The sequence below is a fragment of the Bidens hawaiensis genome, unplaced genomic scaffold (genome assembly GCF_021521415.1).
Source record: "Bidens hawaiensis isolate Kalapana, Puna unplaced genomic scaffold, B.hawaiensis_p1.1 tig00025581_1, whole genome shotgun sequence".
NCBI classification, from domain to species: Eukaryota; Viridiplantae; Streptophyta; class Magnoliopsida; order Asterales; family Asteraceae; genus Bidens; species Bidens hawaiensis.
Genome location: NW_027494089.1, coordinates 16,078 through 88,166, shown reverse-complemented (window position 1 = coordinate 88,166; position 72,089 = coordinate 16,078). Strand labels below are relative to the sequence as shown.

At 35.8% G+C, this 72,089-nt stretch overlaps 3 protein-coding genes, 1 long non-coding RNA gene and 2 pseudogenes across 5 annotated transcripts in view; all 6 read right to left on the bottom strand.

Moving 5' to 3' along the window:
- Positions 1 to 15,792: 15,792 nt before the first annotated feature.
- On the bottom strand, positions 15,793 to 18,254 carry LOC143571791 (enoyl-[acyl-carrier-protein] reductase [NADH], chloroplastic-like; annotated as a pseudogene). The gene is made up of 10 exons (XR_013142156.1): positions 17,924 to 18,254; positions 17,169 to 17,277; positions 16,985 to 17,069; positions 16,850 to 16,897; positions 16,688 to 16,761; positions 16,455 to 16,588; positions 16,311 to 16,362; positions 16,165 to 16,216; positions 16,007 to 16,064; positions 15,793 to 15,908 (listed from the first exon to the last, which is right to left on the bottom strand). The product of XR_013142156.1 is annotated as an enoyl-[acyl-carrier-protein] reductase [NADH], chloroplastic-like (transcript).
- A 651-nt stretch (positions 18,255 to 18,905) lies between these two features.
- LOC143571790 (uncharacterized) lies at positions 18,906 to 23,785 on the bottom strand (annotated as a pseudogene).
- A 5,801-nt stretch (positions 23,786 to 29,586) lies between these two features.
- Positions 29,587 to 32,286, bottom strand: LOC143571789 (replication protein A 70 kDa DNA-binding subunit C-like). Its single transcript, XM_077057123.1, has 10 exons — positions 32,134 to 32,286; positions 32,052 to 32,091; positions 31,609 to 31,708; positions 31,406 to 31,530; positions 31,255 to 31,339; positions 30,829 to 30,961; positions 30,539 to 30,750; positions 30,339 to 30,459; positions 30,055 to 30,234; positions 29,587 to 29,808 (listed from the first exon to the last, which is right to left on the bottom strand). The coding sequence occupies exons 1-10, from the start codon at positions 32,284 to 32,286 to the stop codon at positions 29,587 to 29,589; spliced, it is 1,371 nt and encodes a 456-aa protein (XP_076913238.1).
- A 15,847-nt stretch (positions 32,287 to 48,133) lies between these two features.
- Positions 48,134 to 54,902, bottom strand: LOC143571793 (subtilisin-like protease SBT2.3). The gene is made up of 10 exons (XM_077057125.1): positions 54,620 to 54,902; positions 52,438 to 52,621; positions 51,608 to 52,005; positions 51,441 to 51,536; positions 51,213 to 51,285; positions 50,847 to 51,129; positions 50,450 to 50,772; positions 49,848 to 50,118; positions 49,400 to 49,681; positions 48,134 to 48,763 (listed from the first exon to the last, which is right to left on the bottom strand). The coding sequence occupies exons 1-10, from the start codon at positions 54,886 to 54,888 to the stop codon at positions 48,360 to 48,362; spliced, it is 2,583 nt and encodes an 860-aa protein (XP_076913240.1). The 5' UTR covers positions 54,889 to 54,902; the 3' UTR covers positions 48,134 to 48,359.
- Positions 54,903 to 56,668: 1,766 nt separating this feature from the next.
- Positions 56,669 to 63,395, bottom strand: LOC143571786 (uncharacterized). Its single transcript, XR_013142155.1, has 3 exons — positions 63,278 to 63,395; positions 62,619 to 62,772; positions 56,669 to 56,929 (listed from the first exon to the last, which is right to left on the bottom strand). It is a non-coding gene; the product is annotated as an uncharacterized LOC143571786 (long non-coding RNA).
- A 7,776-nt stretch (positions 63,396 to 71,171) lies between these two features.
- The window catches only part of LOC143571785 (putative ADP-ribosylation factor GTPase-activating protein AGD11), a 4,088-nt gene continuing 3,170 nt past the window's right edge, over positions 71,172 to 72,089 (bottom strand). Inside the window, exons 8-10 of the mRNA XM_077057120.1 lie at positions 71,750 to 71,866; positions 71,578 to 71,673; positions 71,172 to 71,476 (exon numbers count right to left, since the gene is read on the bottom strand). Of these exons, the coding sequence (XP_076913235.1) occupies positions 71,225 to 71,476; positions 71,578 to 71,673; positions 71,750 to 71,866 (465 nt within the window). The 3' untranslated portion in view covers positions 71,172 to 71,224. The remainder of the gene's footprint in view (positions 71,477 to 71,577; positions 71,674 to 71,749; positions 71,867 to 72,089) is intronic.

Sequence of the window (72,089 nt, the reverse complement as noted above, 5' to 3'; positions counted from 1 at the left end):
ACTCATAATCAGTGTTTTCTCCGGCTAAGTGAGCATACCCCTTTGGCAATACTGACAAAATTTCAAACGGGCCGCGAGGTGGGGTCAGGGCATAATTATTGATCTGATTTTTTCGATAGGTAATAAAATATTGTATGGAGGTCACCAAGACCGAATTTTTGATCCGATTCAGTGGTTCGACCCATACTCAGTTTTTTCTCCAGCTCGGTGAACATACCCATTAGGCAATTACGGCAAAATTTCGAACGGGCCACAAGGTGGCGGAAGGGCATAACTATTGATCTGTTTCATTCGTAGGGTAATAAAATATTGTATGGTGGTCACCAAGACCGAATTTCTAAACCGATTCTGTAGTTCGACCCATACTCAGCTTTTTCTCCGGCTCAGTGAACATACCCCTTTGGCAATTACAGCAAAATTTCGAACGGGCCGCGAGGTGGCGTCATGGCATAGTTATTGATCCGATTCTTTCGTAGGGTCATTAAATATTGAATGGAGGTCACCAATACCGAGTTTCTGATCCAATTCAATGGTTCGACTCCTAATCAGTGTTTTCTCCGGCTAAGTGAGCATACCCCTTTGGCAACACTAACAAAATTTCGAACGGGCCGCGATGTGGGGTCAGGGCATAATTATTGATCTGATTTTTTCGTTGGGTAATAAAATATTGTATGGAAGTCACCAAGACCGAATTTCTGATCCGATTCAGTGGTTCGACCCAAACTCAGTTTTTTCTCCGGCTCAGTGAACATACCACTTTGGCAATTACGGCAAAATAACGAACGGGCCACGAAGAGGCGTTAGGGCATTTATTGATCTGATTCATTCGTAGGGTTATAAAATATTGAATGGTGGTCACCAAGACTGAATATCTGATCCGATTCAGTGCTTCGACCCATACTTAGTTTTTTCTCTGGCTTGGTGAACATACCCCTTTGACAATACTAGCAAAATTTCGAACGGGCCGCGAGGTGGCGTCAGGGCATAGTTATTAATCCAATTATTTCGTAGGGTCATAAAATATTGAATGGAGGTCACCAAGACCGAATTTCTGATCAAATTCAGTGGTTCGACCCATACTTAGTGTTTTCTCCGGCTAAGTGAACATACCCCTTTGGCAATACTGACAAAATTTCGAACGGCTTTCGAGGTGGGGTCTGGACATAATTATTGATCTGATTTTTTCGTAGGGCCATAAATTATTGTATGGAGGTCTCAAAGACCGAATTTCTGATCCGATTAAGTGGTTCGACCCATACTCAGTTTTTTCTCTGGCTCAGTTAACATACCCCTTTGACCATTACGGCAAAATATCGAACGGGCCACGAGGTGGCGTTAGGGCATATTTATTGATCCGATTAATTCGTAGGGTTATAAAATATTGTATGGTGGTCACCAAGACTAAATTTCTAATCCGATTCAGTGCTTCGATCCATACTTAGTTTTTTCTCCGGCTCAATGAACATACCCCTTTGGCATTACTGGCAAAACTTCGAACGGGCCGCGAGGTGGCGTCAGGTGATAATTATTGATCTGATTTTTTCGTAGGGTGATAAAATATTGTGTGGAGGTCACCAAGACCGAATTTCTGATCCGATTAAGTGGTCCAACCCATACTCAGTTTTTTCTCCGGCTCAGTGAACATACCCCTTTGGCAATTACGGCAAAATTTCGAACAGGCCACGAGGTGGCGGTAGGGCATAATTATTGATCTGTTTCATTCGTAGGGTTTTAAAATATTGTATGGTGGTCACCAAGACCGAATTTCGAAACCGATTCAGTAGTTCAACCCATACTCAGTTTTTTCTCCGGCTCAGTGAACATACCCCTTCGGAAATTACAGCAAAATTTAAACTGGCCGCGAGGTGGCGTCATGGCATAGTAATTGATCCGATTTTTTCGTAAGATCATTAAATATTGAATGGAGGTCACCAATACCGAATTTCTGATCCAATTCAGTGGTTTGACTCATAATCAGTGTTTTCTCCGGCTAAGTGAGCATACCCCTTTGGCAATATTGACAAAATTTCGAACGGGCTGCAAGGTGGGGTCAGGGCATAATTATTGATCTGATTTTTTCGTTGGGTAATAAAATATTGTATGGAGGTCAACAAGACCGAATTTCTGATCCGATTCAGTGGTTCGACCCATACTAAGTTTTTTCTCCAGCTCAGTGAACATACCCATTAGGCAATTACGACAAAATTTCGAACGGGCCACAAGGTGGCGGTAGGGCATAACTATTGATCTGTTTCATTCGTAGGGTTATAAAATATTGTATGGTGGTCACCAAGACCGAATTTCTAAACCGATTCAGTAGTTCTTCCCATACTCAGTTTTTTCTCCGGCTCAGTGAACATACCCCTTTGGCAATTACAGCAAAATTTCGAACGGGCCACAAGGTGGCGGTAGGGCATAACTATTGATCTGATTCATTCGTAGGGTTATAAAATATTGAATGGTGGTCACCAAGACTGAATATCTGATCCGATTAAGTGCTTCGACCCATACTTAGTTTTTTCTCTGGCTTGGTGAACATACCCCTTTGGCAATACTAGCAAAATTTCGAACGGGCCGCGAGGTGGCGTCAGGGCTTAGTTATTAATCCAATTCTTTCGTAGGGTAATAAAATATTGAATGGAGGTCACCAAGACCGAATTTCTGATCAAATTCAGTGGTTCGACCCATACTTAGTGTTTTCTCCGGCTAAGTGAACATACCCCTTTGGCAATACTGACAAAATTTCGAACGGCTTGCGAGGTGGGGTCTGGGCATAATTATTGATCTGATTTTTTCGTAGGGTCATAAAATATTGTATGGAGGTCTCGAAGACCGAATTTCTGATCCAATTCAGTGGTTCGACCCATACTCAGTTTTTTCTCTGGCTCAGTTAACATACCCCTTTGACCACTACGGCAAAATATCGAACGGGCCACGAGGTGGCGTTAGGGCATATTTATTGATCCGATTAATTCGTAGGGTTATAAAATATTGTATGGTGGTCACCAAGACTAAATTTCTAATCCGATTCAGTGCTTCAATCCATACTTAGTTTTTTCTCCGGCTCAATGAACAGACCCCTTTGGCATTACTGGCAAAACTTCGAACGGGCCGCGAGGTGGCGTCAGGTGATAATTATTGATCTGATTTTTTCGTAGGGTCATAAAATATTGTGTGGAGGTCACCAAGACCGAATTTCTGATCCGATTAAGTGGTCCAACCCATACTCAGTTTTTTCTCCGGCTCAGTGAACATCCCCCTTTGGCAATTACGGCAAAATTTTGAACAGGCCATGAGGTGGCGGTAGGGCATAATTATTGATCTGTTTCATTCGTAGGGTTTTAAAATATTGTATGGTGGTCACCAAGACCGAATTTCTAAACCAATTCAGTAGTTCAACCCATACTCAGTTTTTTCTCCGGCTCAGTGAACATACACCTTCGGAAATTACAGCAAATTTCGAACAGGCCGCGAGGTGGCGTCATGGCATAGTAATTGATCCGATTTTTTCGTTGGATCATTAAATATTGAATGGAGGTCACCAATACCGAATTTCTGATCCAATTCAGCGGTTTGACTCATAATCAGTGTTTTCTCCGGCTAAGTGAGCATACCCCTTTGGCAATATTGACAAAATTTCGAACGGGCCGCAAGGTGGGGTAAGGGCATAATTATTGATCTGATTTTTTCGTTGGGTAATAAAATATTGTATGGAGGTCACCAAGACCGAATTTCTGATCCGATTCAGTGCTTCGACCCATACTCAATTTTTTCTCCGGCTCAGTGAACATACCCCTTTGGCAATTACGGCAAAATTTCGAACAGGCCGCGAGGTGGCATTTGGGCATAGTTATTGATCCGATTCTTTCGTAGGGTCATAAAATATTGTATGGAGGTCACCAAGCACGAGTTTCTTATCCAATTCAGTGGTTCGACCCATACTCAATTTTTTCTCCGGCTCAGTGAACATACCCTTTTGGCAATACTGGCAAAACTTCGAACGGGCCGCGAGGTGGCGTCAGGGCATAATTATTGGTATGTTTCATTCGTAGGGGTATAAAATATTGTATGGTGGTCACCAAGACCGAATTTCTAAACCGATTCAGTGGTTCGACCCACACTCAGTTTTTTCTCCGGCTCAGTTAACATACCCCTTTGGCTATTACGGGGTTCGACCCACACCCGTTCGAAATTTTGCTGTAATTGCCAAAGGGGTATGTTCACTGAGCCGGAGAAAAAACTGAGTATGGGTCGAACTACTGAATCGGTTTAGAAATTCGGTCTTGGTGACCACCATACAATATTTTATAACCCTACGAGTGAAACAGATCAATAATTATGCCTTACCGCCACCTTGTGGCCCGTTTGAAATTTTGCCGTAATTGCCAAAGAGGTATGTTCATTGAGCCGGAGAAAAAACTGAGTATGGGTCGAACCACTGAATCGGATCAGAAATTCAGTCTTGGTGACCTTCATACAATATTTTATAACCCTACTAAAGAATCGGATAAATAATTATGCCCTAACGCCACCTCGCGGCACGTTCGAAGTTTTTCCGAAGTTACCAAAGGGGTATGTTCACTGAGCCGGAGAAAAAACTTAGTATGGGTCGGACCACTGAATCGGATCTGAAATTCGATCTTGGTGACCTCTATACAATATTTTATGACCCTACAAAAAAATAAGATCAATAATTAAGCCCTGACGCCACCTCGCTGCCCGTTCGAAATTTTGACAGTATTTCCAAAGGCGTATGTTCACTGAGCCGGTGAAAAAACCGAGTATGGATTGAACCACTGAATTGGAACAGAAATTCGGTCTTGGTTACCTCCACACAATATTTTATGACCCAACAAAAAAATCAGATCAATAATTATGCCCTGACGCCACCTCGAGCCCCGTTCGAAGTTTTGCCAGTATTGCCAAAGGGGTATGTTTACTGAGCCGGAGAAAAAAATGAGTATGGGTCGAATCACTGAATTGGATCAGAAATTCGTGCTTGGTGACCTCCATACAATATTTTATGACCCTACGAAAGAATCGGATCAATAACTATGCCCAAATGCCACCTCGCGGCCTGTTCGAAATTTTGCCGTAATTGCTAAAGGGGTATGTTCACTGAGCCGGAGAAAAAATTGAGTATGGGTCGAAGCACTGAATCGGTTCAGAAATTCGGTCTTGGTGACCTCCATACAATATTTTATTACCCAACGAAAAAATCAGATCAATAATTATGCCCTGACCACACCTCGCGGCCCGTTCGAAATTTTGTCAGTATTGCCAAAGGGGTATCCTCACTTAGCCGGAGAAAACACTGATTATGAGTCAAACCACTGAATTGGATCATAAATTCGGTATTGGTGACCTCCATTCATTATTTAATGATCATACGAAAAAATCGGATCAATTACTCTGCCACGACGCCACCTCGCGGCCTGTTCGAAATTTTGATGTAATTGCCAAAGGGGTATGTTCACTGAGCCGGAGAAAAAACTGAGTATGGGTCGAACTACTGAATCGGTTTAGAAATTCGGTCTTGGTGACCACCATACAATATTTTATAACCCTACGAATGAAACAGATCAATAATTATGCCCTACCTCCACCTCGTGGCCTGTTCGAAATTTTGCCGTAATTGCTAAAGAGGTATGTTCACTGAGCCGGAGAAAAAACTGAGTATGGGTCGGACCACTTAATCGGATCTGAAATTCGGTCTTGGTGCCTCCACACAATATTTTATGACTCTACGAAAAAATCATATCAATAATTATGCCCTGATGCCATCTTGCGGTCCGTTCGAAGTTTTGCCAGTAATGCCAAAAGGGTATGTTCACTGAGCCGGAGAAAAAACTAAGTATGGGTCGAAGCACTGAATTGGATCAGAAATTCGGTATTGGTGACCTCCATTCAATACTTAATGACCCTACGAAAGAATCGGATCAATTACTATGCCATGACGCCACCTCGCGGCCCGTTCGAAATTTTGCCGTAATGGCCAAATGGTTATGTTCAATGAGCCGGAGAAAAAACTGAGTATGGGTCGAGCCACTGAATCGGATCTGAAATTCGGTCTTGGTGACAACCATACAATATTTTATAACCCTACGAATGAAACAGATCAATAATTATGCCCTACCGCCACCTTGTGGCCCGTTCGAAATTTTGCCGTAATTGCCTAAGGAGTATGTTCACTGAGCTAGAGAAAAAACTGAGTACGAGTCGAACCACTGAATCGGATCAGAATTCGGTCTTGGTGACCTCCATACAATATTTTATTATCCAACGAAAAAATCAGATCAATAATTATGCCCTGACCCCACCTCGCAGCCCGTTCGAAATTTTGTCACTATTCCCAAAGATGTATGCTCACTTAGCCGGAGAAAACACTGATTATGAGTCGAACCACTGAATTGGATCAGAAATTCGGTATTGGTGACCTCCATACAATATTTTATAACCCTATGAAAGAATCGGATCAATAACTACGCCCAAATGCCACCTCGCGGCCTGTTCGAAATTTTACCGTAATTGCCAAAGGGGTAAGTTCACTGAGCCGGAGAAAAAATTGAGTATGGGTCGAAGCACTGAATCGGATCAGAAATTTGGTCTTGGTGATCTCCATACAATATTTTATTACCCAATGAAAAAATCAGATCAATAATTAAGCCCTACCGCCACCTTGTGGCCCGTTCAAAATTTTGCCGTAATTGCCTAAGGGTATGTTCACTGAGCTGGAGAAAAAACTGAGTATGGGTCGAACCACTGAATCGGATCAGAAATTCGGTCTTGGTGACCTCCATACAATATTTTATTTCCCAAAGAAAAAATCAGATCAATAATTATGCCCTGACCCCACCTCGCGGCCAGTTCAAAATTTTGTCAGTATTGCCAAAGGGGTATGCTCACTTAGCCGGAGAAAACAATGATAATGAGTCGAACCATAGAATTGGATCAGAAATTCGGTATTGGTGACCTCCATTCAATATTTAATGACCCTACGAAAGAATCGGATCAATTACTATGCCATGACGCAACCTCGCGGCCCGTTCGAAATTCTGCTGTAATTGCCAAAGGGAGTATGGGTCGAACCACTGAATTGGATCAGAAATTCGTGCTTGGTGACCTCCATACAATATTTTATGACCCTACGTAAAAATCGGATCAATAACTATGCCCTACCGCCACCTCGTAGCCTGTTCGAAATTTTGCCGTAATTGCCAAAGGGGTATGTTCACTGAGCCGGAGAAAAAACTGAGTATGGGTCGAACCACTAAATCGGATCAGAAATTCGGTCTTGGTGACCTCCATACAATATTTTATAACCCTACGAAAGAATCGGATAAATAATTATGCCCTAATGACACCTCGCGCCACGTTCGAAATTTTTCCGTAGTTGCCAAATGGGTATGTTCACTGAGCCGGAGAAAAAACTGAGTATGGGTCGGACCACTTAATCGGATCAGAAATTCGGTCTTGGTGACCTCCACACAATATTTTATAACCCTACAAAAAAATTAGATCAATAATTATGCCCTGACGCCACCTGGCGGCCCGTTCGAAGTTTTGCCAGTATTGCCAAAAGGGTATGTTCACTGAGCCGGAGAAAAAAACTAAGTATGGTCGAAGCACTGAATCGGATTAGAAATTTAGTCTTGGTGACCACCATACAATATTTTATAACCCTAAGAATTAATAGGATAAATAAATATGCCTTAACGCCACCTCGTGCGCCCGTTCGATATTTTGCCGTAATTGCCAAAGGGGTATGTTAACTGAGCCAGAGAAAAAACTGAGTATGGGTCGAACCACTGAATCGGATCAGAAATTCGGTATTGGAGACCTCCATACAATATTTTATAACCCTACGAAAAAATTAGATTAATAATTATGCCCTGACCCCACCTCGCGAGCCGTTCGAAATTTTGTCAGTATTGCCAAAGGGGTATGTTCACTTAGCTGGAGAAAACACTGAGTATCGGTCGAACCACTGAATTTGATCAGAAATTCGGTCTTGGTGACCTCCATTCAATATTTTTTAATCCTACGAAACAATTGGATCAATAACTATGCCCTGACGCCACCTCGCGGCCCGTTCGAAATTTTGCCAGTATTGCCAAAGGGGTATTGTTCACCAAGCCAGAGAAAAAACTAAGTATGGGTCGAAGCACTGAATCGGATCAGAAATTCAGTCTTGGTGACCACCATTCAATATTTTATAACCCTACGAGTGAATCAGATCAATAACTATGCCCTGACGCCACTTCGTGGCCCGTTCGATATTTTGCCGTAATTGCCAAAGGGGTATGTTCACTGAGCCAGTGAAAAAACTGAGTATGGGTCGAACCACTGAATCGGATCTGAAATTCGGTCTTGGAGACCACCATACAATATTTTATAACCCTACGAATGAAAGAGATCAATAGTTATGCCCTACCGCCACCTTGTGGCCCGTTCGAAATTTTGCCGTAATTGCCTAAGGGGTATGTTCACTGAGGTGGAGAAAAAACTGACTATGGGTCGAACCACTGAATCGGATCAGAAATTCGGTCTTGATGACCTCCATACAATATTTTATTACCCAACGAAAAATTAGATCAATAATTATGCCCTGACCCCACCTCGAGGCCCTTTCGAAATTTTGTCAGTATTGCCAAAGGGGTATGCTCACTTAGCCGGAGAAAACACTGATTATGAGTCGAACCACTGAATTGGATTAGAAACTAGGAATTGGTGACCTCCATTGAATATTTAATGACCCTACGAAAGAATCGGATCAATAACTATGCCATGACGCCACCTCGCGGCCCGTTCGAAATTTTGCTGTAATTGCCAAAGGGGTATGTTCACTGAGCCGGAGAAAAAGCTGAGTATGGGTCGAACTACTGAATCGGTTTAGAAATTCGGTCTTGGTGACCACCATACAATATTTTATAACCCTACGAATGAAACAGATCAATAGTTATGCCCTACCGCCACCTGTGGCCCGTTCGAAATTTTGCCAGTATTTCCAAAGGGGTATATTCACTGAGCCGGAGAAAAAACCTACTATGGGTCGAACCACTGAATTTGATCAGAAATTCGGTCTTGGTGACCTCCATTCAATATTTTATGACCCTACGAAAGAATAGGATCAATAACTATTCCCTGACGCCACCTCGCGCCCGTTTTAAATTTTGCCAGTATTGCCATAGGGGTATGTTCACTAAGCCGGAGAAAAAACTATGTATGGGTCGAAGCACTGAATCGGATCAGAAATTCAGTCTTGGTGACCACCATTCAATATTTTATAACCCTACGAGTGAATCAGATCAATAACTATGCCCTGACGCCACTTCGTGGCCCGTTCAATATTTTGCCGTAATTGCCAAAGGGGTATGTTCACTGAGCCAGTGAAAAAACTGAGTATGGGTCGAACCACTGAATCGGATCTGAAATTCGGTCTTGGAGACCACCATACAATATTTTATAACCCTACGAATGAAAGAGATCAATAGTTATGCCCTACCGCCACCTTGTGGCCCGTTCGAAATTTTGCCGTAATTGCCTAAGGGGTATGTTCACTGAGGTGGAGAAAAAACTGACTATGGGTCGAACCACTGAATCGGATCAGAAATTCGGTCTTGATGACCTCCATACAATATTTTATAACCCTACGAATGAAACAGATCAATAGTTATGCCCTACCGCCACCTGTGGCCCGTTCGAAATTTTGCCAGTATTTCCAAAGGGGTATATTCACTGAGCCGGAGAAAAAACCTACTATGGGTAGAACCACTGAATTTGATCAGAAATTCGGTCTTGGTGACCTCCATTCAATATTTTATGACCCTACGAAAGAATAGGATCAATAACTATTCCCTGACGCCACCTCGCGCCCGTTTTAAATTTTGCCAGTATTGCCATAGGGGTATGTTCACTAAGCCGGAGAAAAAACTATGTATGGGTCGAAGCACTGAATCGGATCAGAAATTCAGTCTTGGTGACCACCATTCAATATTTTATAACCCTACGAGTGAATCAGATCAATAACTATGCCCTGACGCCACTTCGTGGCCCGTTCGATATTTTGCCGTAATTGCCAAAGGGGTATGTTCACTGAGCCAGTGAAAAAACTGAGTATGGGTCGAACCACTGAATCGGATCTGAAATTCGGTCTTGGAGACCACCATACAATATTTTATAACCCTACGAATGAAAGAGATCAATAGTTATGCCCTACCGCCACCTTGTGGCCCGTTCGAAATTTTGCCGTAATTGCCTATGGGGTATGTTCACTGAGGTGGAGAAAAAACTGACTATGGGTCGAACCACTGAATCGGATCAGAAATTCGGTCTTGATGACCTCCATACAATATTTTATAACCCTACGAATGAAACAGATCAATAGTTATGCCCTACCGCCACCTGTGGCCCGTTCGAAATTTTGCCAGTATTTCCAAAGGGGTATATTCACTGAGCCGGAGAAAAAACCTACTATGGGTAGAACCACTGAATTTGATCAGAAATTCGGTCTTGGTGACCTCCATTCAATATTTTATGACCCTACGAAAGAATAGGATCAATAACTATTCCCTGACGCCACCTCGCGCCCGTTTTAAATTTTGCCAGTATTGCCATAGGGGTATGTTCACTAAGCCGGAGAAAAAACTATGTATGGGTCGAAGCACTGAATCGGATCAGAAATTCAGTCTTGGTGACCACCATTCAATATTTTATAACCCTACGAGTGAATCAGATCAATAACTATGCCCTGACGCCACTTCGTGGCCCGTTCGATATTTTGCCGTAATTGCCAAAGGGGTATGTTCACTGAGCCAGTGAAAAAACTGAGTATGGGTCGAACCACTGAATCGGATCTGAAATTCGGTCTTGGAGACCACCATACAATATTTTATAACCCTACGAATGAAAGAGATCAATAGTTATGCCCTACCGCCACCTTGTGGCCCGTTCGAAATTTTGCCGTAATTGCCTATGGGGTATGTTCACTGAGGTGGAGAAAAAACTGACTATGGGTCGAACCACTGAATCGGATCAGAAATTCGGTCTTGATGACCTCCATACAATATTTTATTACCCAACGAAAAATTAGATCAATAATTATGCCCTGACCCCACCTCGAGGCCCTTTCGAAATTTTGTCAGTATTGCCAAAGGGGTATGCTCACTTAGCCGGAGAAAACACTGATTATGAGTCGAACCACTGAATTGGATTAGAAACTAGGAATTGGTGACCTCCATTGAATATTTAATGACCCTACGAAAGAATCGGATCAATAACTATGCCATGACGCCACCTCGCGGCCCGTTCGAAATTTTGCTGTAATTGCCAAAGGGGTATGTTCACTGAGCCGGAGAAAAAGCTGAGTATGGGTCGAACTACTGAATCGGTTTAGAAATTCGGTCTTGGTGACCACCATACAATATTTTATAACCCTACGAATGAAACAGATCAATAATTATGCCCTACCGCCACCTTGTGGCCCGTTTGAAATTTTGCCGTAATTGCCAAAGAGGTATGTTCACTGTGCCGGAGAAAAAACTGAGTATGGGTCGAACCACTGAATCGGATCAAAAATTCAGTCTTGGTGACCTCCATACAATATTTTATAACCCTACGAAAGAAACAGATCAATAATTATGCCCTACCGCCACCTTGTGGCCCGTTCGAAATTTTTCCGTAATTGCCTAGGGGTATGCTCACTGAGCTGGAGAAAAAACTTAGTATGGGTCGGACCACTTAATCGGATCAGAAATTCGGTCTTGGTGACCTCCTTACAATATTTTGCCAGTATTGCCAAAGGGGTATGTTCACTTAGCCGGAGAAAAAACTGAGTATGGGTTGAACCACTGAATTGGATCAGAAATTCGTGTTTGGTGACCTCCATAAAATATTTTATGACCCTACGAAAGAATCGGATCAATAACTATCCCCAAATGCCACCTCGCGGTCGTTTCGAAATTTTGCCAGTATTTCCAAAGGGGTATATTCACAGAGCCGGAGAAAAAACCGAGTATGGGTCGAACCACTGAATTTGATCAGAAATACGGTCTTGGTGACCTCCATTCAATATTTTTTGACCCTACGAAAGAATCGGATCAATAACTATTCCCTGACGCCACCTCGCGCCCGTTTGAAATTTTGTCAGTATTGCCATAGGGGTATGTTCACTAAGCCGGAGAAAAAACTATGTATGGGTCGAAGCACTGAATCGGATCAGAAATTCAGTCTTGGTGACCACCATACAATATTTTATTACCCTACGAATGAATCAGATCAATAATTATGCACTAACGCCACCTTGTGGCCCGTTCGAAATTTTGCCGTAATTGCCTAAGGGGTATGTTCACTGAGCTGGAGAAAAAACTGAGTATGGGTCGAACCACTGAATCGGATCAGAAATTCGGTCTTGGTGACCTCCTTACAATATTTTATTACCCAACGAAAAAATCAGATCAATAATTATGCCCTGACACCACCTCGCGGGCCGTTCGAAATTTTTCAGTATTGCCAAAGGGGTATGCTCATTTAGCCGGAGAAAACACCGAGTATTAGTCGAACCACTGAATTGGATCAGAAATTCAGTATTGGTGACCTTCATTCAATATTTAATGACCCTACGAAAGAATCGGATCAATAACTATTCCCTGACGCCACCTCGCGCCCGTTTGAAATTTTGCTAGTCTTGCCAAAGGGGTATGTTCACTAAGCCGGAGAAAAAACTAAGTATGGGTCGAAGGACTGAATCGGATCAGAAATTCGTGCTTGGTGACCTCCATACAATATTTTATGACCCTACAAAAGAATCGGATCAATAACTATGCCCTACCGCCACCTCGTGGCCCGTTCGATATTTTGCCATAATTGCCAAAGGGATACGTTCACTGAGCCGGAGAAAAAACTCAGTATGGGTCGAACCACTGAATCGGATCTGAAATTCGGTCTTGGTGACCACCATACAATATTTTATAACCCTACGAATGAAACATATCAATATTTATGCCTTACCGCCACCTTGTGGCCCGTTCGAAGTTTTGCCAGTATTGCCAAAGGGGTATGTTCACTGAGCCGGAGAAAAAACTGAGTATGGGTTGAAATACTGAATTGGATTAGAAATTCGTGTTTGGTGACCACCATAAAATATTTTATGACCCTACGAAAGAATCGGATCAATAACTATGCCCAAATGCCACCTCGCAGCCGTTTCGAAATTTTGCCAGTATTTCCAAAGGGGTATATTCACTGAGCCGGAGAAAAAACCTAGTATGGGTCGAACCACTGAATTTGATCAGAAATTCGGTCTTGGTGACCTCCATTCAATATTTTATGACCCTACGAAAGAATAGGATCAATAACTATTCCCTGACGCCACCTCGCGCCCGTTTTAAATTTTGCCAGTATTGCCATAGGGGTATGTTCACTAAGCCAGAGAAAAAACAATGTATGGGTCGAAGCACTGAATCGGATCAGAAATTCAGTCTTGGTGACCACCATACAATATTTTATAACCCTACGAATGAATCAGATCAATAATTATGCCCTAACGCCACCTCGTGGCCCGTTCGATATTTTGCCGTAATTGCCAAAAGGGTTTGTTCACTGAGCCAGAGAAAAAACCGAGTATGGGTCGAACCACTGAATCGGATCTGAAATTCAGTCTTGGTGACCACCATACAATATTTTATAACCCTACGAAAGAAACAGATCAATAATTATGCCCTACCGCCACCTTGTGGCCCGTTCGAAATTTTTCCGTAATTGCCTAGGGGTATGTTCACTGAGCTGGAGAAAAAACTGAGTATGGGTCGAACCATTGAATCAGATCAGAAATTCGGTTTTGGTGACCTCCATACAATATTTTATTACCCAAAGAAAAAAATCATATCAATAATTATGCCCTGACCCAACCTCGCGGCCCGTTCGAAATTTTTGTCAGTATTGCCAAAGGGGTATGCTCACTTAGCCGGAGAAAACACAGATTATGAGTCGAACCACTGAATTGGATCAGAAATTCGGTATTGGTGACCTCCATTCAATATTTAATGACCCTACGAATGAATCGGATCAATTACTATGCCATGACGCCACCTCGCGGCCCGTTCGAAATTTTGCTGTAATTGCCAAATGGTTATGTTCCCTGAGCCGGAGAAAAAACCGAGTATGGGTCGAACCACTGAATCGGATCTGAAATTCAGCCTTGGTGACCACCATATAATATTTTATAACCCTACGAATGAAACAGATCAATAATTATGCCCTACCGCCACCTTGTGGCCCGTTCGAAATTTTGCCGTAATTGCTAAAGGGGTATGTTCACTAAGCCGGAGAAAAAACTATGTATGGGTCGAAGCACTGAATCGGATCTGAAATTCAGTCTTGGTGACCACCATACATTATTTTATAACCCTTCGAATGAATCAGATCAATAATTATGCCCTAACGCCACCTCGTAGCCCGTTCGATATTTTGCCGTAATTGCCAAAAGGGTTTGTTCACTAAGCCAGAGAAAAAACCGAGTATGGGTCGAACCACTGAATCGGATCTGAAATTCGGTCTTGGTGACCACCATACAATATTTTATAACCCTACGAATGAAACAGATCAATAGTTATGCCCTACCGCCACCTGTGGCCCGTTCGAAATTTTGCCAGTATTTCCAAAGGGGTATATTCACTGAGCCGGAGAAAAAACCTACTATGGGTCGAACCACTGAATTTGATCAGAAATTCGGTCTTGGTGACCTCCATTCAATATTTTATGACCCTACGAAAGAATAGGATCAATAACTATTCCCTGACGCCACCTCGCGCCCGTTTTAAATTTTGCCAGTATTGCCATATGGGTATGTTCACTAAGCCGGAGAAAAAACTATGTATGGGTCGAAGCACTGAATCGGATCAGAAATTCAGTCTTGGTGACCACCATACAATATTTTATAACCCTACGAATGAATCAGATCAATAATTATGCCCTAACGCCACCTCGTGGCCCGTTCGATATTTTGCCGTAATTGCCAAAAGGGTTTGTTCACTGAGCCAGAGAAAAAACCGAGTATGGGTCGAACCACTGAATCGGATCTGAAATTCAGTCTTGGTGACCACCATACAATATTTTATAACCCTACGAAAGAAACAGATCAATAATTATGCCCTACCGCCACCTTGTGGCCCGTTCGAAATTTTTCCGTAATTGCCTAGGGGTATGTTCACTGAGCTGGAGAAAAAACTGAGTATGGGTCGAACCACTGAATCGGATCAGAAATTCGGTCTTGGTGACCTCCATACAATATTTTATTACCCAAAGAAAAAAATCATATCAATAATTATGCCCTGACCCCACCTCGCGGCCCGTTCGAAATTTTGTCATTATTGCCAAAGGGGTATGCTCACTTAGCCGGAGAAAACACTGATTATGAGTCGAACCGCTGAATTGGATCAGAAATTCGGTATTGGTGACCTCCATTCAATATTTAATGACCCTACGAAAGAATCGGTTCAATTACTATGCCATGACGCCACCTCGCGGCCCGTTCGAAATTTTGCTGTAATTGCCAAAGGGTTATGTTCACTGAGCCGGAGAAAAAACTGAGTATGGGTCGAACCACTGAATCGGATCTGAAATTCGGTCTTGGTGACCACCATACAATATTTTATAACCCTACGAATGAAACAGATCAATAATTATGCTCTACCGCCACCTTCTGGCCCGTTCGAAATTTTGCCGTAATTGCCTAAGGGGTATGTTCACTGAGCTGGAGAAAAAACTGAGTATGGGTCGAACCACTGAATCGGATCAGAAATTTGTTCTTGGTGACCTCCATTCTTTTTGCAGTGGTGCATTCACAAATGAATAATCAATCATCTCATCAACGAACCCGATCACCTTAGCAGCACGACTTCTTATTGGTCCTGGAATATTTTTACTAAAAATTAATACAACATAATAAGATTTGTAATATTTAAAATTTTTCATATACTTGTTCTATAAGGATGAGAAAAATAGTTACCAGCAGATATTGTGTTCACTCGGATTTCATGTTTTCTTCCAGCTTCAAATGCTAAAACCTATGTTTATTATTATTAGTATTGTTATTAATTAGTAATTAATAATTATAATTATTTGAAGCCAATTAAAAGAAAAAAAAAATGGGATAGAAGAACTAACTTGTGTGTCACTCTCCAATGCAGCCTTAGCAGAACTCATACCTCCACCATATCTACATTAAAAAAGATGCAGTTATAAACTTATAAATTATATTAACTAAAAAATATAAATATCTACAAAAAAAAAGGTAATATTAAAAAAATTACCCTGGTATGATCTTTTCAGAAGCCCTGTAGCTCAAAGAAATTGTAGCACCACCTGCATTATAATTTATAATAACTAAGGTCAACTTTGATAATTAAAAATTTTGACTTTGACCGGTCAAAGGCGAGTGCTGATGAGAATCATACCCGGGTTCATTATTGGGGCGAAATGCTGGAGCAAAGACACAAAAGAATAGCTTGATGCTGATATAGCCGCAAGATACCCGTGCCTTGATGTTTTTAAAAGAGGTTTGGTAACCTGCAAAATTGATGTTTTGGTTCTGACACGTTTACTTATGAATGAGTCGTTTGGGTTGTTTTTTATCGTTTCAACCCATACTAAAAGTTACCCATTTTGGCCCATGATGTCGGATGCATACCTCGGTCCCTTGGCTAATGAATGCACAAGAATGTCAATGCTTCCAAAATCCTCTTTCACAGATTCAGCTACTTCCTGTAAAACATAAACATCAACTTTTTCACGAATGTTTGACTTTTGAGGATGACTCGAAACATGATTCGTGAAACATTGAAACGAGTACCTTAATAGTCCACTTTGAGCACCCCGCATAACGCTTGTTTGTTTTCACCTGCATGATGGTTACGCGTCATACAAGATTTCATTCTTTTTATTTCGCATAAATTACCGAAAAGTCTTTAAAAAAGTGTGGACTTACATCCTCAGGAACGTCTTCAGGAGTATCATAAACGGCATCTAACGGGTACACTTTAGTAATTTTCATAAGTGAACCATCTGCCAACCTGACATGGTAAATTGGACTTACTGATTAATCAACGAATCATAATATTATCTTATAATAATTAGTGATATATATATATATATGGTATGTATATACTTACACACGTGATTCGTCAAACTTCCCCCTTTGAAGACTGGTCTCAAACATTTTTAGTGCCTTAAAAAGGTCATCAACAACAAAATACATTTTAAATAGCATAAGAATGCTTGGTAGGTGTTAGATCAAAAAATGAATCAAATAAAAATAATAGCTAAAATGGAACTGTTCAAATGAGCCGAAATTATAGTATATGATACTTCTTGAAGGAACCAAATGTTCAGTGAATCGTTTGTGGGAAGTTTGTTTATGTTTGTTTACTTAATAAATGGATGAACATGAACACAAGTTTTTGTTCAATTACTTAAACCTATGAACATGCAAACAAGCTTTTGTTCAGTTAATTAAAGCAATGAACATGAACAAATGTCACATTCGTTCATTTACGTTCGTGAACTTTCATTATGTTCGTTCATTTACGTCCGTTTTAAGTTGTTTATATTAAACGTGTCCAACACCAACTTAGATTGAAGGCTCCTAAAATCTTGGAGAATATTTAATATAATAATTAGTTTATTATTATAAGATAAGTTAGTCTTATTTTATTTAATCCTATTTGTTTTGGATTTAAATTATGTATTTGAGTTAGTATAGGATTAGGAACCGTGGAACCATTGGTTCAATGTGTTAGTTAATTATTAAGTTTTTCTCATTTGTCGTTTTCTTGATAAAAAAGTCGTAGAGGTCTAGTTCTACAACTTTTGTGTTCGTGTTCTCGATTCACTTGCTCAAAATTTAACAGGTTATTCATATAAACATCCACTCAAAATTACTCATTACTAATATCGATTTGATTTTTATATTCTAATTGTTTATAAAATTAACCTCTTAGATCAACAGGCAGCCCTGAAAGTGGTTTTGTGTCACTAGAGTCCAACTTGGCTTTTGTGATCATCTTTTCAAATCTCGAACCACTGAATTGAACATTTTGAGATAATAATATCGTAGAACTGATGTGGCATGAGCTCTTAAGGTTTGCATATGATGCCACTTTAACACCATTACTGAAAACCGCAATACTTGGCTTTGAAACTTGATGAAAAGACAATATAGAGGCTCTTGTAGTAGCAAAGTGCATATTGGTTGTCATTTTAATACTCTGCGGTTCATGCAAGGATCATAACAATTAGCGTAGGTTTTTTTACGTCGATTTTGTTACCGCATCTATGTGTAAATTGTTAATTACATGTATACATGCATAACTAAATATATGTATTTTCTAGCTCATTAAAAGTGATTAGAACAGTGTAACACTAACACAAAACTAAGAGTAAATGATTTTATATGTTTAATGAAGAAGATAACAGATTGGAAGTATGTTGATGAATGTAACCATTAGTAATTGTCTAGTGTGACTTACCTCTCTAATCAGAGGGAGTTTGTAACAATGAGTTTGTAACAATCTTTTCAAGTTCCTGTGTACTAATCCATGCATGTCTATATATATATACACTAGGTTAGTTGCCCGTGTAGAACACGGGTTTAAGAAATTTTATTTTATAATTCTAAAAACATTTGAAATATTTGAAGAAACAATGTGGTATTAATAATTAAAGGTAGAAGCATATGTTTAATTTACTAACACATTAATCTTAAATATTATATGGTTGGACACAATATAAATGGTAACATAAATGATAGATTTATTCATGTAAAGTGAAAAAAGACACAAAAACTGATAAATTGTTGAAACTAAGGAAGAAAGTAAGTTACAATCAAATTTGACAAAGTGAAACATAAATTACAAATCTCGAAATATCTCTTTGTAAACAACATTAGATGTCTTATTTGTAAGTTTGCCATCTGCGTCGAATATTAATAATTTGACTCCGTCTTTACTCTTCACTCTTGATAGTGCCACATACAACTGTCCATGGCTGAAAACCGGATGCTTTAAATACAAACCAACTTTTGATAGTGACTGTCCTTGGCTTTTGTTAATCGTCATTGCAAAACATACTGAAATTAGAAATTGTCTTCTCTGAAACTTGAAAGGAATCTTGTTATCTGTAGGTATCATATTTACTCTGTGAATATATGTGCGAGTACCAATATTACCTCCAGATATTATTTCAGCTACTACGACATGTTTTTTAAGAGATATGACTCGCAGCCTAGTACCATTACACAAACCAATTTGATGGTCAATGTTTCGGAGTAACATAACAGGAACACCCACCTTTAAGACCAATCTATGATTTGGCAATCCGGAAATTTTAAGACCGTTTAACACGTCGGGCGAGTATAAATTTGATTACAACGGATCAACGAAGTCTTCTGTTGGACAGATACTATCTGAGCTAAGGTACTCCTTTTCATCTCTGGGAAAAAGTGAGATCAATCGATCATTAATGTCTTGGACATCTTCATTGGTAGGTGCAAGTATTGCTCTTTCACGAAAGAATTCAATATTTTTGATAATTTTGTAGAATTGAAGGATAAACAAAATCAATTAAACTTTGAATCGGATCATACGAGTCATTGATCAAAAGATCATGAGGTATGTCTATTGTTGCTTCACCATCATTTGAACCACCGACATTTCCCTCGCCTATATCAAACAGCCATTTAGCAAACTGGTTTGTCTGCTCAATATCAGATGCTTGAGCTCCGATGGTTAACCGCATGTTTTTTGTTAACCTAAGAAGTTTGCATTTACCCCAAATATAGGAAGAACATAAAGATGCATTCACAATCTGTTGTCTGCTTCCGTTTGTAATAAAAGGAAGAACTTGCCTAAAATCACCACCAAAAACAATAACTTTACCTCCAAATGGGATTCCCGAATTGATAGAAGTATTAGGAGTTAATACGTCCGTCATTGTTCTATCAAGAGCTTCAAATGCATGTTTATGTATCATTGGGGCTTCATCCCATATAATCAATTTTGTTTCCTTTAGTAAATGCGCATCATCACTTCCTGGTTTTATGCTGCAAGTTGAGTCCTCATTAAGATTTATAGGAATATGAAATCTGGAGTGTGCTGTTCTACCTCCTGACAACAGCAATGATGCAATACCATTTGAAGCAACATTCAATACAATTTGACCTTTAGATCGTAATGCCACAGATAATGTCTTCCACAAAAATGTCTTTCCTGTTCCACCATAGTCGTAAAGAAAAAATACACCTCCTTTGTTAGCTTCAACTGCGTTCATGATTTCGTCAAACACTTTTCGTTGTTCATCTGTTAATGAACTTATAAGGCTGTGAGACTCATTTTGTAAAGTGATTGTGTCATAAGAGAGTTCGTCAACAATTAAACGATTGTTTGAAGAAGCTATAGAATCGTGATCAGGATACGGCATAGTTTGAAATTACGTAGGCTTGAGTTATTTCGAAGTAGGTACTTCTCAATCTCACACAAAGTTAAGTTCTTAATTTGAGTTTCTGGAAGTGATAAATCTGCAAAATTGTATTAATAAAATATAAACAATATTATATGAAGTACGTATATGAACAAAACATAAAAACGAAAAACAAAATTCATTAAGGATGGTAAAAATTGAAAATTTATAATTAATCTTCATTTGAAAGTATAATATGGTTCATATATTTTAGTACTGAATAACGAATTGGAGTACCTGGATATTCAATATTCTTTGTTGTGTGTAAATAATGCCATCTAATAGATATTCCCATGTTTTTTCCCACACAAAATCAGGTCTAGAAAGAGAGCTGGACAATAACATTGATCCAAATAAAGCACGAAGATAATAACCAGAACCGGATGCACTCGCCTCCTTAATTGCTTCGATATATTCCATGTCATCATCGAGTAGTCCACGTGCATAGCAAGCATCTCTAAATGTAGGATATGTCTGGCCATCTACCGTTCGAATATCATCAAAAGATTTTGGTCCTTTGACTTTGTTTAGAAGAATTCTTAAGAAATACGCCTCACTGAGAGACGGAGAAACTTGATGAATTCTTCCAATTGAAAAACCCTGCTTTCGTCGTTCCTACTTTCGTTGTTCAAGTTTCCAAACAAACTTAGTAGGAAATTCAACATAAGTAAGGTTTCGTGCTTTGTCATTAATTTGGTTACACAACATCCAAGCTGAAAACATTGATGAAGAAACTGATGGTTTGTTAAGGACATCATCAATATCATCATCGGGCCCGTACGTAACCTGTTGTTGACCAGGGAGATGGAAAGGAAGCCTAATTACTGAAGGCGAGTTGTAATGTACTTCAAATGCAAATATCCTCCATGCTGCTTCACACGCAGAAAGGTATCGACAATCATAATATTCTCTAATTTCATCTCTTGCTTTATCTTGATCATCTTAATTGTCAGCGTCTACAACAGCAACTGTAGCCCTGTCAGGACCTTTGTTAATGTATTTGAATAAATACTTTATGGATGCAGCCTGATTACACCACTCAACGTTAATATGTGCTTGATATCTTTTCAGAAGCGTTTTATTATATGGCACGACACTTCTGTTGTCTAAGTCCACAGCAGACTTTTTAACTGTGCATCCAGAATCTCTTCTTCTGTATATAGGATAACCATTTGAATCAATAGAATTGTGAGGTGTAAACTTTTTAGGGAACTTTTTAGAACACCTTCTATTAATCATGCATGAACAGTTCATGTTATCATAACCACAAGGACCATGCATCATGAATTCACTCACAAGGGAATATAATTCATGATCTTCCTTCTTGTCTGGAATCTCGGCCGAAATAAACGGGTCAATATGATCAACGGTAGGAAGCTTGTGATCAGCATGCATGAATAAACATATATGGGCATGAGGCAACCCACGCTTTTGAAACTCTACGGTATAAACAACTACATAAAAAATGAATATTATTAATGTTCGTTATAAATTGAAAGTTGCTAAAAAGAAGACTATGTTTAACAAATACTATTATATTAAGTAAATAATAAAGTAAATCACCTGCTTGAACCTTTCCCAGAACTTCATCTTTTTTTAAGTCTTTGATTATTGCATCAAGCTTAACTTTAAATAATCTACACATGATGTCAGGACTGTCTTCAGGATTAATGGTGGTACTATTCAGGAATCTTTTAACTTCAGGCCATTTAGGATTACATGTTATAGTTATGAAAAAATCTGGATATCCATACCACCTACAAATAGCCATGGCATCTAGGTAGTTTTGCATCATGTACCGAGAACCTCCGGTAAAAGATGAAGGTAATATCACACGTTGACCAACGCGGGACATGTCTTGGTTTTTGGTGTTTTTTAAGTTATGAATATTCTCATATGACTCACATCTAAGAACCTTTTGTTTTTTACGTATGTAGTTGAGTCTTTCGGTTTCAATCATTGTGTATATATCAACTAACTGTTGTTGAAAAAGTCTTCTTCCATTCAGAGGCAATGAGAAAATATTTGGCCTATCTTGAATTCTGTACGCAAAAAATTCTCTCATGGAGCAATTTGGCCGTTTACTTTTTTGTAAGCTTCTAAAATCTCTATGAGGGATGTCAACCCTGTAACAATCATCACCGTAAATATAGAAAAGTGGATATTGAAGAGGAACGTATGAAGGATGCAATTCACTTATATGCTTTAGACTTCCCGTTTTAGTTTCAACAATAATGTCTCGAGGCTCAATATTACCAATATCACCAACAATCAGCGCAGCAACTTCAGAAGAACTCGGCAAGTTGTATGTTCTTCCATCTTGTTGTCTTCTTCCAATAAGACGCAACTTAAGGTTAGCATGAGGATTTTCTTGAAAACGATCTCTTGCCATCCTATAATGATTTCACCAGCTCATTATGAGAATCTAACATACGCTGTAGATCCTTTATTATCTCAAGATCTAGCAAGTTGGAACCTCTTGTAGATTGTTTTTTTGATTGACTGGTAGGAATAAGAATATTCGTTTGTCATTATTTAAAAAAATGACATAAGGTCAAATGTGTAAAAATAGTGAATTAATTGAGTTAATACATACCTAAATAAGCATTGTCTATTTGAGACTTCATTTTCCGTGTCATATATGTATAGTTGCGAAAACTTTGGTTTTGATCCATTCTCTGGCAAAAGACTTCCAATAGAATGATAATTCTGACCGCTAATCCTAAACAAGAATGGAGCGTTACCTCTATTAATGGAGGAATCAACCTTTCCGCCCATTGATGTAAACGCGAACATAGAATTGTAGCGTCTAATGTTCTTTAAGAAAAACTTGCTTTTAGGACCAACATTGCTAAATAGATCTTTGTAAGCTGGCGGAGCATCTTTAAATTCAGGTAGCTCGACCTTACCGTAACCACAACATAGGAAATAAGTTGTTTTTCCTTCTTTTTTTTTCCTATTCCACCCTCATTTTTCCACAATTTTGCATGGCATAATTCACATATAAGATTCTGATCACCATGATCCAAGTAATCTGTTAAATTAACTGGTGGTCAAAAAATGTATGTGCATTATTAATTGGAATTGTTGTATTATAAGTACTTGTTGAGATTCCTTTGAATGGGTCTTTAACCAGAACTTCGACATCAACTTCTTCATCTGACGTCAAGTCAAGCATAGGTATAGGATTTGTAATCCGCGAGTTACTTATTAGTTTACGCTTTCCTGATGATAACTTTGTTAAAGAAGTAGATGCACAATTGCTGGATGCCATGATAGGTGAAGAAATATAAACTCGACGAGTATCACATAATGAGGTAGACCTGTTGTTTTTGGAAGTAGATGCCCCTGGGGAAAAAATTAAGATTTAAAATATGGTAACATGAGCAAGTTGATAATAATTGATATTATCGTTTATGTTTAAATTATGAAAAATAACCAGTAAACGGGTATCTTACCACTAATGATATCACCTAATGAAGTTGGATTCTTTGTATTTTCATGAAAAGTTTGCAAACTGCTTTGATTTGTAATCATTGTATTTGGTGTAACATCCCGAAATTTCTAAAGTAATATTTAATATATTATTTTGTCGGGTGAAATAAACGAGTTAGTGGAACGATAATAATAATAGCAAAATATGAAGACTTAGTAGGATAATTAGATGGGATTAGATAGGGACCAAAAGGAAATATGGGCCTTCGGTCCATGGGCTTAAGGAAGTATAAATACCCCCTTAAACCCCAATCCTTTCATTTCCATCCATTTATCCATCCTAATCTCTACACACCCAAAACACACACGACCCGAACCAAGATCCGAAGGCGAAAACCCGAGCCTGTTAGTGCTGGAACGTCGTGACGGACCAAAACAACATCAAGGCTTAACCGGGTTCGTAGTTCGACTCGTTCAAGGTACGTTTATAGTTAGAAATCGTTCGTATAGGTTCGGTTTGATTTGGGAAATCATAGATCTGTGTTAGTTTGTTATAAACGAACCTAAAACAGCAAATATTACTGGAATTGATTAGCATTTGATAGGTTAATTGTTAACCTAAAAGAACCCGTAACCTATATGCCTAAATCGCACCCCTTAAACATCGATGTTAGGCCGATTTGATGGTTGGGATTTGTAGGCGCTGGTCAGACGATTACGTGGATACCTAAATCGAGTTATTTGGTTAAGAAACGAAGATGATTAAGGACGAACAGTAGCTGCAGCCGACAACTTCGCCTGCAAGCTAAGTTCGCCTGATGAACTTCGCCTGCAAGCTAAGTTCGCCTGATGACAACTTCGCCTAAAAGCTAAGTTCGCCTGATGACAACTTCGCCTAAAAGCTAAGTTCGCCTGATGACAACTTTGCCTAAAAGCTAAGTTCGCCTAAGGGTTAACTTCGCCTAAAGCTAAGTTCGCCTAAGGGTTAACTTCGCCTAAAGCTAAGTTCGCCTAAGGTTTAACTTCGCCTAAAGCTAAGTTCGCCTAAGGTTTAACTTCGCCTAAAGTCGAGTTCGATTAGAAAATAAATTATAAACGATAAGTAAAAGTAAGCTAATACTAGGCCGCCAGGCTAGATCAGGCGAGTATTGATACGTGTAACTTATACAGCCAGCCGAGCTCAGTTAAAGAAGGGATTTACAACTATCGGAGGAAGAGGCAGAGTTCAGGTGAGTTTCTAGCCCCATTTATGTGTTATGTTTTCGGGGCTGTGTGCATACTCGATATGTTTGTTAATACGCTTATCCTAAGAGATAAGTGTATGCCTTATGTGAATAATGTGATATGTATGAATGATGGCTTGACGGTACATGAACGATCTTCGGATATTGCACGTACTGTCAGGTTGTAACGCTAAGTATAAGGTAAGTATGATATGTATGCTCATGTGTATGAATGTGATAAACTTAATAAAAGAATGAAAGGATGGTTGTATGGTTACGAAGAGGGTACCGGGCCCTAATAATACCCGAGGTATGATGTATGGTTGTATGGTAACGAAGAGGGAATCGAACCCTACTAATATTCGAGAACTAGGGAACCGAACCCTACTAATATTCGAGGAAAGAGGGTACCGAGCCCTAATAATACTCGAGGTATGATGTATGGTTGTATGGTAACGAAGAGGGAATCGAACCCTACTAATATTCGAGAACTAGGGAACCGAACCCTACTAATATTCGAGGAAAGAGGGACCAGACCCTTATAATATCTGTGATATTAGGGACCAGACCCTTATAATATCTGTGATGTTAGGGACTAGACCCTTATAATATCTGTGATGTTAAGGACCAGACCCTTATATTATCTGTGATGTTAGGGACCAGACCCTTATAATATCTGTGATGTTAGGGACCAGACCCTTATAATATCTGTGAGGTTATAGGGCGAAAGGCTCTTTAAAACGTATGATTATGTATGCAAAGAAAGTATGAAAGTATGAATGAAAGAATATAAGTTTATGTGTATTATATAGTGTATGATTAACTAGAACTCACTCAGCGTAGCTGACTTTTAGTATGCACGCAGGTGAGTAGGATGAGGCAGCTCGCTTGAGGAGACACGTGGCACTGAATAAGAGGCTGGCATCGGAAGACTCAAGACGTTTAAGTTTAATGTTTCGTTTATTTTGTAAGACAAAATGATGTTTTAAGGCGAGACGTGTTTTGATATGAAATGTTTTAAGAAAGTTTTTATATTCCGCGAAAGTTTTAATGAACTCTGATTTGTAAGAACTGTGTTTATGAGTAAATCCGACACGAAAGTAGGGCTACCGGGTTAGGGGCCTTACATTTGGTGTCACATTTTCTTTGCCCTGTGTAATTGATGTAGAATTTATTGATGACGAAAAAGGTTTATTAGACTTTTGGGTGTTAGGAGCAATATTAGATCTCCTGCTATCTAGAAGTAGCTTTCTTGATTTCCTGGCCTCTGAAGCATTTAACTTACGAACGTCGGCTGAAGATATAGCGGTTCTTTGCATGTCCCCTACATAAAGAAAATAATTGTAGAAATGTTGTTCTACACGGACAAATTTAAATTTTCTGAATTACAAAAATGAACGTAATATAATACAAATTGAAAACTTACAATTGAAGCATGACCGTTGACAGGCGCTTTAGAGGATGATGCACTTTCAGGGGTGTTGCTTTTAGACATTTCCTTGTATAATAGAGTGCAAATAGAAGTATAAGAAATAGATTTACAAAGTAAAAAACAACTATTTAATGTTATCTATTGATTTTATAATATCGATAAATTAAAATGTTTTTGTAATATGACTTCGTGTTTTAAAATTACATATACAATTTCATTGAGCATTTACAGTTGAAAACTTGAAATTCATGCTAATGACGTAAAGACAAGGAAAATAGTTTGTAGATATTACAAAGTACAAAAGTTTTATATCTAATACGAAACTATAATAATTATGTTATATATATATATATGTATATATATATATATATTAAAAATTAAACTTGTATTTGTGTTTTAAATCTATTGTAGTTAAGGACAGATTGTATATTCTTTTAAAGGTAAAACGTGTATAAATGACTTGAAAAAAATCGATGCTAAAAACTAAACACATTCCCAGTTTAGACGGATTGAAACTTATAGCAGTGGGAGCAAGGAATTATTTACTTGAACAATATTGGATTTATTGATATGTAGATCTACTTTCCTGAATTTTACCGCCTCTGAAGCATTTGCATAACGAACGTTGTTTACATAAGCTGTAAAAAATAAAAATAATAAAATAAACATATTATTAGATGATGAGTTAAGTTTAACATAAGTAACAAATAAATTTATTTACCATTAGAAATGTCAGATAAAGTAGTTCTTTGCATGTCCCCTACAAAAGAAAAGAAAAAAAAAGATAAAAAGTTGTTGTAAGGGTTATATAATACAAAATAGAAATCTTACCATTTGAAGAATCGCCGGTGTGTGACGCTTTAGAGGAAGATGAAATTTGAGGGGTTTTCCTTTTAGCCATGTCCTTGTATATCTATAAGGTGCAAATATAATTAAAGTCAACAGTATGCAGTCAAAGACTTTATATTTAGAGGTGATGGGATTCCACCGTTTGTATTACACGATTGAGCTTAATTAGAATACAAAACCTTAAAAGTTATAAAATCGAAAAAGGATTTATTAGTACTATATTTTTAACAGTTTAGATGGTATTGGTTAATAAATGCCACTAAAAAAGGTATTTATTTAATTCTTATTATTGTTAATTAATCTTTGTTTTGTTATAGCATATGCATGCAATCATACGGAATCATAAAATCAATAAAAAAGCCTTTTTTTTATATAGGTAACATATGGGTATTTTAGTGACATGAGGACTTAAATATTTCCTCTTCTAATTTAGGTCTAGAGTGTTATTTGTGCAAAAACACTACACACACGAGATATGTAGGAATGCGTGTTTGTTTTATAACTTTTATTTTTAGATATCAGATATATGATCAAAGAAAAGAAATAGAATATTATTATTAACATGTATCAATTAGAAAAAATATAATAAAATTCTAATTTGTCTTGTAACATATTAAATTTGTTATGTGAAATTGCATATATTTATAGGATTATTCGTCCGAATAGACTCACATCATTAACCACTTACAACGATGAAAAGTTATCACAAATCTAAATGCCTAACAAATAATTATATGCATATATACGACAACTGAATATAGTTGTTTTTGAAGCATAACGTAGTGTTATAATAGTCTATGGTGTGCCCTTGATTGGTGTAAAAGCCAAGAAAATAAGAGCAACCAAGATTACAACCGGAATCAAGAGAAGCAGTTGCGGTGGCAATACCAACGGTAGAACAACCAACATGAATGCCTAACTTATTTAATGTATAAAGTATTTATTATGAAATATAACATTTTACTAAATAAAAATAAAAGAGTAATGAATTAATTACTTGAATGACGAACTTTGGTGTAGTACTATGATAAAATATCACACCCGGTAGAGAAGAGCTTTGTGGAACACTCTGTGTAGAGAAAAGCTTTGTGGAACACTTTGTTTATTAAAGAATATAAAGCAAGGGCAAACAGTTTACATATATATGCTATTTAAAGTTGAAATTAGTTAGGTAAACTTTTCCATATAGGCTTACGTTAGGTAACAAAATTATTTGATATGACAAACATATTCTTTTATGTTAACAAAAATAGATTAAATTTAAAAGTTAAAAATCAATCTATGCCCATGATTTACGTTAGTAAATTTTGTCCTTAATTAAAACAATTATAAATTGGGGTAAATATATATTTATATAAGTCAAAAGTTAACATAGATAATGGATTGAGCATAAACCAGTCAACCTAAAAAAGTATATATTTAAAATAAATTTACCTAATTAAAGAATTATTGAATGGGCGTATATTAGTCCGAATCTTTAGCTGCAGGAGTATTGAATTTTCGTCATCATAAATTTAAATTTAATGTCTATACGAAAAAAATTCTGTATTATATTGTTTTTGAATGGCTATTTTTTTTAAGTTTTTCGTGTCTTATGTTATAAAAAAAAATCTCTTTTTAAAAGTCCAGACTTAACAGAGTAATTTGATTGAGCATAAAAATAGAATTTTTGTCGTCATAAATATAAATTTGATGACTTCAATGAAAAAGTAATATCCATGTAGGTAGTTTTTTGTAGAAATATAAATTTTGTTAGTGTTTTTCGTATTTTATCTTAATTTTGCATGTAGGTACTTTAAAGTCATACATATACCTACTAATGTAGAATTGTATTTTAATGAAAAAATTAATTAATAGTAATTGGAATATTTTTTGTAGTAATTATACTTTAAGGAAGTGAAATATTATTTGTCTATAATATTAATTTGAAGTTTTGCAAAACATATGTACCACATAAAAACATAGCAATAACCAATCATAAAATTTTATCAAAAAAAGGAATCTCCATGTAGTCAAACAAAAAGAAAAATCCCCAACACAATCAAAACAGAAAATATAAAGAAACATAGTCTCAGCAAACCATGCAAAAAAAGACAATAAAAAGGAAAGTTTTTTAAATTAAATAGGAACCGACTACTACTTCTCGGTTTTAGGAATCAACAGTGTCTCATTCCAATTTGCATCACGCAAATCCTTTGTGTGAATCTTCTGTTGTTTAGTTGATGACAGAGCGGATGACTCGTCAACGTCGTATACATCTTCAAGATTACGCTTCAAATCAACACAGGCAGCCGTGCCCATACTTTCATTGCTATTGGAAATCGGGGTCCCATTGTCAGCGGTACATGAAATAGAATCCTATATAATAAAAAAAGTAAGGAATTATAAGTTCAATATATTTAGTTTGATTTAAGTAGATAGCGAAAACATAAGTAAAAATAGTAGATAACCTTTAAAGAAACATCCGTCTATAATGGCAACTCTGAGTTACTTGGGTTCACCGAATCAGAATCTTCAACCTTCATTTTGTATGTAAACTCACATGCTTTACATGTACAGTTTTGACCGGTTTATTATATATAAATGAAGAAATTAACAAATTACCTGATTATTATAGAAATTGTTTTCGAGCTTTGAAATAATGTTCAGATCTTCAGTCAGTTTTGTAATGGAAAAATACTCAGCATTGTTATCAAGATTATAGTTCTTGATCTCGATCCTAAAGGCGAACTTTCTTTCTAATAAAACGTTGAAGGCAGCAGGAAGAGTTAAAAATTCAGCCGACTGTGAAAAGCATCAAATGTTTAATTTCAAATATAAAAAGTTATAGAATTTCACTATTATAGTAATGTTATTATAAAACGATTCAAAAAAGACAAAAAGTTTACTTGTTCCTGTTCGTCCAGCACGTCTTTAGCAATTCGTCCTATAAGCTTGTTAGCCTCCCGCTCAAACATTGTAAGAGTCACAGTCCCTGTGCAATCCTGGACTCGTATGGGGATCTTGTATCTTAAAAATATGATTAAAATAAATTAAAAAGATAAAGCATGGTTAATATTGTAAAAAAATAGTTAAAAGATTTGAGAACCTAATCATAGGAGATGATACAATAGTCTGAGTGCAATTGTCATTGAGACATTTGTACTGCTTCGCCACTTCAAAATCGGCTGGATTCTCTCCCTTATCAATTCTGACGGTTGTGGTTTCAACTTCATTTTTACATAAATCACAACTACGATAATTCCATGATTTCTCAATGCATAGAGCTTTGATCTTACCAACAACAATAAGGGATTTAACCTATCCAGAAATAAGAGAATTTTAATAATGATGTTTCAATGAATCTAAAAACAAAAAATTTAAAAAACAATGACATACCTCTTTGATTTCGTTAATTTCACGAATGTTAATGAAATCAATATCATTAAGAAATTCGTCTTCCAGTGACGAGACCATAGAGGTACCAACGGACCGATGAGAGGATGTTTCTTCACCAATGTTAGACAGGAAACTGGTGTGATGAAACATTATTTGTTATAATGAGTAGGTAATTTTAATAAAAAAAATCAAGACTTGTGGATGGTCTATTTTCATGTGTTACCGTGTTTTGATAATAGCTTTTATCAAAACAGAATCAATTTTTAAATAATACTATTACAATTGTACGATCACAAATTTGGTATGGAAGAATGGGCTGTACAGATTATATTTTTAAATTATAGCATTACAATAATAGTATTACCTTAAGAAAGTAAAGGTAAATATAAATGGTAATTATTTTAAACATATATAATAACAATGTACCTTTTCTTAAATTCTAGGATTTCACCAATTGGTGAATTTATAAACAACCGCGTCGCATCATAAACATTAGAAACAGTCCTGTTATCTGTAATAACATAAATTCGTTAGTTATTTAAAGTACAATGAAATAATGACATGATTTTTTACTTACGTCCGTATATATGCAGATTTCCGAATTGAAGAATTAGGAAAACATGAGCCTGTTGCTTATTTTGCATGTAGTTCAACATTTGCTGACAATATTCCTCCCACAAGGTTAATATGATGTGTCTACCTCTGTAAGATTGTTGATATGGATAACATAAATATAGTTAAGTGCAAATGAAAAAAAAAAGTAAAATTTGAGTTGCTTACTCCAGATCTTCTAATTTGATCTCCATCTTGATTGCTTCTTTGCCACCTCTTACCGGTTTCTTCTCCACCTCATAGCATTTGTAAACATATCCAATAATATCTAGTGTGAAATAAAGTTAGAGCGTTAAGAGTTTTAATGTGTGTTAAACAATTAAGAGTAAATAATAAATAAAATAATACGGTATCTAACCGAGTCTAGTGTACTGAGGTAGAGGGTCTTTTAAAATGGAACCAAAATTGGTGAATTCAAAACCATACTTGGAGCCTTTGAAGGTGGTGCATTTTTTTAGGTCTGTTTGCCAACGGAAAGAAATTTTCTGGCCATTGTCCACATGCTTGATTTTTGCGTCATTGTCGGCCAGTGTGGGCCTAAAAATGAAGTAGCACTCATTCTCTCGGAGATGTTCTTCAAACTTAGGAAAGTAAGTTTTGAACACGCTTACCTGCATCTTTGTTCCCTGAAAATTTATGTAGTTGAGAGTGCTGAATATTATAAAAAGAAAAAAAAATTTGGTAAATATTTACCTCCTCATCCATTATAATCATTTCAATCGACCAAATTTCGTTAGGGTTCTTGTTGTTTGGTTTTCTCCATAGTCTAACAACTCGAACTTTGATTGTATAGTTTGTCTTGGTAGCATCAAGTTCCCTAAGTTTGATCAAATTTTTTGGCTCCATGTTTCTGTGTATTAGAGACATTGTTAAAAAAAGGTGTTGTATTTCGTAAGTAATAAGATATAACAAACTATATAAATTAAAGGGAGAGAACAATTGAATTACCATGGCAGTTAGATCGACTTCGATGGTGATGAGGGTGGATTGTTATTAAAGAATATATAGCAAATGCAAACAGAATAATTTGATATATATGGCAAACATATTATTTTTATGTTAACAAAAATAGAAGAAATATAAAAGTTAATAACCAATCTGGGGCCTTGATTTTCGTTAGTTATTATTTTCCGTAATTAAAAGTATTAGAAATGTGTTAAATACAAAGCATAGTCAAACAGAATATTTTCATATATATGCCAAACAGTTTACATATATATGTTATTTAAAGTTGAAATTAGTTAGTTAAACGTTTTCATATAGGCTTACGTACGGTATCAAAATTATTCTGTCACATGATTTTATTTAGTTATTCCTTTTATGTTAACAAAAATACATTAAATTTAAAAGTTATAAATTAATCAGTGCCCATGATTTACGTTAGTAAATTTTGACCTTAATTAAAGCAATTATAAATTGGGGTAAATATATATTTATATAAGTCAAAAGTTAACATAGATAATGGATTGAGCATAAATCAGTCAACATAAAAAATTATATATTTAATATAAATTTACCTAATTAAAGAATTATTGAATGAGCGTATATTAGTCCGAATTTTAAGCTGCATAAGTATTCAATTTTCGTCATGATTAATATAAATTTAATGTCTTTATGAAAAAAAATGTGTATTATAATTTATTTGAATGTCTATTTTTTTTTATAAATTTTTCGTATCTCATGTTACAAAAAAAGATTCTCTTTTTAAAAGTCCAGACTTAACATAGTAATTTGATTGAGCATAAATCAATTAAGTTAACAAATTGTATATATAAAATAAATTTAACGAACAACGAATGTATTCAAGTTGATGACAGAGTAATATAACTTGATCTAACTTAATTATATAAATAACTAACGAACACCGAAGATGACGCTTATTAATCAATTAATGCCTAAGTAGATAATGAAGTCGATTTAGTGTTTATATAAATAATTAACGAACACCAAATCAAATGAGAAAGCAACTATAACATACCGGCGGTCCGAACATGCTGCTGCAACACCGGAGAAGTGGAATCGATTAATGCCTAAATACATAATGAAATCAATTTAGTGTTTATATAAATAATTAACGAAGATCGAATCAAATGAGAAAGCAACAACTATAACATACCGGCGGTCCGAACATGCTGCTGCAACACCGGAGAAGTGGAATCGATTAATGCCTAAATACATAATCAAATCGATTTAGGGTTTATATTAATAGTTAAAGAACAACGAATCAAATCAGAAAGCAAAAACTATAGCATACTGGCGGTGGCGGTGGCCGGTGCGGTGGCGGTGGCGGGTGCTGCAACAGAGTAATATATAAAATAACTTGATCTAACTTAATTATATAAATAACTAACGAACACCGAAGATGACGCTTATTAATCAATTAATGCCTAAGTACATAATGAAATCGATTTAGTGTTTGTATAAATAATTAATGAACACCAAATCAAATGAGAAAGCAACTATAACATACCGGCGGTCCGAACATGCTGCTGCAACACCGGAGAAGTGGAATCGATTAATGCCTAAATACATAATGAAATCAGTTTAGTGTTTATATAAAATAAATTTAACGAACAGCGAATGTAATCGAGTAGATGACAGAGTAATATAACTTGATCTAACTTAATTATATAAATAACTAACGAACACCGAAGATGACGCTTATTAATCAATTAATGCCTAAGTACATAATGAAGTCGATTTAGTGTTTATATAAATAATTAACGAACACCAAATCAAATGAAAAAGCAACTATAACATACCGGCGGTCCGAACATGCTGCTGCAGCACCGGAGAAGTGGAATCGATTAATGCCTAAATACATAATCAAATCGATTTAGGGTTTATATTAATAGTTAAAGAACAACAAATCAAATCAGAAAGCAAAAACTATAGCATACCGGCGGTGGCGGTGGCTAGTGCAGTGGCGGTGGCAGGTGCTGCAACAGAGTAATATATAAAATAACTTGATCTAACTTAATTATATAAGTAACTAACGAACACCGAAAATGATGCTTATTAATCAATTAATGCCTAAGTACATAATGAAATCGATTTAGTGTTTGTATAAATAATTAACGAACACCAAATCAAATGAGAAAGCAACTATAACATACCGGCGGTCCGAACATGCTGCTGCAACACCGGAGAAGTGGAATCGATTAATGCCTAAATACATAATGAAATCAGTTTAGTGTTTATATAAAATAAATTTAACGAACAGCGAATGTAATCGAGTTGATGACAGAGTAATATAACTTGATCTAACTTAATTATATAAATAACTAACAAACACCGAAGATGACGATTATTAATCAATTAATGCCTAAGTACATAATGAAGTCGATTTAGTGTTTATATAAATAATTAACGAACACCAAATCAAATGAGAAAGCAACTATAACATACCAGCGGTCCGAACATGCTGCTGCAACACCGGAGAAGTGGAATCGATGAATGCCTAAATACATAATCAAATCGATTTAGGGTTTATATTAATAGTTAACGAAGACCGAATCAAATGAGAAAGCAACAACTATAACATACTGGCGGTCTGAACATGCTGCTGCAACACCGGAGAAGTGGAATCGATTAATGCCTAAATACATAATCAAATCGATTTAGGGTTTATATTAATAGTTAAAGAATAACGAATCAAATCAGAAAGCAAAAACTATAGCATACCGGCGGTCCGAACATGCTGCTGCAACACCGGAGAAGTGGAATCGATTAATGCCTAAATACATAATAAAATCAGTTTAGTGTTTATATAAAATAAATTTAACGAACGGCGAATGTAATCGAGTTGATGACAGAGTAATATAACTTGATCTAACTTAATTATATAAATAACTAACAAACACCGAAGATGACGATTATTAATCAATTAATGCCTAAGTACATAATGAAGTCGATTTAGTGTTTATATAAATAATTAACGAACACCAAATCAAATGAGAAAGCAACTATAACATACCAGCGGTCCGAACATGCTGCTGCAACACCGGAGAAGTGGAATCGATGAATGCCTAAATACATAATCAAATCGATTTAGGGTTTATATAAATAATTAACGAAGACCGAATCAAATGAGAAAGCAACAACTATAACATACCGGCGGTCTGAACATGCTGCTGTAACACCGGAGAAGTGGAATCGATTAATGCCTAAATTCATAATCAAATCGATTTAGGGTTTATATTAATAGTTAAAGAACAACGAATCAAATCAGAAAGCGAAAACTATAGCATACTGGCGGTCCGAACATGCTGCTGCAACACCGGAGAAGTGGAATCGATTAATGCCTAAATACATAATCAAATCGATTTAAGGTTTATATTAATAGTTAAAGAACAACGAATCAAATCAGAAAGCAAAAACTATAGCATACCGGCGGTGGCGGTGGCTGGTGCGGTGGCGGTGGCGGGTGCTGCAACACCGGAGAAGTGGAATCCGGTGAGAAAACGGGGTTGGCGATGGCGGTGGCAGGTGTGGGTGCGGCTGCAACACAGGAGAGGAGACGAACGGAGATGAAGGCATTCTACAGCCTGATTACACCAGTGAGGAGGACATGAAGGATGAATTAGGGTTTGTTTGAAAGATCTGGTGGTAACAATTAGAATCGGGCCGGGTTAATGGTTTCTAAATGGATTGTGGACATAGGCGGGAATGGATGAGTGAGGGTGGGCTAAATGAATGACACGTGGCTAGAGGAAAGCTTTATTTATTTAATTGTATAGATGTAAGGGTGTGTGTTATACACTTATACTCCCTTAATTAAAACACTAAATTCTCATGCACATCCAATTAAATGAAGACACATGCCCTTTGTTTTCTTCATAATATTTTATTTAACATTTAACTTGATATTTTTTTATCAAATAATATGTACTCGTTAGCTTTTTTTTTTCTTTTTAATAATAATGTACATTTTTTTTAACATTTCGACATTCATTTTAACGAAACTAATTGTTTTCAAAAATAGAATATTTTTTGTTCCCGTAATTAAACGGTTTTTACTGTATTATTAATGAAAAGTTTTATTTAATATTATTTTTATGTTTATTTTTCAACATTTGATAGAAAATGAATGTTTTCGAAGATGAGTGAAAATTTGATGTTCAACTAACGTGGTGTGTTTGTGGGTGTTTGTAGGGTTTGTTTTTGTCGACATGACAATATGACACGAGCATAACACGAAATTCACGCGTTTGAGTTTAGTCTAAACAAGTTTGGATAAGTTTTGAGTCAAATCATGAAAATACGTTTAGCTAGTGGCGAAGCTTGGACGCTTATATGTGTGTGTAGGGGCTGCAGTACACCCCCCATCCCTTATTTTTTTAGTGTTTAAGATATGTTTTATATAATAGAAATAACTATTAGTGTAGTTTTTGGCTAAAATCTATAATTGTATAAACAATATGACTAAAGTCAGAAATTGTTGCTTTAAATAAATAATACAAATATGCAATTAGACCATGAGTAGTCATAACTCTCCATCTCCAGGCATTATGCGTCACGTGACGCCCAGTCAGAGTTATGGATTTTTATAAAAACAGGGTGAGTCATAACTCTCCACCTCTAGGCGTATGGATTTTTATAAAAACAGGGTGAGTCATAACTCTCCACCTCCAGGCGTTATGCGTCACGTGGCGCCCAGTCACTTTTACACTTTTTTGTTTTTAATTTTTTAATAAGAATAATCAAATAACAATAATATTTTATTAAATAAATATTACATTTCGTCGTTGTCGTCCTCGTCGTCTTCGCCCTCTTCGTCTTCATCGTCTTCGCCATCGTCGTCTTCATTGTTGCCCTGGTTTTGATCATCGTTTTCACCAGGCAAAGGCCAATACATCCAAAGATGTTGGACCAAATCCTCCTTTAGTGTGTTATGTATCTCTCTTGACCGCACGGAATCCGAGTTTTCGAGTCTTTGCTCCATACTTGCCGGAGTCCGTGGTGGATCCGGGTCCGGTATGAAAGTTGGACATATTGCTCTTCCCTCGTCCTTGATGATCATGTTATGCATTATGATACACGCATACATAGCACATTTCATTCTTTTTAAACACCATAGACGACAAGGATTTTTAACAAAATGCCATCGTTGTTGAAGAACACCAAAACACCTCTCGATATCATTTCTCGCAGACTCTTGCACTTTCTTAAAATACTGTCTTTTTTCATCCATAGTGTCTCTGAATGTTTTAACGATTATCGCGTACTCTGGATATATTCCATCACCCAGATAGTACCCATGATGGTAGAAGTTATCGTTAGCCCAAAACGAAGTGACGGGAACTGTCCCAGATATGTAACTCTCCATCATAGGAGACTGCTCTAAGACGGTTATGTCATTGTTGGAACCGGGAACACCAAAGAATGTCGACCAAATCCAAAGGTCGTATGAAGCAATCGCTTGAAGGCTGACCGTTGGTCCCTTTTGGTCATCTCGTGTGAATTGACCTCGCCATGCAGTTGGAAAATTAGCTCATTCCCAATGCATGCAATCTACACTCCCTATCATGCCGGGGAAACCATGCACCCTTGTATGTGCCTCGTAAAGACGTTGTATATCGTTACAATTGGGCTCTCTCAGATAATGTGATCCATATAGTTTCAATATTCCTATATTTTACACAACTTTTATAAAATAATTGATTAAAGTAAACAAGTGATAAAATTATTTAAAAAAAACAAAACGTACCGTAACAAAAATACTCCAAGGTATCCCGAGTTGCTTTATCGGCCATATTTAAATACTCGTCGTTGATGTCGGTCGTGTTTCCGTAGGCGAGCACGCGTACGGATGACGTAACCTTCTGAATAGCCGTGAATCCTAGCGTCCCTCGACCGTCCGGATTTTCCTTAAAGTAATCAAGCTCACGCTCCAAATCATTGGTGATGCGCATAAATAAATTTTTAGACATCCGAAAACGACGCCTAAAGGTCTTCGGGTTCTTGTATCTCGGCGAGTCGCAAAAGTAATCCATCATCAACTGGTTGTTGGCTTTGGTACGATCTCGTTCGATATATGCTCTTTTTGAAACGGGGGGGGCATGATGGAGAGCTAACGCACTCGTAACGGAACTCATATAAGTTGCTGCGAGCATAACCGCACTCGTAACCGCCAGTTCCTCCGCCTCGTCGTCGGCTTGTTGGTCGGGCCCGAAAAACCATTTATATATAGAATGAGGATCCATTTATATAGTGAATTTTGTGTGAGGAAATATAGAGTTGAAAGATATTTTTTAAAAGTTTGATGAGTTTTGATTGGGGATGAGTTGGTTATATATAGGAAAAAATAAAAAAAATTAATTCCAAACCCTCTCCCAACGGTAACTTTAACGGCTACTTTTCTTGATTTTGGAGCTAATATACGCGTTATATATAACGCATAAAAAATACCAAAATGCCGGGGGGTGCCCCCGGCGTTATAACGCAAAACGCCTGGAAAACTTTGCCACTACGGGTGGTCTTAGAGTTTTAAAGTATTAAATTTTGAAGAAATAATATTTTTTAGGTTAAATGGGTTGTGTTCGTGTCAACCCACGAATAAAAGTTCCTTGTGTAGGTTCATGTATGCTACATGATTTTCGTACTCATGCCGTGTTTGGTTTCGTGTGAAATTTCCGAGTTTGTAGTGTATTCAAGCAGCCAACCTACAACACACCGTCCATTTGATAGCCCAAGGTTTTTGTGGCATCTAGCATCGTAGATGTTCTAATATAAATAGGCAATTCGCTTCATATAATCCAAACTATGCCCGATTGGCAAATATAAGCCTTTCATATGGAAATGGCAAAAAAAACAATCCTAACTATGCATGTGGTTGCTAAATTAATGGAAACTTAACCAGAAGTTTGTTTTTGTTGATGTGGTTGTGTATTTAAATCTGGGTTTGGAGCGGCTGACGAACGGATGTAGTAATGGTTTGGCGCCTGTCGGTGTTGACCACTTATGGTGGTATTTGATCTGCAGCCCATTAAACACCAGTGTCGGTGACCTCATATCTGGTTGCGATGGTGACTGAATTCTTTCGTGTTGGTTATGATGGTCTTCAATGGTGGTCGGAAAACAGTAGTGGTGGTTGGACTTGGATGGCGGCAGAAGAATGGTCGTGGTGATAATCGAAGTGGCCGAAAAAGGAGTTTGGTGGTGATGGTGGTGCGTATGCAAAGTTGGAAGAGAAAGAAATGTTTTCTTTTTATATTTGTTATTTTCCAGTAAGATCCCCTTGGAGGGAGAGATATACTCTTCGGCCAGCAGACGTTCTTGTGTTTGGATGTGTAGAGAGAAGCACGCTTGTATTGACCTTACTGGAGTATCCTCCTTTGTTGGGCTTAGGGATATCGGGTTTGTTGTTAGGCAAGCTGTGTTGAAGGCGAAATCAGGAAAAATTGCTAAGCATGAGAAAGCATGTGTCGAGAATCAACACGTCTTCATTCCTTTTGTTTTTGATACATTTTGGTCCCTTGCCCCCGAAGCTATCACGTTTCTTAAAAGAATTCAACGGGTCGTGCATGGTAACTTATCGACGCCAAAGAACCATAACATTGTTTTCAGTATAATCGGGTTTGCTATTTAAAAGGGGGTGACGGCGCAGCTTATTCCTCGCTTATTCACCTCACTATTGTAATTGAATCATTTTATTTAATAACAATTTAATTGACTTGAAAAAATTATAAGTTTTTTTAAATATTTTATATTACTAAAACAATGATTTTATGTTAACAGCCATGTAATTATCCACATGTCTTACTTATTTTTTATTAAAATTTATGTCATTATCCGTCTCATTTAATGTAAAAGTTTTTTTTTAATTAATGACAACTCAGCGGTCATGTCACCAAAAACAAACATCTGGTTAAGTTTATATTAAGTTAGCACCAACATGCATATTTTCATATGTGGGATTATATTTACAATTCGGCACAATTTGGATTATATGAAGCCGATACTCAATATATGTTTCATCAAGTTACTGTTTGAAAATATACTGTTTACACTTTATAATTTTTTAATATATTTTGAAAGTGACTGTGACTGAATGAAAAATAAATAGTAATAATAAAGATATAAATAAAAAGATTATTTTATTAAAAGAGAAGAGAAAATATACTAGTTTTTAGTGTAATCTTGAATTCAAAGATAAGAAATTAAATATAAATGCTCTTAGGGCCGTATAAAACCGGTTTGGAAACAAGTGGTTAACTGAGAACTAAAAATGTTGCTTAAATAAGAGAGCTTTCGAATGGAAAGAAGCCGTTTACAAAAATAGAAAAGGAAATATTTATTAATCTGTATGTGAGGATAGGGTGGCGTGTACCAAACTTATTGTGTCCACACTACATCGTACACTATTCTTGACCCACTCAAAAGGCTACCTTTGTTTTAGAGATGAAGACGGTACCATACCGGTATCGATCGGTACCGGTATTGAAAATCCCGATCCTGAATTACGCTAATTCTTGGTACCGGTATTGAAATATTCGGTTCGGTACTGGGACGGTACAGGGATTATACCGGTACCGAAGGTAAAAAATTGGGAAAAACCGGTACCGTACCGTACCGTATCGATCCCGAAACTTAAAACTTTGGTACCGATTCGATACCGACGGTACAAAATCGGTACCGATTTTGCTCATCCCTACTTTGTTTACATCATCCGGGGATAAAAAGAAAGTAATGGATCATGTGGGTTATAACTTATAACATCATGTGTTTTATTTGTAAATAAAGGTTTATTATGTGTATGATTTAAATCTACAGATATGAGTCATATCAAACCCAGATAGCCTTTAAATGGATAACATTTATTAAATTAAAAATTAATCTCACTAAATATTTGATATGCAAATTCTATAAAATAAGGATATATTAATATTACTATTCATTTTTTTAAATATATTATTTATAATTAAGAAACAATTTTATAATAAAAAAAATAAGCGAGTCATGAATCTCACCAAACTCAAATAGCTTTTAAACCGGTTATAACATTTAATTTATTTGTGAAACCATTTCATTATTAAATTCTAAGTATATTATTAACTTTTTTAAAATAAATAAAATTATAATCTAAAAAGTATATAAATATTCGAAACGAATAACGTAAAACAATCACGTAATAGTAGGAATAAAAGCTAGTGTGTATGTGTGTATATATATGATGTGACGGGGGCTTCAAAACCATAGCACCCTTGAAATAAAAATTATTCATCTGCTGATATGGCGCTACGTGTCAAAAATCGCCCCTAATTTACCCACTACACATAGCCTTAGAGTGGTTTTAAATAGGGATGAACTCGCTACAGTATTTGTATCCGCACTCGTACATCGGCGGAACCAGGGGAGGGTCAAGAGGGTATGTTTACCGGAGCATGCAACCGAGAATCATTTGTTCAGTTTGACCCTCTGTATTATCCCTCTTTGAGTATCTAAAGTGAAAAATGATGCGAAAATACAATCTACATACGATGTATAACTTTTCCGGCAGCCGGGAATACGCTTTGCACCTGAAGTTTGAAGAGGAAGGGTTGATGAAAAAGAAGGTAAAGAGTAACTTTATCGGTACTCGAGATATGAAATAAAATATTTTATAACCTGTAATCGGGATACCCCTAATATTTTGTATTTATTATAATATTTTATACTTTCATTCAAGAGATCAGGCTAAATAGCTATTATATATTCTATGTTTACTCTCACTTTTCTTTTAGATATATCTTGTAATCATAATATTTTGCTTAGTTTATATTAGCCAAAAAATATATACGGATTTTGTCTTTTTTTTAATGTTATTGTATTTTATTAATTTAATGTATATTATATAACTTATCCATATAGGATTTACTTTAGAATTTGTTCTTTAATTAAATATTTTTAATATTTATTTGTTATTATTTTCATGTATCATGTGTAGAAATAAGCTAAAATACATAGTATTAAAAGTACCGAGAAGTAGTTGAATTATTAAATCCTTGATCCGTCTTGGCATAAACCAATTAAGTATTAGTTGATTAATACTAGAGAGAAAAGGAGAGAATAATTAATGAAGGACACCGTTTACACTTTACTCGAGCCATGACATGATATATGCTAATGCATGCAAGACCGTTTTTATTTTGACCCTCTAGATGAAAATTTCTGGTTCCGTCACTGCTCGTACCCGATTGTACTCATATCGAAAATCAATAAAAATGTGTACTAATACTCGTACCAAAATTTTTTGATATGATACAGGTACGGCTATTGGTATAGGTATTTCGATACGGTACCCTTTTTTATACCGATTTGCTTTTTTATTTCCAAATGTATGACGATTTTGTAACTAATATCGGTGCGAGTAACAAACAAGCTGAATTAGTACGGGTAACAATACGAGTACATGTACGTGACGGGTGCCGAATTGGTCGTTGATTTGTTGATCAGATGAAGAACCCTAATCCATCGCTAACTTTATGTGACATGTTTTTTTGTTCGACTATTGGATGCTATTTTATTTGATACTAGAGAATCGTTTGATACTTGTTCATTAATTATATTGTTGGAGAATTTATTTTATATATTAAATAAGAAAATTCTCAATTAAACCCTACATATTCCAAACATGTAAAAAAATATCAAACGTATATGTATCGTACTCGTACTCATACCCGATTGTACATGTACCAAAATTTAACAAACATGAGTACTCATACCCATACCGAATATGCTAAATCGGTATGGATACGTGTACACATACGGGTACGATACGGATACGAGTACGAGTATTTGGGATAAAGTGCTCATCCCTAGTGTTAAACATTTCCTCTCATTTTTATTGAACATACCACGTTCCTCAAGTTTTATATAAATACGATTAAAACCTTTGTTGCTCTCTTTCTGTCATTTTTTTTCACTTAAATCAAACAACTTTCATTAACCACAAACAATTACAATGAAGTGATGGGTAAATGTACAACAAGTTGCGTCATAACCCCTTTTTAAATAGCAAGCACAATCCTGATAAAAAAACGAAGCTTTGGGACTTGGTGCCGAAAAAGTACACTGTACGACCCGTTGGACCATGGTAAGAAAATTCACAACTTCAGGGGTAGGAAACCATATGTATCAAAAACAAATTGAAGAAACACGTGTTGATTCTCTAAATAAAATTTCCCGTGTTTATCAACTTTACCTAATTCCGCTTTCAATGCAGTCTAGCCCACAACAAACCCATGTTCCCTAAGCCCAATAAAATTGGCACTCCTATAAATTTCACACAAATGTGTTTCCCCTGCCTACCCATATTGTTATCTTTTACTATTGTTATTTTAGAAGACATTTTTAAATATTTTTGTTTACTCTTTTTTAAATAACAAAAAACATTTTTTTCTTATTTAAAAAAACATATTTATTATTTGAAAATAAGTTTTTTTATAATTATTTTATTTTTTTCATGAGGGTTTTCAAATTGATTTTTAAAAATAGTTTACATTTTTTTAAACAAATTTCATATTATTTGTTAATGAGAAAAAAGAAAAAGAAATAGTGTATGCACGTAATAAACTATAGCCAAGTTTTATGGATTGTGAATAAAATATCTAAGTTTATGCGATAATCAGTACTTTAACATAGAAAGTGTTATGATAATTAATACTTTAACATAGAAAGTGTTAAAATGGAGTAGGAATGAGATTGATACTGTATTGGTATCGAAAATCCCAATCTTGAAAATCGTAAATTCTTGGCACTAGTACCGAAATTTTCGGTTCGGTACCGGTATATAAGGTAAAATTCAGGAAATACCGATACCGTACCATACAAAAACTCAAAACTCAAAACTCAAAACTTTGGTACTGGTATCGAATTTGATCATCCCTAAAATGGAGTAATATGTCAAATAAAATTGTTAAAGGAATTGAAAGTTCATGAAAGAATGTATGACAAGTAAGGGGTATGACAAGTAAAAAGGGGGGGGGGGGGGGTAGATTTAGCCTAACCTCAACCAAAAATGTTCTCGTCTGAAATTATATCATTAGACACGCTACTAACTCCGTTCGAAAAAAATGGGTGACCTATTAATTTCTTTTAACGTATTTAATGACTGAGTAAATAAGACATGTATGGATGAGATTAGTACCTGTACCGAAAGTATCTATACAGAAAACCAATGAGCTAAGTACCAAATTTACTGGTACGGTATGGGTATGAGTGTTTCGGTACGGTACCCGCTTTATTACCACTTTACTTTTTTTGTCCTCAAAATCTTTAATGATACCGGCATTTAATAAAGCATAATACCAAAAGCGTAATATAACAACTAAAACATAATACCAAAACCAATAAAGAATAATACCAATATCGAATTCATTCGTAATCAAAGTGTTGGACTTAATTCATGTCCTCGAGTCAATGAGGCGGGTTGGACCGACTCATCGAGCCTATGATGAGTTCATATCTTGTTTATCAAGTTGAGCACGTGACTTGGTTTACATGGAATAAATTACTTGGTGAAAAAGTTGAGCCAATGACTTGGACAACAAGGAATTTATTTATTAATTATTGTTTAAATATGTTTAGACTAATTATTATTTGAGTATGATAAGGAATTTGTATTCTAGTCTAATTAGGTTTTCATGTTTAAACTAGTATATATACCCGGGCTTGTGGGTTATATCATTAAAGAGAGTTAAGAGATTGGAGTATTGTGATTTTCGAGCTAATGAAAATTACAAAGATCGAGCTTATGATCTAAATTTCGTTTTTGTGTGTTATCGATCCTGGTCACCAAACTTCAACATAATACCAAAACATACAATACAATCTATACATATTCTAAATGAGTACAAAATGCTGAAATACCCGTTATTGTTAGTACCGAATATTGAAAACCTGAAATTTTGATACCGATACTATTATCGAACAGATTAAATCGGTACGAGTGCGGGCATTCAGAAAAAAGTTCCCACCTTTGTCATGTTTAGACTGAATTAAGTGGAGTATTTTTTTACCCATTACTCAGTGGTGTAGTGGTATGTTGTTTGCCCGGGTTCAAATCCTTGACAGTGTGGTATGTGGGTGTAAATAATTGATGTTAATGAAAAAAAAATAGTGAAATGGAGTTTTTCAATCACTGACTTGTTAGCTTACCAAAAACTTATTTCTAGAACTCGTGTTAAATCGTTGGGCTATTTATGGCACTCGGCGCATAAGTAATAACGTGTTAGCTTACCACAATTTTATTTCTGGAACTCGTGTTAAACCGTTGGGCTATTTATGGCACTCGGCGCATAACTAGCCAAATGATGCAGTATCACGCTTTTAGTGCACGTATCAATTTTTGTTTATTTCTTCAGAAAATTACATTACATGAACAAAAACAAAACAAACCAAATGATGACACATATCCACAAACCAAACATTTTTTTGGACTTTTTCGTAAAATTATGCGACTACGGGCGAAATCTGATGGTTTTAGCTCGAAAACATGATATTTTATCATTTAGAGTGAGATGTCGTATTTTGGCCGGGCGTATACATAAACGACTAAACGTGTACCTATTTCTAAAAGAATATAACTAGTTGAGTAAAGTTTTTCCTTCCTGCTCATACTTGCCAGCAGCCTGAAAAAAAAAAAACAACTTAATATTAAACGGGCCATTTTTTTTGTATGTTTTATCTTTAACGGGTCAACTTGGTTTTTCTAAAAGATTTGACTTTAAGGGATTAAACAAAAATGAAGAATACCTTAACAGCAGCCTCGCTTCCAAGCACTTTAAGATCCTCAAACTACATTACCTGCATATTCTCGAGTCAGTTTTCAGATCTTTAAAACTCTTTAGTCTCTAACTTATCAAATTATTATGTTGATACTTTGTAAAATATTAAATTGAGGACATTTTGAGGGAAAAAAAAGACAATGATTTAGTTAAACGGGAAGTTTGTTTATACTCATTTATTTAATAAACAAACGAACACAAACAACACTTTTGTTTGATTTAGTTAAATGAACGAACGTGAACACATGTCTGGTTCATTCATTTATGTTCATTAATGCTCGTTTGTTTACCTTCGTTTATATTCGGTAGTTTGTATATCCATTTAAATATATGTGTCCATTAAAATTTAGTCTAGTTTCATGAAATGCATAAAACTATAATATCATCCGTTTTTAGGTGCAATAGATTGATGTTCATTCTTACTTTTAATGGTGTTTGCTCAATTATGTCCATTCATCTATGTTCAATTGCTTATGTTCATTTACCTTCGTGAACCATTCGTTTATGTCGTTAACAGACGAACATAAATGAACACGAACACAATCATCTCCTTAACGAACACAAACAAGGAAACTATGTCCGTTTAAATGTTCATGTTCGGTCGTTTGTTTGGCTTAACTCAAACAAACGAACATGAACATGCCTCGTTCGTGTTCGTTCAGTTCAATGTCATGTATTTCTAAGAATGCAGAAACCTATCAAGCAAGTATGCACAATGTGAATATAAGCCAAAAAGTAAGTTAATTTAGTAGTTAATATACAAACATGGTTAATATAACTATATATAGCTTACATAATTACCTCACTCATTGGCTTGCTCAAATCAATAAAAAGCTCAAAATGATCTCAGCTGGAGCCTCAAATAAAGCCCATTTAGTTATCAAGCCCAAGCACGAGCCTTGTATGGGAAACTCGTTTAGGCTTGTGAAGCCTTGACAAGCTACTCGAGCTCGGATTGATAAAATGCTCGAAACAAGGCGAACTTTTTCGAGCTCGGGCCCACAAATAAAGCCCGCTTGGTTATTGAACCCGGGCACAAGCCTAGTGTATTTTTAAGTTTTACTCTATCATCATTTAAATAATTACGCTAAAATCGCTACATTTTGTCTCTCTTTTTCAATTAAACAATACCTTTTTATGTCTTTCAACAGTATTTTTTCTTTATTCATTCACTCACAGTCACATTTAAATTAATATTAAAAAATTACTAAGAGTGAACATTGTCTTTCCAAATGTCAGATGAACAGCATTTTCATTGTCTTGCACTCACAACTAGAGGTGTACAAAACCGGTTTTAAATCCAAACCGAGCCGGTTTATAAACCGAACCGGTTTGGTCAACGGCTGGTCAAAACCGGTTCGGTTTATAAACCGGTTTAGAAGCAAGATAGGTCGGCCTGGTCACGTCGGTTCGGTTTATAAACCGGTTTAATCGGTTTTAAACCAGTTTAACCGGTTTATACCGGTTTTCCTCAAACCGGTTCGGTTTTAAAACCGGTTTGGTAGATATTATGGGGAACCGGTCCTAAAACTGGCGGGTTGGGTCATTTGGGAACCGATTTGAGTGAAACCGGTTTTAAACCCAAACCAGTTCGGTTCGGTTTGCCTAAAACCGATACCAAACTGGTTTTTTTTTACACCTCTACTCACAACCACTCCCTACATAAACGTTCTTAACTTAGAACAGCATTTTCACTGTCCTGCACTCACAACCACTCCCTACATAAACGTTCTTAACTTATTCGCATAACCTCATCAGATACAACACATAATAACCCAAGATCCTGGCACTAATTCCTCTGAAAGTGACTCCACACTCACATGACTTCATTGTCAATTGTCTCCTTCCCATTTCCTTAACATTTAATAATTATTATTGCTTAGTAACCTATTATAATGTTCATTAAAAATTAAAACAACTTCTAAATATTAACTTAGAGAAGATTAGTTGGACCAAATTAATGTCTTTATATTCATCCCAAAATCAAAGGTCAAAAGTCAAACTTTTAATCAAACTCTTACAAATGGATTAGCCTCATACCAATACACTACATAATTTACACACCAAAAACTAGACATACAATGGATCACAAAACCACCAAAAACCAAAACAATCATAAAAAAAAAACCCTCAACTACCACTACTCATATTTTACGCGATTTTAACAATGACCGACAAATGAATGTTGACCGCATGACTCTTGTCACCAAACAGTCCGATTCTTCCAAAGCTTGCAACACTGCTGTTTAACGTTGAGTTCAGTAGCACATTCAAAACTTGTTTTTGACCGTTAGCGATAAAAAAGTGGGTTGGTGACACCTTCATGGAAACCCCATAAGGTGCGCTCCAACCGACGCTATAAGACTCGTTCGCGCCAATGTTGGTCACGGTTCGTTGGATGGTTCGAGTCTGGTTCAGGTTTGCGATTGTGATGGAAGGTAGGTTTAGGTCTGCACCATTAACTTTTGTGGGCCCACAATTTGTGCCTGTGTAGTTTAGGACCACGGGTTCTGACCCGTTTATGCCACAAAGGAATGACATGTAGTCTTCATAGCCTGCATTGTATATACACATGATATGATTCAGATTTAATTCTAGCCGTTGGCTGGATTTATTTAGGGGCAACAAGAAGACACGATTTTAAACACGACACAAAGTAATCAGAATTTGGGTTAACAAGTATAGCTCGTTTAAGAAAACGGGAAGTTTCCGGGTTGACCCATTTAAGAAACTGGTTATGTTAGGGTTGACCCGTTAACCCGTTTAGGTCTCAAAATTTTATTTTTTTACTTTCTAAGTTTCAAAATTTTATTTTATTTTAAATCTTACTTTTTAATTAAATTTTAAAAAATTTTATAAATGAATTAACTTATCATTAAAGTTTAAATTTTATTACTTTCCAAAGTTTTTGCACACTTCAAAAACAAAACCTTGATAAAAATGAAATTATAATTTATTATTATTAAAAAATATATGGTAATTTATCTTGGGTTTGAATGAAAGTTTAGATTTAGGTAATGGGTCATGCTCGGGTTAAACCGAATTTATGCATATGAGTATATCCGAGTTAGCGTTGAAATCTGACACGAAAAAAAAATACGAGCCATGTTCGGTTTGGATTCCACAATTCAACCCGCCAACCCGACTTGACTGACACCCCTAAATCACCATCGATTAGAAGTTTGGCATACCTAAATCAAGAATGAGGCCCGGGTCTAATGCTGCAGTGGCATTTACAAAACCACTTCCCATGTCAAAAGGAGTTGCAGGAGACTGGTTTAGATCAGGGTTAGCGTAGGCCCGTTGGGCCATTATGGGCCCGCCATCTTTATCGTGTTGAGAAGCGGTTGTTGATAATGCAGACCCGATTGCTGAAGGAGTAAAATATGGGAATTTTTGTTTGATTAATGCTGCAAGCCCGGCAATATGTGGAGCTGCCATGCTCGTTCCCGACATCATTGCAAAGTTCTCACCTTATATACATCAAAAGAAACCTAAAATCAGCATACGTCTTTGACCCGTTTAAAATAAGTGTTAAAGACTGTTTGACTCGACCTAATTTGGCCTGTACTAAAAAGTGGCCCGTTTGACCCGCCTGCCCGGCTCATTATGCAACCTCAATGAAAAATAAACAGTTACCTAGAAATTCAAGTGATTCAGTTCCACCAGAACTCCAAGCACCCCAAATAGAATTTCCGGGTGCAACCAAATTCGGTTTCAATATTTCAGCATCTTGAAAAGAATTATCTTCCGGGTCCGGTCCTCTAGCTGAATAATACATTATTTTTGGAGCACTGTTACTAAAGTTTGCTTCTACTCCACCTGCAATGCATGCACATGCCTCGGATTTGATCATTTTTTCTGAAACCGGATCTCGTGTTAATGAAGAGTTGTAGTAGTCAAGTAAGATCTGCAGATAAATTCAAGTTGATAGTGAATATCAAGTGCAATAATATGCAAATGGGTCGACTTGGGCTATGTTTTATCTCTTAACGGGTCAAGTGGGTGGGTTGAGCGGGCGAAACAAAAAGTAAGTCATGTGGAATGTATTCAAATGCATAAAACCTTAAAAATAGATTTTCTTTATTAAAATTTTGTATTTTTACTGTAATAAAAGTTTTTTAAAATTTTAAACTTTTAATGGTATTTAATGCATTAAGCCCACATGTCTTGAACACGCCTATGACCCGTTAACAGAAACCTTTTAAAGAAAGTAATTATATAAAGTCATAAACTCTCACCTTTGAATCATTAAAAGACGGGATAATAATACCGGGCAAACTCATCGGAACAGGATTAAGCTGAAAACCAATAATAAACAGATCCATTGTGAACACGATTCCGGCTGCACTCAAATTCCTAGCTGTCTCTATAGCATTACTTATAGTAGATTGCCCCAAAACAAACTTTATAGAATAACTACAGATTAAAAGATTCCCTTCAACAACGGTCTGGTTTAAGCTGCTAGAATCTTGGCATTCGTTCACATATTCATCATTCGGTGTTTCTGAATCATTCAATGCGTCGTTTGCAGATACCAAAGGGTAACTGTCGTTCGTTCCCGCTGAGAAAATAGTCAAACACAACATATTAGCTTTCTTGAAAGTGTAGAAACAATAATCTAATAATGAAACATACGTGCAAGTCCGACTCCGGTTATGGTAATGTTGCTCCCAAGTAAAACAGAGTTGCTGTATTTACGATCATGTGCAGCCGCACCCACCGTAAAGATCCATGGACTGAAGGAAGAAACACTTTTAGGTGACGGGCCCGTGTTGCCCGCTGCTTGTACCACAAAGATTCCGCTTTTAAACGCTGAGAATAATGCCATGTCGATAGGATTAAAAAACGTTGCAATTCCTGGAGGACGTCTGTTTGGAGTAATCGATAAACTTATCACATCTACTCCATCTTGTGCCGCCTGTAAATTATTACAGTATTAATTGATTAACGTATACATTAAGTAAACAATGAAATGTTCTAAGGGGTATTAATGTCATTTACCTGATCAATGGCGGCAACCACATCAGCAGCAAAGCCACCGAAGCTTTTGTACAATGCTTTGTAAACCGCGATGCTGAAAAGTAATAAATAGTGATAAATTTTACAACTTTAACTATGATTTGCAATGTTGAATTTGACATCGAAGTGTGTTGACTTTTTAACAAAGACTTTGACTTTGCTTGAAATTAAAGCAATAAATCAAGATTGTTTGAAATAAAATTTACTCACTGCGCACGAGGAGCCATTCCGCTTGCATTCCCGAAATGATGTCCCGCTACAACAACTGGTATACCATGGTTTCCTGCAGCGATAGAAGCCGTGTGCCTGCAATATACATTTTATAATATTTTAAGCTATTAATGAAACTAAAAACAAAAAATAAATAAATTACTCACGTCCCGTGTCCATCACCATCAAACGGTGAAGCATAATCTTGAGAAGCATTAAAAATCCCACGTGTAATAGCAGACGCTGCGAAATGGCGGGCCCCAACAAGTTTTCGGTTGCAAGACCCGGATGGGAAATCTCGAGTGACTTCACAAACACCAGTGAACCTTTCGGGAACCGGGTAACTGTTTTCAGAAAGACCATCAGCAAAGCTTACATGGGTCGGGTCAATACCCGTGTCAACAAACCCGATTACAACCCCTTCGCCAGCTGTCTCATAACCGCCCTCTTGGGCCCACGCCCCTTGAGGTAATCCCAAGAATTGTGGGGTGTGTGTGGTTGCGGTTCTGACCGAGAAATCGGGGACCACATTTGCCACCTCTTTTCGACCGGATAACTTTTGTGCCTTCATGTTTCAAAAAACATCAAAATACGTTAATAAAATGAGTTGAAACGAGGTTTAGTTTGTCTCTAACGGGTCAAATTTAAAAGGTTAGGTAAATTGAGAATTAGTTAAGCGGGCCAAACAGGTTAAAAGCCTTCATGCATAAAACCTATTGTTTTATCTGAAAACTAGATTACCTTGTATAATATAGTTTTTTAAGCATATTTAAAGTATTAATAAAGAATCACTTATAAAACTCGGAAAGCACTCGACTGAAAAATAAAAAAATTATAGCAGGGTTTATTAATTATTTATTTATTTTTGTGTGTGTGTGGTTGGGGGGGGGGGTTACTTTCTATTGTATTCTGTAGATTGATCATCATAAATTCATTATATTTCTATTCTAGTCAACTCATGACTAAAAATAGTGCATGCAAAGATTAAATAATATACCTGTTCAGGAGTGACAAGAACAGCAAATCCATTAATTAAGTAATGGTAGCTGTATAGTTTCAAATATTTCTCCCCTTTTAGAACGCGTCTCAATAATGAATCATGAACCCGTGCAATTCGGGAACCAATACGGTGGTGGCCCGAACCAAAACGGTGGTGGCCCTTTTTCGTGAGGTTACCAAAACTACAACATGGAAATGAAACAGCATAAGTAGCAAAATATTAATTTCCAAACTTGGTTTTCTTGATTTTCTTTACTATAATTCAAGAAACTAACTGGAACAATAAATTTACACAACAAAATGTTACAACCAACATCAGTAGTAACTAGCAAAGATGAAAAGTAATTAACTTTGGTCAAAGTGCATACCAATTCATATAAAGTTATGAACTTTCCTAAATTGACATAATGACTATCACAACACAACTATTTTGTCATCATAAATGGTGGTCAAGTAGGAACCACCAAAAAGATAAATCCCAACCAAATATTGCATATAACTTTTTTTTACCAAGTAGGTGCACTGTTAAGATTTAGGGAAGTGATCATGAGAAAACTAAAAAGACAAATATAAAAAAGATTTTAAAAAATTACAAATGTGTAGCTCACAAAGTTACAAATCTATAATATATATAAACGACACCATAAAAATCATATGTGTCGTGATGTGGTCGCTCCTTTTTTGGAGTCACCAGATTTGCTTAATTTTTAAATGGAGGCTTCTCATGCATGGGTCTCATCAAACCCAAATATTTCTTAAACGGGTTATAACATCTTATTAAATTAAAAACTAATCTCACCAAATATTTGATATAAAAATTCTATAAAGTAGGGATATACTAAAAATTAATATATGATTTATTTAAAAAGTATATATATTATTTATAATTAAAAAACCAATTTTATAGTAAAAAAATAAACGGGTCTTGGGTCTCATCAAACCCATATAGCTTTTAAACCGGGTTTTAACATCTCATTTATTTGTGAAACAATTTATCATCAAACATTATTAACTTTCATACAATAAAAAAAATAAAAATTCAAAAAATAAATAAATATTATAAACAAATAATATAAAACAACCCCCGTAATATGGGGGATAAAAACTAGTATGTACATATATGTATAAGATACGTATATCTGTCTTTGTGATATGCATATATATGTAACTTCATGAGCTATATTTTCTTTTAAATTATCTTTTTACATTTCTAACCTTATAAACATCTAATAAACTAAAATTTAAAAAAAAATGATTGGTTGGTAGTAGTTTTCTTGGTTTTTTCATGAACTCTACCCTTAAGTTTTAACCCTAAAATTTGTAAGTAATCCTCAAAAAGTTAAAATTAATGCAATTAGAAACAAAACCAGCAAAAACCCAAGTCCAATTTCACTAATCACATGCTAAAAATCATAACTTTAATGATTTCACCCTGGATTTAAAAAAATTAAAATTTTAAAGAAGAATGAAAACTGATTGGTTGGCAGTAGTTTTCTTGGTTTTTACCAGCAAACTGCAAAAACCCATATCAGGTTTCACTAATTACATACTAAAAATCAAAACTTTAATGATTTCACCTTAGGTTAAAAAAAATTAAAAATTTATTATAAAAAAATTTTAAAAATTGATTGGTTGGCAGTAGTTCTCTTGATTTTTCCATAACTCTCCCCTTAACTTTTACCTAAAATTTCATGTAAATATTAACATTAATGCACTTAACAAGAAACCCATCAAAAACCCATATCAAATTTCCCTAACCACATATTAAAAATCAAAACTTTAATAACTTTACCTTGGGTTAAAAAATTTCTTTAAAAATTTAAAGAAAAAATATATATAAAATGATTGGTTGGCATTAGTTTTCTTGATTTTTCCATAAAAAATCATGTAAATATTAACATTAATGCAATTAGCAACAAAACCAGCAAAACCCCATATCAAATTTAACTAACCACATATTAAAAATCAAAACTTTAATAACTTTACCTTAAGTTAAAAAATTTCTTTAAAAATTTAAAGAAAAAAAATATAAAATGATTGGTTGGCATTAGTTTTCTTGATTTTCCATAAAATTTCATGTAAATAATATTAACATTAATGCAATTATTAACAAAACCAGCAAAACCCCATATCCAATTTCACTAACCACATACTAAAAATCAAAACTTTAATAACTTTACCTTGGATTTTCAAGTGTGTTAGCTCCACCAGTAGTCAAAGCAAAAGGGTGTGTAACATTTGTGGTGGTCTTCTTCTTGTTGTGTGTGTAATTGTTAAAAGCAGCAGAAGGAGGTTGTTTAAGTGTAACCATATACACAGCTGCATCTGTATTATTATTATTATTATTATTATTATTATTATCACCATTATTATTATTATCTTGACACCTGCAGCACACAATTAAAACCCCAAAGAGAATGAAAGTTATTAGCTTCACAATGCCCTCCATTTGCCTTATCTTTTCACCCAGTTTTGAGTTGGACCCAGAAAGCAGCAGCCGCTTTTAGTAATGAAACTGAAGTGGAAATTGGGTGCAAATGGAGGTTGTAAAGGGTCTGAGATGAAGGCAGTGTGAGGCCATTGAAGAAGGTGAAATTGGGATGAGAATTTAGAGGAAGAAACAAAGCTTTTTGAGGAGAGAGAGAGGATGTAAAAGCAGAGTTTTGTGTTGGGTGCTGTGCACATGAACGTTTTAATATGCTTATCAGTTTATGTGAAGTGGGTTAATGAATTTTTGAAAACCGTCAAACGTGTGTCGGTTTTGGTTAATGTAAATTCTAAACCCGTCATAATCGAACCGCCTCATTTATGTAACTTTTACACTTATTGCCATTAGTCTTACAGAAAAAAGTTCTCCACACCTACTAGGATTTTGTCCAATAATAACAATAGTAATAATGGTGATATTGGTTACCATATTCATTCTTATGTTCCATAATTGTCGACCTAAATTTACATTTCAATTATTCAATAAGTCATGTATATTCCATAAATTGCAGTAAAAAAAGAAAATATATTTGAATTCCACATTACAATTAGCGGCTATTCAGTTTTCACAATAATACGGAAGGATTGTTTATTTAATCACGGTTAACCGACCCATAACTAACTCGTTAAAACCGTTAAAACCGATTAACCAAAACCGCCATGACGGGTCGGTTATGGTTATGGTTATCTATTAACCGCTATATCGGTTATTGTAAGACCCTAACTCGTTAAACAAGGTATTTAAGCATAACATACACTTAATAGGACCCAAAAACCAAAGGTAATTAAAATTTACAATTAACGAACATTACACACTAATACAAAATTCAGATATCAATTTATTTTGCGGAAGCTTGCTCGGTTCGGTTGTGTTCGGCTCTTCGGCGTGGCTTGATCTTCATCCGGGGTCTGAAGTGCATAATTACCTATCATACACTTTCATTCAAACGATTAGAAATCAAAGCATTTGAACAAATATATATATATATATATATATATATATATATATATATACATTTTGTTATTTTATTTATTTATTTACTTTTCTTTTTCTTCCTGACCCGGCCGTGTCAGAATTCAACCCGCTCGGGTCACCAGGATATGTTTTCTTTCAAAACCTTTACCCGGCCGTGTCAGTTTTCAACCTGCCCGGGTCACCTGGGCATGCTTTATCTCAGAACCTTTACCCGGCCGTGTCAGTTTTCAACCCGGCCGGGTCACCTATGCATGCTTTCTTTTCACCCAAATTGCATCCAAATCTATCCAAAACTCATCCAAACTCAATTTAATCACTAGAAAATCGTGTCTAACAAATCTAAACCATAATCCATTAACCGGATTCAAATTTCTTAGGTTTTACGCTCCCGTTACCCGGTTTGCGTTTGCGTTTATTTAACCCGTTTTGACATTTAAGCATTATAACTTAAATCATCCGCAATCTTTTTATAGGTTTATTTCTCTACATTTACAACCCATTACCGGGGCTTATTAATCTCGTGTTCCACGCTTCCGTTACCCGGTTTGCGTTTACACTAATTTGACTTGGTTTATGTTCAAGTACTTAAACTTGATTCATTCATAATTTTTTTTCAAGAAACTATTCTTTTTCAACTATAACCCATAATCCGGTTTATTATTTTATGACTCACGCTCCCGTTACCCGGTTCGCGTTTATATTATTTACAACCCATTATCCGGGTTTATTAATCTCGTGTTCCACGCTTCCGTTACCCGGTTTGCGTTTACACTAATTTGACTCGGTTTATGTTCAAGTACTTTAACTTGATTCATTCATAATTTTTTTTCAAGAAACTATTCTTTTTCAACTATAACCCATAATCCGGGCTTATTATTTTATGACCCACGCTCCCGTTACCCGGTTCGCGTTTATATTATTTACAACCCATTATCCGGGTTCATCGTCCTTATTAACCACGCTTCCGTTACCCGGTTTGCGTATACATCACTTTGACCCGTTTGGTTTGCTTTTGTGAATACTATCACTTATGAGCAACCATTCTCACTTATAAATATTTTTACAACAAATCCTTTGAATTAACAAGAATAGATAATTGAAATAAATAACGAAGCATATAGCCACGTACCTTAATCGCCGACCTTTGCGTGACTCCTTACCAGTTCTGCTTCCCGACGATTCATGTGATCTGTCTAAACCCAATTCACATTATTATTATTAGCATATGCAAGCATTCAAGGCCCATTTTTTCATACTAATCTATCAATCATTAGTATATCCCTTTTTAGTAGGATTTTCGCTGTGTGTTCGCTTAAACAATCCTTTTAGTTATCAGTGGTCATTTCTTGCATATCTTATCGTTACTTGTTGAACTTGTCGTTACCAACCGTTTTGGTTCGGTCGAGTTTCGTAACACACCATTTAATTAGTCTAGCAATAATCTTAACATTTAAAGCTAAACTAACCACGATTCATATGAGGATTGAACATGAGTTCTTCACTCATGTCTCCACCCACACCCCTCATATGGGTTTTATCTCTAAACTTCAATTTCACTTTAATTTGTTCACTTACTCATGTTCTATATAGTGATTATAACACCTAACCATGTTCAATTTCATGTTACATTCTTAACCCATCACCAATCATCCAACCCTAATTTTAAACATTAGGATTTGACACTAACCTTGTGTTTAGATGGTGTTAGGAACTAGGGATCGTCAATCCCGTAGCCGAGACACCTTGATTCTTCATGGATTCGCTCAATTTGAAGGATTTAGGGTTTGGGGAGGGTTTCCCCTTTCCCTTTTCTCTGCCATCGACATACATACATTGTGTGTGTGTTTTATTTATTTTCTTTTTATTATTTTAACTTTGGGTTTGCCCGGGTTTAGCCCCTATTGTTTCGTTACTTGACACTTGGCTCCAAACTTCTATACACAAGTATGTGTTTGTAGATAATAATGGTTAACTAACCAGGTTAAACCTTAGCCTAGATACTTATTTCAGGTTTAATATCCCAAAACCGAAATATTACATTTTAATATTTTTGGGGTGTTACAAGTCTACCCTTCTTAATAGGGTTTCGTCCCCGAAACTTGTTTTACGTAGTTCTTCGGGCCAAGCCAAAAAAAACTTTCATTTCCCATACTCGATTGAGCGTTGCTCAACATTTAATCAGTTGATTAGCTTAACCTTAGAAATGTGATACATCATTTTACAACATCTACCCTTCCAATTCGCTAGTTTTAGGTTAATTTGACTTCCTTGAGTCCAACTTTTCATACTTACTCTCGGCATCATTTACTTTTGGTCAAACTGTTTGTTCAAACTTATCACAAACTTAGTCTAGTTTCAGTTTGACTTTCTAAGTCAAACTGTTTATGTAAACTCATCAAATCATTAGTATAGTGTCAGTTTGACTTTCTAAGTCAAACTGTTTATAACACGTTTACTTATTCGTTTTTATTTTTCTTTACATATCATAATACACATTTGACCATCTTCATTAACAAGTGGTTGATCTCGATTCTCAAGATTAACCAGGATTGTTAACTCGGTTGTATTCCCGTCCCTTGGATCCCATTCCCGAATCCCATTCTTATTTATTTTATGTTTGTTAAAATGTTATTAACAAACTCTCCCTTACATTCCTATTTCTCTTTCTAGGTTTCATTAACTCTATTGTGTTAAATTGACAAATGAAATGGTTTCTTTTACCATTTTCTTTTCAGCGAAGACTCATACTCGACTCTCGCTCCTTTTCGATTCATTTCATTATTTCCCTTTTATGTTGCCTGATGAATCATTAGGCAAAACTTTGGATTTTTTTTTATATGTGGTGTGAACCCATAGGTTCATCCTCTCTTATCTATGCCACATGGGCCCCCACTAGTCATATAGACCTTTACCCCCGATATAAAATTCGGAGGTTTTTGATGACCTCTATTGTCATCTTGTTTTCCATTTGTCTCGTTTTAGCATGTATGGTGTCATCGCACCCATGACATACTTTAAATCAAATCATTTCCTTTTTATTTTCAAAGGTGTCTTTTACGATTTCGTGACCCCTTCCTTTCTATTGCGCCTATTAGTGCATAAACGTGTTTCTTTTATAAAACACTCTCTGCTATATCGTTTTACTCCTTTCGTTTATCAAAATGTTAGTATTAATTAAAACCACGTTTTAATTAAACATTTTCTCTTTAACTTACCTCAATTCCTTTCACTAAGTAATTGACAATAAACAATTTGTTTTTAGGTTCATTTCAATTAACCAACACACTTGTCTTAAGTCAGTTTGACTTCTGAAAATCAAATGGCTCAAGTTAGGTATATTTATCCATCTCCTTCTTTCTTTGTTATGCATGACACGTGCTCATGTAAATTCTCCCGTTGTTTATACATCCGTTCGTTTTATCCATTTTGATTATTGCGGGAATCATAACCGATTCCCGCACACTAGCCAATCGTTGGCTAGCTACTTCTTTCACGTGTTTTTATCTTAAGGCGTGAACCTTAGGGTTCAACCCTTTTTTTTAATAACCTCACATAATTGTGTTTTTGGTTTTATTTTCCCCCTTTTTATTTCAAAATAGTGTCGTTTGTCATTACAACCAAACCAACCCGTCTCATAACATCGAGTATTACTCGACTCATACTACCCATACCTTTATTGGCTATTTTCACCTTAGGGGTTATCTCCCATTTTCCTACAACCTCAACTTAAGTTAAGGTTGGACATTTTCATTTATTTCTTTTCTTTTACTTTTTCTCGGTGTCGTTTAGGGTAATTACCCAACTTGACCCGTTATTAATGAATTGAGTATTATTAACCAATTCCCTATTTTCTTATGTTAACTTTTCTCCGTGTTATACCAACCAAGACCGCAGTTCTGGTTGGTGTTATGGATGAAAGGGTCTAGGTCCATTAACCTAGTACTATCCTTTCTGCACATCGTTCACACGTTAATTCATTTATTATATGGGAGGGTCTAAGTTCAACAACTTAGTACTATCCTCCCTCACGTCCACATTTACGTTACTAACCCGCAGATCATAACGACCCATCAATTTCCAACGGCCCATGTCCGTTGTTCTTTCAGCCACCAAACATGACCCTATTAGATCATGAATGACATTCATCTTTTCCATTTATTCGGCAATACCTCCGCTTCTATGACCCCGCGGGTCATTATACTTTGGTTTTACATGTCTTCTCGTCAATCATGGCCCTCTTGACTATTATGACTAACCTTTTACTTTCTTGGATCATTTATCCTTACGCGCATCACACATCGTTCCTATGATTCCCGCAAGAACCATTGTACGAGTGTGCCCGTAAGGTTTATGACTCCAAATACCTTTTTTTTACCCCCACTCACTTACTAATCATTACATAGGATGTATATGTACTAGTTATAATCAACCCATCGTATCATACGCTTAACACTTACCTGGCTAGGGTAAGTAATCCGCACATGGTACACACGGACTTATTATAAGCAATATATTACCTCCTACGTAAACAGATGTTCAGTTCGTATCCATTCCTTTTTATTGTATTTAGTAAATACCTTATCTTGTTATCTTTAACATTATTAGATCTTTCATTGTTTAAGACGAACTATCCGTTTTCGTTTCATAAAACTCTTATGTAGTCACATTCGCTGATGTGATCATTTTATACCCTTACATTCTTTTCTTTTAGGACATTACTTGGATAATTACCCATGCCCCCGTTTCTAAGTTCCATTCTTTCTTTGTACATTTTCTATTCACTATTGTGAATAATGTACATTATTAACTTATTTTCTTTTGAAAATATCAACCTGAATGCTTATCTCATTCAGACTTTCCAAGCCTTATTTATTCACATGCAATTATCAATTGCCATGTGAATATCACATACAACTAACTATCACATAAATTAGAACGCATACTTGGTCAATACTCGTTCCGGTTAACCTTATCTTTGCTTTATCAGTGCCTTAAACCGTCACTTGGTTTAGATTTTCGTGAGCATGCTCTTTGTCATGCGCCCGAATCGTCCACCATCTCATTAGGTGGGTCATCTATTTCCCTTCATCTTAGATATGGTAATAATATTACTGAAACATATCTCATGTAATTAGTAACATTTCAATATAATGCTAGCTTGTCTTATAAAACAAGCCAATCTATAACACAAGTTACTTCTTTTCTAAACATATCTTTGGTTAAGCCTTTAGGCTACCATAACCATCTTTTACCAAATAGTTTGGGGGCAATGTTTTTCCACAATAGCCCCAATCATCCTTAGAACAATCATGCCTCTATTAAAATTGTTCAATACAAATACTAATCACCGGATTCCATGATCAAGCCTCGAACCGAACATCCAACCGTTAACCTTTAGCTCTGATTACCACTTGTGAGACCCTAACTCGTTAAACAAAGTATTTAAGCATAACATACACTTAATAGGACCCAAAAACCAAAGGTAATTAAAACTTTACAATTAACGAACATTACACACTAATACTAAATTCAGATATCAATTTATTTTGCGGAAGCTTGCTCGGTTCGGTTGTGTTCGGCTCTTCGGCATGGCTTGATCTTCATCCGGGGTCTGAAGTGCATAATTACCTATCATACACTTTCATTCAAACGATTATAAATCAAAGCATTTGAACAAATATATATATATATATATATATATATATATATATATACATTTTGTTATTTTATTTATTTATTTACTTTTCTTTTTCTTCCTGACCCGGCCTTGTCAGAATTCAACCCGCCCGGGTCACCAGGATATGTTTTCTTTCAGAACCTTTACCCGGCCGTGTCAGTTTTCAACCCGCCCGGGTCACCTGGGCATGCTTTATCTCAGAACCTTTACCCGGTTGTGTCAGTTTTCAACCCTGCCGGGTCACCTGTGCATGCTTTCTTTTCACCCAAATTGCATCCAAATCTATCCAAAACTCATCCAAACTCAATTTAATCACTAGAAAATCATGTCTAACATATCTAAATCATAATCCATTAACCGGATTCAAATTTCTTAGGTTTTACGCTCCCGTTACCCGGTTTGCGTTTGCATTTATTTAACCCGTTTTGACATTTAAGCATTATAACTTAAATCGTCCGCAATCTTTTTATAGGTTTATTTCTCTACATTTACAACCCATTACCCGGGCTTATTAATCTCGTGTTCCACGCTTCCGTTACCCGGTTTGCGTTTACACTAATTTGACTCGGTTTATGTTCAAGTACTTAAACTTGATTCATTCATAATTTTTTTTCAAGAAACTATTCTTTTTCAACTATAACCCATAATCCGGGTTTATTATTTTATGACCCACGCTCCCGTTACCCGGTTCGCGTTTATATTATTTACAACCCATTATCCGGGTTTATTAATCTCGTGTTCCACATTTCCGTTACCCAGTTTGCGTTTACACTAATTTGACTCGGTTTATGTTCAAGTACTTTAACTTGATTCATTCATAAATTTTTTTCAAGAAACTATTCTTTTTCAACTATAACCCACAATCCGGGCTTATTATTTTATGACCCACGCTCCCGTTACCCGGTTCGCGTTTATATTATTTACAACCCATTATCCAGGTTCATCGTCTTTATTAACCACGCTTCCGTTACCCGGTTTGCGTGTACATCACTTTGACCCGTTTGGTTTGCTTTTGTGAATACTATCACTTATGAGCAACCATTCTCACTTATAAATATTTTTACGACAAATCCTTTGAATTAACAAGATTAGATAATTGAAATAAATAACGAAGCATATAGCCACGTACCTTAATCGCCGACCTTTGCGTGACTCCTTACCAGTTCTGCTTCCCGACGATTCATGTGATCTGTCTAAACCCAATTCACATTATTATTATTAGCATATGCAAGCATTCAAGGCCCATTTTTTCATACTAATCTATCAATCATTAGTATATCCCTTTTTAGTAGGATTTTCGCTGTTTAACGAACCCGTGTTCGCTTAAACAATCCTTTTAGTTATCAGTGGTCATTTCTTGCATATCTTATCGTTACTTGTTGAACTTGTCGTTACCAACCGTTTTGGTTCGGTCGAGTTTCGTAACACACCATTTAATTAGTCTAGAAATAATCTTATCATTTGAAGCTAAACTAACCACGATTCATATGAGGATTGAACATGAGTTCTTCACTCATGTCTCCACCCACACCCCTCATATGGGTTTTATCTCTAAACTTCAATTTCACTTTAATTTGTTCACTTACTCATGTTCTATATAGTGATTATAACACCTAACCATGTTCAATTTCATGTTACATTCTTAACCCATCGCTAATCATCCAACCCTAACTTTAAACATTAGGATCTGACACTAACCTTGTGTTTAGATGGTGTTAGGAGCTAGGGATCGTCAATCCCGTAGCCGAGACACCTTGATTCTTCATGGATTCGCTCAATTTGAAGGATTTAGGGTTTGGGGAGGGTTTCCCTTTTCCCTTTTCTCTGCCATCGACATACACACATTGTGTGTGTGTTTTATTTATTTTCTTTTTATTATTTTAACTTTGGGTTTGCCCGGGTTTAGCCCCTATTGTTTCGTTACTTTACACTTGGCTCCAAACTTCTATACACAAGTATGTGTTTGTAGATAATAATGGTTAACTAACCAGGTTAAACCTTAGCCTAGATACTTATTTCGGGTTTAATATCCCAAAACCGAAATACTACATTTTAATATTTTTGGGGTGTTACAGTTATGGTTATGGGTTTTGCCAAAATCCGTCCCAAACCGACCCATGCACACCCCTAGCTGTCATGTAGCTATGAGAGTTTTTACACAAAAACATTTTTTTAGAATGATGACTTTCTTTTTTGTGTTTAGGTCACCGCACTCTCCAATTTGGAGAGCCTCATTGTGTAACATCCGGCCCCTCGCATCACCAATATTGTCCGCTCTGCCCACGAAGAGCTCACGGATTTGTTTTTGGTTTCCCAGATGGAGACTTCCCAGGAGGTCACCCATCCTAGTACTGCTTCCACCTAAGCACGCTTAACCGTGGAGTTTTCATGTGCTCCACAGCCAACTAAGCCCAAAACGCGTTGGTGATTGAAGAGGCAGGACATTTACTTACGAACCAAGGATTTCTCTTATCCACGCCCGATGTGGGATTTTCCTAAGAGTGGGACGATGTTGTGTTTGCCAAGGGTGTTACAAACAACCCCCCTTTGGACTCATCATCCTCGATGAGGCATGTCCCATCATCCCAAACGGCACAAGAGTGGCTCTAATACCACCTGTAACATCCGGCCTCTCGCACCACCAATATTGTCCGCTCTGCTCACGAAGAGCTCACAGATTTGTTTTTGGTTGGCCAGAACCATCTCCTTCCCGTTGCCAACTTTTCCCCCCAAACCCAATTATGTTTACAATAACATCCCGTCACCTAAATTAACCACTTCTTGGTCGCAGCTCGTTGGATCAATTACACCATTGTACCTAGCGTTATAATTCAATTAAAAGGAATATTTGTCGATGAACCTCGAGGAGCTTTCCATCCTAGCCTTTTCTTTTATTATCTCGTCCTCACTTAATCACTTGTTAAGGTAAGTAAATTCACATCCCCTTTTTACCGTTTTACAATTTTGGGGGCGTTATGCGTTCAAAATTAACTTATTGTTTTCACTAGCAATTCCGTTATATGCATTATTGAAATTGCTCGATTAGTTGTTATGTGCGAATATGACTATGTGTTTATTCTATGTTGGTTGGTACCTCATCATCCTCATCTTCATCCTCATTAGTATGATCACACGCCGTCGAAGTAAACTCTTATCTATGTGATTCGGTTGAAAAGACAACTTTTATTTATTGTTAACTAGTTCTAGTAATGTACGATTATTGCATGGAATTGTCCTTTTATTATTATATATACTGAAAAACTGTGGTTTACTTGCTCAACTTTATGTTGACAAAAATATATATTTTCACGCATGACGCAGGTAGCTTTATCGAATGAATCAAGTATTGGAAGTTAGATGAGACCTTAAGTTGCTTGATGAATAAAGAACACTTCTATTTTAAGTTATTTATGTTTCGAATATTTACATATAACGGTATTTCTTTTGAGACAATGTTTGTGCTTTTGAATCTTGATATATGAATGAATAATTTAGATATTGACACGTGTATTTTACTTAGTGTCTTCTAAGCTATGATACAATCAATGTCGCGCCCCGGCATGTTCCGCCGTAGGTTGGGGTGTGACACATTGCTCCACTCTGGTCATACTATGTGTTTCTTAACCAGGCACACGCTAGCTTCAGAGTTTGCTTGGACGTTCCCCGATAAACCATTTCGCCGGCTACCATTTGGCAGTCGTTATTTCACCACAAGAGCATAACTCTCTGGAGTAACACATAGTGGGACGAAAACTCAGTTGGGCTGAGATCCAAACTGACAACCTCACGGGGCCTAGCATAAATCATTTGTTGTCAATATCCACCCAACATGACGCAAGTGAGAATCGAACTTGGGTCTTCGTTAGAGAACCCAAGCATTCCTACCACTAAGCCACAAGTGAAGGATCACACATAAAAGCACTTAGTGGTTTAACCAAAAGCACAATCATTATTTAATTAGATATATATATATATATATATATATATATATATATATATATATATATATATATATATATATATATATATATATATATAGGGTTGGTATCATTTAAGAACTCTAAAAAAGTTAAGAACTGTTAGGAACTCTAAACAATCAAACATTTTTTTAATTTTTTTATATACTATCATTATTTAAGAGTAGTTTTATCATATTTTATATAAAAATTTTTGATTACATATATAAATCACAAGTTTACATATGTGTAAAATATATTTATTAACAAATTTACATAGGTGTAAAATAAAACATAGATATGTATAAAAACTAATTTTCAAAACTGTAATTATAAATATAGATATACAAAATGATGAAACTATACTCAAATAACATTAATATACAAAATTTTTTATAAAAAACGTTAGTTTTCAATGGTTCCTTTAAGTTCTTAAATAATTTAAGGGTTCTGTAATGATACTCATCCTATATATATATATATATATATTGGATAATTTTAGAAGTTTTTTTACAGCGAAAAGTGAATATGTAACTCCATTAATCCCTAATTTCACTCAATTTCTTATGTGTAGGTGCGTTGTGTAGGTGCATATGTATGTGTGTAGGTACATATTTTTAATGTGGCTCGGTACATTTATATGTTTGTAGGTTGGTTTGAATGTGTAATTAAGACATAAATACAACCAACCTACATATATGTATGTAACATCATATGAAAGGGGGTGAAATTAGGGATTAATGGAGTTATACATTTACTTCTCGCAAGATCCATCCCCGGTATATATATATATATATATATATATATATATATATATATATAGAGAGAGAGAGAGAGAGAACCCAAGCATTCCTACACACACATATATATATATATATTATTAAGAAAAAAAACATAACTTATTATAATGTAAAATGATGAATTTCATGTAAAATGATTTTAGGTTGAAAACTCTCGGCGAAAAAAGATTTTCGTTTAAACTTTCACATTCCTTTACACGTGTCAGATTGTGATTGGCTTCTCAAATCTCACGTCACGAATACCAATGTCACGCTGCAGATAGGTTTCCTTAGACTAGTTTGGGAATTTTAAAAAGTCTTGGACTATTTTGGGAATCTCTCTCCTCTATGAGACTATTTTCGGAATTTTCCCATATAATATTGTATGAATATAATATTGTGTGTAAAGTGCTAGACGATAACATGATAATAGCATTTAGCTTTTGACTGTTGTTGGATTTGAAGCCCTACACCGCCTTCTTCCCACTAACTTTTGGAATGTGTACTACACCTAATGTATCAACTCATAAAATGATAAAAATAGTCATATTCCTTTCTGTAATTATATCCGTTATGTTGTGTCACAAATAGAAAAAGGCTAATGTATCATCATCGATTTTGTTGCTATGTCAAAACAAATATAAACAAGCCATGTCGTCACCATGTATTCTTCAATTTGAAATCACACTTGAGTTAAACATGTATAATAATTGATATAAATTCAAGAGAATCTAAATTTTCACTTAAATCAAGTGGTGGGTCTACTATTTAGATACATGATAATATTCCATAAATATCCAATTTAAATTGAAAAGAGATCCATGAAATATCCCTTTTAAACACGTTGTCGACGACTTGTTTTTTAGATTGGACGACGAGTTTTTGTCCAACTAAAAGATAACATCTTTCACCTTAGAAGTTGACTCGACGTGTTTGCCAAATATTTGGTCGGCCAAATATTTTGTATTTGTTCCCATATATGATAGGGACATTTGTTTTTCAAATTTTGTGTCGAACGCATAGATTTTTCAAATTCTCACAAGACGGATAAAATTTGGTGCAAGTGTCATCTTCTGGTTGGACGAAAAATCTCATTATGATGTCTAAATGACGCGACGCCGGCGACATGTTAGGAGGGGACAAAAGTGGAAACTTTGAGCCGACAAAACAAGATTCGATTTTTGTATAACTATACTATACATAATCGATTGGCCATATAGTACTGAATCTTATACTTATTAGCCTTTTAATTTATTATTATGGTTACACAAGATACAATTATTGGGTTTCAACAGTGGTTCGAGACGAAAACGGATAAGTTAATATATCGTTTCAATAGTTATTAATCCATATTAATAAACAAAGATATGAACGAGTTATAAAAACGCAGCGGAACGATTAAACGATTAACCCGAACCAAAACCGAAAACCCAAAACCCGGATCCGATTACAACTATTATACGAGTACGATTTAAACATAAATAATAATCAACCATAGATGAGTATTCGATATACCTCGGTTATACACAAATCGGGAAGACACCAAGGGGTTAACAAGAAGAGCTAGATGACACAATTGATAACCAAAGAAGAATCCGGTGGCGGCGGCGGCGGAACTCCGACAAGACGTATGGCGGCAGCAGCAGGTGATTCGGCTCAGATCCGGCAGCTGCAAGGAACGGCAGACAGCAGCAAATAACACCAGCAAGCAGCAGCGGCTTCAGTTCACCGGAAAAACAAGTTCGCCGGAATTGCAGGTTCGCCAGAAAACCGCGAAGAAGGTTTTAACAGCACCGGATAAAAGGTGGAACTGCGATGGTGTTTATGGTGACTGAAGGATGATGATTGGTGGTTGTGTGATGTTTGCGGCGGCCTAAAAGCACTCGCTGGAAAACCGGTGGCCGGAAAAACGGCGCCGGATTTAATGGGCAGCTAGGGTTTTCTTTTGTTTTGTTAAGGTTATTATTAATCACATTATCTTATAATAAATATAGTATTATAAGTAGGGTTTAAACAAGTTAAACCAATTGGGCTTGAGCCCAATTAACAAAACAAAGCCTGGTCCATTATCCTGTCCATCTAATTAAATGTGTCGGGCCTAATTAACACTTAAATAGGCCTTTATCTCGTCACCCCCCGGTGTAACTCACTCCAGGTCACATTCGGGTCCGTCGCGTTGACTTGACCCGAACCGACCATTAATTCCAACAACAATAATGACATTTGGTTGTGTATGAGAAATTTGAACTCTAGACCTCTAATATAGAATATAAAGGCATTCGATACAACTAATTGTGTATATTACTTTCTTTTCAAACAAAGTTTGATAGTCGTTATAACAATTCTTTTAAAACGACTAAAATTTGAAATAGGAATGACCTTCAAAACACCGTATGAACCAAATTAACTCGAAATTCAAACACCTCCCTATGTTGATTCGACCTGATAAAAAAACAATTTTGAGAGACATACGAAGATTGCAAAAGTTATAACTTGGTAAAATCATACGGTTGTGTAGATAAAGTATACAACTATGTAAAATTCTATTTCTTAAATTTAATTGACATATATGGCTATGTACTCAAGATTCCATAATTGCTTATTTGAACTTAAAAACTTTTAAATTTCACAGAAGAGCAGACGAGTATCTAAACTAAATGCACAAACTCTTTTTAAAAAGAGTTTAGCGGGTCGTGCACAGTAACTTAATGACGCCGAAGAACGATAACTTTGTTTTCAGTAGAATCGGTTTTGCCATTCAAAAGGGGGTGGCGACGCAGCTTGTTGCCCGCTTATCTGCCTCCATATTGTAATTGGAATATATATGAAATAATTCTCAGTATTATACTTATTTATATGTTCACATGAAACAACTGTGTAACCAAACTTTATTGTCGGTGTGTGTGTGTTGTAGTCCCAGATTACAACTGTCTTCACATAAAGTCATGTGTAAATTAAATACATATAGTGGGGCATTTTAGGAGTAACGTGTGTTAATCATTATTTTAATTTATTTTATAAACTTTTCAGCCTAAAATTTTCAGCATTCCATAAACCTCACTTTAAACCCTTTTATGGATTACGTGGCACATTTATATAGGCCCATTATTTAATCATTATAATAGCATTTGTTCATACTTCTCAATTTTTATCTCAATTTCTAATTCTATTGTACATTCATTCATGTCTTTCAAATTTCCATTATGTTAAAACTTATAAGTTTATTACATACAGTCATGCATGCTACCAAATTTATATCTATACTGATTGAAAGAGTCAATTAATCTTTAACTGAGTTCTCAACTTTCCAAACATACTTCAAACCGTCCGTACGTTATAGGTGGTGTGAAATTTAAGAATTCGTCGTGTAGGCGGCATATGAGGATTTGAGGATTTCACATTTTACACCAAGGACATGTACGTGTTGTGGTAGGATGAATATGATAGTGGGGTGAGTGTTAATCAATTTCACCATTATTTAATTTTTTTACCATCATTCAAAACTTTCAAGTTCGGTTCATGATTCATTCTCTTAATACACTACTAGCTAGTAGTGGTAAATAAACATATTTAATCAGTAATGAAGACGTTCTACTAATCCCACACAACCAGCCCCATATATGGCTGAATTTGTTATCGGACCGTCCCTTAACTACATGTCACTGGTGGGACCAGAAAAAGAGTTTGGAAGTGTAAGTTAAGATAATTAAATGGTTAGAAATGATTATCAAGTTTGAATTAATTAACTAAATTGCTTTTATTACTTACTACTTAGATTTTGAGTCTAGATTAGGTTATAAACATCGAGTTATGATATGGATTTTAATCTAAGTTTTTGAGTTTTTTTCTTGGACTAATAAAATCATTGAAGAGTTTATTAATTCCAAAACATACGATCAATAATAATCCGTTATATCAACCCACCTACGTGACCCATGTTTGAGTCACATGAGTAGTACGTTATCCATACATTACAAACCAACCACGAGCAACCACTGATCATTTGATTCGAAATCAGTGGCTTCCATGTTTGAATCACTCCATCACCAACCAATCTTCCATAGACCATAGTCCCGTACAATACAATATCTCTATACATGTTTAAATGAATGGTGTTACGATAATGTAAAGTTGATACGTAATATAGGGTGGACGGGTGGTGTATCGTTTTAAGTAGATATTAATGTAAAGTCATGTATCTCATGATGGAATTGTACATCCACCAAAAACTATCATTTTTATGATATTATACTTCATGCATGTAGGGGTAATACGTTTATTAATCAATTCTTAATTAATTCTTTGTAGTTAACATGTTGTCAATAAATAATGAAAAGAGGTAATAAGCATGCATGAGGGTAATTAATTCACACTTTTTGCACAAAAAGAATCAAACTTTACCTTTTTTGCATGATTGAAGAAACACTAAGATTGTTTCCTTCTTTTATGTTTGTGTGCTTTCTTAAATATCTTGTAAAAAGAATAATATCTTAGTTTATTTATTACTTAGCATTAGCATAAGATTAACTACAAAGCATAAATATGACTTGGAAAACTCTTTATATATAATGACCACCAAGGTTTGGTATTAATTTATTATACCACTATTTCATTTGGGTGCAGTTTGTTTATTAAAAGGTAAAATGTTTGCAGTCAGCGAACTATATCAGCAGAATAAGATGTGAATCAAAGGTCCGCAATATGTAATAAGAAAGTTGTTTGTTTTTCAAGTAATGGCTTCATGCATGCAAATATCAACTTGCTTTATGTTCATCATCACTACACATAATACCATTTTTCATCCACTTTAGACCAACAAATTTCAACAATCCGTAAACATAATAACGATTCACAAATCACAATAAGCGTGTTTAGTTATGATACAAAAAAATTGCGTATAAGATGTAGCGTTATTGGGTAAGTGGAACACATTCAAGCTCGATTTGCAGCACACCCTTTTCGACATTTTGAAGTTTAAGGGCGATTTCTTGTTTCACAATTCCTTTTGAAACTGTGACGAAACCGTCTTTGCCTTGTTGCTGACTTGACTCGTCAACTTCAGTATTCTCGGATGCTTTGGCAGCAGAAACCAACGGTTGGATATCGATCTCAGCATCTCCCATAAAATCATCAGCTTTGAATGTATCCTTGTCATAAACAATCTGCAACATGACATAATATTATCAATACATAAATATTTATATCTTATATATAATAATATATTTGATATGAATTATGAAAATGTAGAATAATTTTGACTTACCACTTTCAAAGGAGGCATAGTGTTGGGAATTGATAACATTAGTTTTTCATTCCACACAGGATTAAGGTTGCTCTTTATAACGCGTGTCTTAACCGACTGCATAACATGTTACAATTAATATCGTTACTTTGATTATATTTTTATCGAAATAACTATCTTATTTGAGGCTTACTTGGTTTCCTAATGAGAGAATAACATAAGGATCACTTGTCATCATATCACGAACGGCTAGATTAGTGCCTTTGACCACGCTGACCTTGATTAGACCAATAAATTCAACCATACCTGCCTATACACAAGATATAAGACATACACATTAATAATGTTTTGGTTGATTTTACAGTTTTGAAACATCTTATCATAATATCATCAATGAGTCCATATGGATACTATCTAATCTCAAACGGGTCAAATTTAGCTAAAACGGAAACAAGTCAAAGATGTCAAATTTAGTCAAAATATTGTTTTTATAGTCTGAATTACTGCATTATCTGTTATAGAATTAAGCTCGA

Bases quoted from the DNA above. Each gene is read 5' to 3' on its own strand.
- LOC143571789 (XM_077057123.1), bottom strand. From the start codon at position 32,286: ATGGAGCCAAAAAATTTGATCAAACTTAGGGAACTTGATGCTACCAAG. The intron at 32,092-32,133 runs GTAAATATTTAC...TATAATATTCAG, and splicing joins TGATTATAATGGATGAGGAG to CACTCTCAACTACATAAATT. The intron at 31,340-31,405 runs GTAAGTAAAAAA...ATGTTATTACAG, and splicing joins AAATCTGCATATATACGGAC to ATAACAGGACTGTTTCTAAT.
- LOC143571793 (XM_077057125.1), bottom strand. From the start codon at position 54,888: ATGGAGGGCATTGTGAAGCTAATAACTTTCATTCTCTTTGGGGTTTTA. The intron at 51,537-51,607 runs GTGAGTAATTTA...TGTATATTGCAG, and splicing joins GATGGTGATGGACACGGGAC to GCACACGGCTTCTATCGCTG. The intron at 48,764-49,399 runs GTATGCCAAACT...TATACAATGCAG, and splicing joins GGGCCTCATTCTTGATTTAG to GCTATGAAGACTACATGTCA.